This window comes from Helianthus annuus, chromosome 1 (genome assembly GCF_002127325.2).
Source record: "Helianthus annuus cultivar XRQ/B chromosome 1, HanXRQr2.0-SUNRISE, whole genome shotgun sequence".
Taxonomy (NCBI): Eukaryota; Viridiplantae; Streptophyta; class Magnoliopsida; order Asterales; family Asteraceae; genus Helianthus; species Helianthus annuus.
Window position 1 is genome coordinate 138,207,076 of NC_035433.2, and position 72,089 is coordinate 138,279,164.

Genomic DNA, 72,089 nt, shown 5'->3' on the forward strand with positions numbered 1-72,089 from the left:
GGGTAGGGGAGTTCAAGAGTAGAAATTTGGTGGATAAAAGAAGATAAGAGAGGTCCTTCAACTTCCTTCCGAACACACCGAGCTTAGTTGTATGCACTCTATCACCTTTGGATCACTAGAGATTGCATGAAATGAAACTTGAAGATGATGATGATGGTGGTGGTGCTCTCGGCCGAGCAAGAGGGAGAGAGAGAGAGGGAGTTTTGAAGTGTTGGTGATGTGTTTGTGAAATGGTGAGTCTTGATCTTGTGGTTACATATATAATCCTCCATCATCTAATATCCATTAGACTAAATGTCCCCTAAAGTACATGGCATATCACTTAAAATAATCAAGAAAATCATGGGGTGTGAGACCCCATGTAACCGTCCCAAGGGGGGGGTGCTTGGTTGAGTTTCAACTAAGTTAGTTAGTTTAGGATGGTAAAGTAAGTGATTTAGTTAAGTATTTAGATGCTATGCCATAATATAGTGTGTTAGGGTGTTCGGGTACCATAACTAGCTTAGAAAAATAAAAACAATGTGTTTGACAATATTTTTGTGTTCCGGGTAATGTCCGGTTGTTCGATTGGGTGTCGTTCCGTTAAAGTGCTTAATTAATCCGTAAGGTGTCTTTTATAACACTTTTAGTGACACTTTTAATTCCCAACACTTTGGAAAGTATATGGGACCATTTTGTCAAGTTTTTGCACATTACTAGCATAATTAAATGCTGAATTTTGTTTAAAAGTGCAGAATTTTGCAGTCAAAGTGTGTTTTAGGCACTTCTCGGCACTATAACTATCACCTAGTGACGCAGTTTTATGGTCCTCACTTCCCTACACTCCCTACTAGTGTAGTACCCTGTCTCTTGGCTCATACTAGCCTTAAAAACATTGTCTGTCTAGGTGTTGGCATTGTCAGCATGTTTTCTGGGTTATCCGCTCACTGTGCTAACTGTGTTTTGTGCATCAAGTTTGTCACTAATGTTTGTATATAATAAATGGAGTGATAGTATGAATGTGATGCATGTGTATGTATGATACATAAATCATAAAGCAGTTTAAATTGTCAGTTGAAATCAAGCACCGTTATTAAGCACAAATTAACTATTAATTAATTGTACGGATACCTGTAATTGTGAGGGTTGTCACATCAACATTATTACTTATAAAAAATGCCAGCTTTCAAATCATCAGCTTTCAATTTTATAAAAAATGACAGCTTTCAATTCGTCAGTGTAGTATCAAAATTTATTGAAACATAACTTTCAGTGTAGTATAAAAAATGGCAGCTTTCAATTCGTCACTGTTCTTGTATTAGGAGCCGGTATCGGTCGTTTTACCGGTGAACTAGTGAAAACCGCAGGCAAAGTCATAGCCCTTGATTTCATTGAAAGTGTGGTTAAAAAGGTATGTATATTGATTTCATTGGAAACGAAGTTATATTTACTATGGTTTATTTTTCGACGTTTTTAACTATTTTTTAACAGACTGAGAGCATCAATGGGCACCATAAGAATGTCGAATTTATGTGTGCTGATGTCACCTCAGCAGCAGCGCCACATGCAGCAGCGGCGACTGCACCACACGCACGCCTCAGCAGCAGCACCACACTGCATGCCCGCAGTAGCGGCTGCGCGGCTACACTACACGCACGCCTCAGAAGCAACGTCGCACTGCGTGGTAAACTAGCCTATTTTAGTTTAGAAACTAGCCTATTACGTATATGTTGGTTGCTTTACTTGGTAGTTTAATAAATTTGGTACATATATTGCTGTAGGCACTATTCCAGAGTTGGTTCCAAGATGAACTTCAAAACTTTTTGAGTTCGAGTTACCCGACTAAGTTTGGAAGTGAAGATGTTGATGGTGAAGAAGCGGACGAGGACAACGACGATGACACATATATGATTTAAAATTATGACATTTTAGATGTTAAGTAGTTTTATGACGTATTAGTGACTTAAAACGATTTCGAATTGTGACGTTTATGCAGTTTACGCTTATGTAGATTATGCTTATTTAAGTTTATGTTTGGTTAGTTTTTGTGGCTCGTGAACCAGAAATGGACAGGTTTTGACATGAAAAAATTGGAAAAAACGAAAAAACCAGAAAAATCCAATTAAAATTGGTTTAGTGGCGACCCTTATCGTCGTCTATTGATTAACAGGCTTTAGCAACGAAATCAGCAATAGCGGAGACATGCTTTAGCGACGAAATCAGCAAATGTTTATAAGACGGTGTTAAAAAATATTTGTTTTAATTAATATTTGAAATGTTTTTATATTAAAAGACGGTGTTCATCAAGTTTAAGCCGGTGTTAAAATTGAACACCGTCTAATAAGACTTGATTTTAAACCGTTGTACATTAAGACGGTGTTGAAAACACCGTCTTAAAACCCATATCACCCCGTCTAAAGATCTGTTTTGTAGTAGTTTATCAGGTTTGAGGTTTGCTGAAGCGTGTGTCCGAACCAATCTAAACCCTAATTTAGATTTCACACGAGGATTGAGATGCAAAATTAGATAGAACAAAATCAATGATAGGGTGTTTAACGAAAACATACCTTTCCGAAGAAACAAGACTAACCAGATTGAAGCACCTTGGTTCAACGAACTAGTTGTGAGATCCAAGACACGAACACCCAAATCGAAACTTTCAATTATTCCACAAATCACCCATAATATGAACACCTTCGAGTTTTCCTCGCTAATGGAACCAACACGCAAAAACGAGCGAGTGGAGATGCGTTGCGATTTACTACTCATATGCGACAAAGCTCTATCATTAATATTTAAATCATATTCAAGTATCAAATAAATATTATTATTACTTATTGCTTCGGAAATGTGTCGCAACTTGCTACATGTCACACCCTGCTAAAGAGGAAACATGACGCGTTACAATATATAAATGGTTGTGAACACATTGTTTACATGAGAAACTAAGGATTTCATCGCACTACGACTTACAAAGTACCACATGCTTTGAGTTTACAATATTAATACATGTCGATCGTCTTAAACAAACTAGTACTAGACAAAAGCAGTGAACATATAGTCTCCACAAGCATGTATACGTGAAAGGCCTCAAGTTACATTTCTTGACAAACATGCTTAAAACAGTCAACTATATATAAAGATAGTTGGCGAGTTCTCAGGCATGAAATGAAACAAAATTATAAACTTATGACAGTTGTTTCCATTCATGCATAATAAATTGAGTATACCTCAAAACCTAATATTTAGATTCTTTGAAAATCTTTTCTCTATTTCCTAATTCTGATAAAAAAAAAAGGTAAAACATCTATATTCTATATTAAACCTTTCAAGTTCCAGTAATAGCTTGATTTGTTCAAATTCACTTAGATTTTCATGGAACTTATAATCAAAGAATGCATGTGGGTCTAACTACAATTTGACAACCATTTCCTATAAACAAAGCTTAATAAAACGTTTTCTGTTAATATATATAGCCATAATCAATCATTTGCTTAACTAGATCTATCAATGTTCTACACTTCTACGGTTATATCTTTCCATGCATGACTTTAAAACTCTTGGATCTGTTAACCCTAGTCATCTGAGCTTTCAGATCATTCCCGGATCTCTTATAAACCCTTCGGTTCAACCTTGTATTAGGTAGCTATTCTTAACCATCTTCGGTTTGTTTAATTTGTTGAGACTTGAGAGTTCATAAAAGTTTAATTCGTATTTATAAACCAACTAGGTTATCACCCGCGAATACTCGCGGATCGGAAAATTTAATTTGCATTAATCGAATTGTCATTAAATAAAATAAAAAACACATGCTTTCAAAGGTTTTTGATAAACACGTTTGAGAGAGAGATAGAGTATGAACGAATTCGTGAGTTCTTGATATTATTGTAATTGTGTGATCTTTATCTCTCTAGCTATCTCTCCTTATATACATCCAAATGGAAACCCTTGATTAGATAATAAGGGTAATTACGTCCATCAAAGAATTACTAACTAATCTAATAAGGAATAAATATATTTTGATCAAGTGTACAATAAAAAAAATACAAAAATTCTAAAAACAATAAAAAAATTCTAAAGATCTAAAAAATCTAAAAGAAATCTAAAAAATTAAAAAAAAAAATCTAAAACAATTCTAAAGAATTCTAAAAAAATTCTTAACCATCTTCGGTTTGTTTAATTTGTTGAGACTTGAGAGTTTATAAAAGTTTAATTCGTATTTATAAACCAATGCAGTAATTAAATAAAAACATAATATTTAAATGACAAAACTCTAGTACTAATTTGCATTAACTGTGAAGATCAACAACATTAATGTCAATTATGAAGATCAACAACTTACAACATTAACATCCATTGATTTGTTTTTGTTACAATTATGTTTGAGATTCTTCTTGCAGTTACCATGACAACTTCCTATCCTCATTCCCTCAATACTTCCCTTACCTTTGGTATATATGAAATGAAACAAAATTATAAACTTATGACAGTTGACCATCAAAAGTCAACCAATCTTCATCCTCCTCAAAGACAAGTATGCCAAAAGACGGTAACCGAAAACCATAATCCCAAGTGCAGTAGCTTCCTTCAAACCACTGTCTAGTTTTATTCCATCAATTACAGGACTAATGGTTTCATACTGCACTTTCAAAAGTAATCTGTATGTGTGATAATTAAACGACAAGTAACGTAACCACGCTATGAATATTGGAACATCCTGCAAAAATAACATAACCTTAGTCCATTAATTTTTTATTTTCTAATTATTTTTATTTTTTTATATATATGTACATACCTTAACAAAGTATCCACCAGCCAACATGAAAGCCATTACAGTTACAGAAGCCAAAGTTGTTGCTCTCTTCAAGTCAGTCAATGTAGCACCAATAGCCAACCCAAGTCCCTGTCATTATTCTTGTCCTTTTTAAATAATTCAATTTTTTTTAATCATGAGAACCCGTTACCGGGATACTCACGGGACCCCACCAGTATCCTGTTAACCAATGGAATCAGGTGAAATGCAGGCTGCGCTTAGGGGTGTAAACGAGCCCGACTAGGCTCGAGCTTGGCTCGCGAGTAAAACCCAAAGCTCGAGCTATATTAAGTACAACCTCAAACGAGCTAAAAGCTTGGCTCGAGCTCGCTTCAATATCGCTTAAACGGCAAAGCTCGGCTCGAGCTTGTTTTATGGGCTTAAGTTGAAAGTTGAAACCCACTTGGGCTTTTTAGAAATGGGTTTAAATGGGTTATAAATAATCATCATTATCATTATACTATATATAATAAAAAACTAAAATATTGTTTGGGCTCGTGAGCCTAAACAAGCTTTGTATTTCAGGCTCGAGCTCAAGCTGGCTCGGCTCTTTCGAGCTTTTAACCGAGCTGATCACGAGCAACTTGCGCTTGATAGGTGGCCTTCAAGGGGTTTAAAGGCAGAAGCTGGATTCGAACCAGACACCTCTTTTAGAGTGACTCAAGCGGTTACCACTATGCCGCCCCCTTAAAGGTCAAGTAATTAGTTTTTGGGGTAATGGTAACCATGGTTAAGAAAAATGGCATACCTGAGCTGCAACAATGCATAGGAAGACAATAACCATGGTCAGGAAAAACGACTCAGCGGTTAGTCTCAACCCCGCCATGAAATAAACAACAAGGAGAAAAAGCATTGGGAGAAACAAATCAAGTGGAAGATCACTTGTTGTTCTCGCCATAAAATATGCACTTAATCGGTACATATCCGCTGCTCTTTCCTTGTTTAGCATCGCTCGTTCTTGTGGGAATGTGAAAATCGCTGTAAAAACAGGAAAAAACGCCCAAAATACCGCAATGAAGAACAACAATCCTGCCTGCAAGATACAAATACAAATTAAATACAAAGACACTTTGATCATGTTTATATATATTTTTAGAGTAAAATGCCATTTTCGTACCTGAGGTTTGTTTTTCCACATCTGGGTCCTCGTGGTTTCAAAATCTTGTCATTTTTGTCCCCGAGAGCCAAATCTCAAGAGATGAAAGTCGCTATAGATTGCCAAACCTTAGGGACGGAAATGGCAAGATTTTGAAACCACAACCCAGATGCGGAAAAACAAACCTTTGGATGAAAGTCGCAAAAACGGCCAAACGTCAAAAACGAAAATAACAATTTACTCTTTTTTTTTAAACTGGAATATGTTTCTTACTTGATTATCGAGTTCTTTGGGGCTATGAACTTGGGATTGCCACCATAAAAGTCCCAAAATAACTGCAGTCACGAGAACTTGTGTAATTCTCAACCAACTAAAATAATCATGTTGTCTTTCTTTGAGTCCTCTTCGAAACAATATCGAATATTGCTCTCTCCAGTTAGCTCCCCATTCTCGTTTCATCGACTGAACATTTGACTTTATATCATCATCCAGTGGTACAGGAATCATAAGCTCTTTCTTTGTTTCTTCAGCCACTCGTGTCTCGTAGGCCTCCACTAAATACTGTAATTAACAACCCAAAACTTTAGACATGTAGCACGCTGCAAACGATCTGAACGTTCAGCGAACCGTTCGGCGGGAAGTTTTTTGTGTTCGTTTGTTTAATACATGAACGAACATGAACAAGAAATTTTGTTCGTTTAGTTACACGAACGAACACAGACAGAGGCCGCATTTGTTCATTTATGTCGATCCGTGAATGTTCGGTAATGGGTCCTTTTTTATTTGTTTGTGTTCGATAGTTCATTAGTGTGTTTAGTTTTTATATTTTATTTGAATACTTCAAAATTCCGACAAATAAAAAATTTAATAAATATCAGTGTATTATATATTCTGTTCATGGACGGTTGTTTATGTTCGTTTGTTTCCATTCGTGTTCATGAACATTAGTTTGTTTTCATTTGTGTTCATGAATGTTTGTTTCCTAAAACTAACAAACGAACACAAACAAACGAACACGTTCATTTCCTTAACGAACGAACACGAACATTAGGGGTGTTCAAAACCGGATATCCGAAATTTTCGGATACCAGATTTCACTATCCGAATCCGTATCCGAAAGTTCGGATATCCGAAAATCCAACTTTTTATTTAATTTTTATTTTTTGTTATTTTTTTCATATTCGGAAACGGATATTTTGGATATCCGAATATAAGTTTTCGGATATTTTTCGGATATTTCGGATATTTTCAGATACTTCGGATATTTTCGGATATTCGGATATCTAAAAAAAATGAAAATTAAATTTTTGGATATTTCGGATATCCGAAATATCCGAAAATTTTGAAAATCACTATCCGAATCCGAATCCGAAAAATTCGGATATCCGAATTTCGGATATCCGAAATTTCGGATATCCGAAATTTCGGATATCCGGTTTTCCGGATATTTCGGATTCGGATATCGGATATTTCGGATCGGATTTTCGGATACGGATAGTTTTGAACACCCCTAACGAACATAAAATCTCGGCCAGTAAGCGTTCATAAACAGTTTGTGAACACATATATTTCCTTAACAAATGAACACGAAAAGGTCTTATTCGTGTTCTTTCGGTTCGTTTGTAGCGTAAGCATGCTGCATTGTAGCATGATGATATGTAACTTACATCATGAACAACTGCTGGTGTTGGTTTCCCGCTTTTTGCGTCTCTTTGTGAATCTCCTACCATGTCCTCTAACTCTGGAGGAACAGAAACTTCATTCATGTTTCCGTTTGCGAGATCTAGCAAAAACTCGGCTGGATTCATGGCGATTAATGGAGAACATCCTATTGATGAAAAGTATACCATAGCTTCTGATGCTTTCCCGAAATACAGCAAATTCCCTTTTCCGAGAAGGATTAGTTTGTCGAATTTGTGGAAGAGTCGACTCGATGGCTGATGAATTGTTGTAATCACTGTCTTCTCTGTCTGTTATTAGTAGAATTCGAGTTATCGACCCATTTAGTTGTGAATTGTGTTTCATCTCAAACGAGTCAAATAAAATAAACAATTAAATTTTAGGTTGTCATGCCTGACTAAACACGTCGTGTCGAGGTTAACCTAGTTAAATTGTTTAATTAAGAGTGAATTTCAAAGATTGTCCTTTATCTTTATACTCATTTTCAGGCGTTGTCCTTTATGTTCAAAATTGACGCGTTTTGTCCTTTATGTTTTCATATCATACACGTTTTGTCCTTTAGGCCTAACCCAGTTAGTTTTTTCAGTTAAATTTGGTCATATGTTTTGCACATGAGGGCATTTTTGACAATTCAAAGGTAAGTTCAACCGCAGATTTACAGCTCAAAGCTTCTGCAACCTTTGAATTGACAAAAATGCCCTCATGTGCAAAGCACATGACCAAATTTAACTGAAAAAAACTAACTGGGTTAGACCTAAAGGACAAAACGTGTATGATATGAAAACATAAAGGACAAAACTCGTCAATTTTGAATACAAAGGACAACGCCTGAAAATGGGTATAAAGATAAAGGACAATCCTTGAAATTCACTCTTTAATTAAATAGGTCCACCTGTCAAACATAATAGACACGCGTAGTTGGAAGTGACAACCTCCTAATTCTAGAATTTAGATTCATAATTAACAACATAGTTGTTTATTTTTATATTTTGTAAACATAGGTTAAAAAGTCTATGTTTGTGGTCAACACAACCCGATCCGACTCATTTTGACCCGCACAAGCATACCTCAGCTATGTCTTGTAACAAATCAATGATCCTCAAAGCAGTTGTTGAGTCTAAGCCAGATGTAGGTTCATCAAGGAACAAGAGAGAAGGATTGATTATTATTTCGAGTCCGATACAAACACGTTTTCTTTCTCCACCCGAAACTCCCCGAACAAACGAACCACCTATCATTGTATCTTGACATCTGTTTATAAAAAAATATAAAGTTATATCAATATACTACACTCATAGTTTATAATTGTATATCTAGTTAGTTATAGTTGTTTAGAGAAACCTATAACATTTAGAAAAGTTTACCTTTCTAATCCAAGTTCACGAATCACATCCGACGCTCGTTTTTCTTTTTCTTGTTTGGTTAATGTCTTTGGTAGTCGTAGTAGAGCCGCGTATGTTAATGTTTCCTTCACCGTTAGATGAGGAAATAGGATATCGTCTTGAGTTACAAACCCGATCCTGCTTAGACATTTTAATAAGTTAATGTAAGTGTATGTCCATAAATTATTTTGAAGGAGGTTTTTTTTTTTTTTTATTTTGTTATTTGTGTTTTGAAACTGATTCTCTGATTATAGTTAGGCCTCAAGTACTTGATTTTTTAGAATCATTTATCTAAGAGTAACATAAATATAACATAAATACTTATTTGCCCTTTTAACATAATGTTAAATTTTAATTAACAGTCACTACTTTATTCATAAATGGTCCTCAATTTTTTTGAACAAAAAAAAACATAAGTGTTAAAACACTCAAAACATCTTTGATTATTACAACTTCAAACAAAATGTAATTACATGGAAAAATGAACACAAACAAACATGGAAAACGAAACACAAACCTGCTCTTTAAGAGCTTTGAATACGGCTGGTCATTGTAAGTGATTGAACCCCCAGGGTCAGGCTCGGTTAGCCTGCCTCCAAGTAAGCTTAAAAGTGTCGTTTTTCCGCTTCCCGAGGGCCCCATTAACGCCAAAACTTCCCCGGGATTCACTGCACCACTTATTCCATTCAATATATCCTTCTCTACTGTTGATGTCAAACCTTTTATCACTATCTTGTATGACACTTCCTTAAACTACATATCATAAAAAAAATATATATAGAGAATTAAACGACTTATCGATAATTAAGACCCGCGACTGGGCGTTGCAAGTTTTGATGGTTGATGCTAGACCATTTTTTTTTGTTTTATCTAATGTTTATGATATAAGTTTTTATATTGGTTTAAGCTAGTCTTGTACACAAATGTCATGAAATATGAGACTATGTACAAGACTAAAACCTGTCTAATAAAAGGGTCGCGTGGATCTCATAGATAAACCGCCATCCTTCCCTGTCCAAATGAGAAATTAATCTGTTTTTAAACACGGGTTGACAGCGGTTACAAGGTTTTGTAAAGATGTGAGCTTTCTAAAACTTGGTACCTTTAGAAATATTGGCAAGGTAGGTTCGGTCTGAAACTTCCTACGCGAGCCAGCTTCGATGTCTTCGGCTGTTAGAAGCATATTAATGTCAAATATGTGTTCCCAATTCATGTTCTAAAATGCTAAATCCTATCATGATTTTGTTATTAACTGTCAAATCTATGTCTATTATGGTGTTTATATGCTTTAAACCTTGTTTGACACTTGATTTTGCAAGTGAGTAACTAAGCCTAGCAAAACGGGCCGGATGGGCAAGTTGAAATGGGGTCGGGTTAGGTTTGGGTCAAAGCGGGTTGGAGTGACCTAGGATAAGAAATGAAAACCCATATAAATATAGATGATTATTCCATTTATGTAATGCAAGATGGCTATAAAAATCTAACATTATAGAATAATGATAACTCGGTAAGCTATTACCCATAAACTATTTATGGGTGTATAACAAAAATAATATTAAATAATACCTAGTCATAGCAAAACTGACATTGAGCGGAAGCAAAAATAATAAACATAGTCTAAAAAAATTGATAAGAAACTAAATGCCTAATACAATACATATGGTGCCACTTTATAGGGAATTCTTAAATATGTCAAACTTGTTAAGTTTTCGAAATTCCAAATTGACTCATAATAATTGAAGTTAAGGCCTTTGGTTATACTTTAACCTATCTTAACTCCACTTAAGTGACACATCAACTTTTTTTCCCCATTTCACTTTGTCTCACTCCAAGGAAATGGTTTAATTCCATTAACTTCATCTAACCATATCTTTTAGTGATTTTTGGTCTAAAAAATAAAATAATAATTAATTCAATGTCTTAAAATTGGGTTAACATGTTAACACAAAACCCATTTAATGCCCTTTAACACAAGGAGAGAGTGGTTTGTAATGTTAGTTAACATGTCATGTCATTTTTAACACTCTAGATGTTAGAGTACACCCTATGACCGAAGAGTAGCTAACTAGTGATTTACGCGTTGAGGTTAAATAAGGAAAGGATTGAAGATTGCCAAATTTATGGAACACTCTTGGTTCACTAAACTAAAACCCTAATCGTTAGAATTTGGGTATGATACTTGGGCCAAATCGCTTACGGGCACCGTAACTCTTCTCCTAACCCCAGTTATGCCCCGTTAAAGTTTGGGCTCTTTCTACCATGTTTCCCCTTGTCCAAATAGTCCAAATAAGAGTATCAACTCTTAAATCATCTCCTCATCAATAACTCATAGCTATTGTAATAATCTACTTATATATTAAAGGATAAGTAATGCTGATGTAACTTTGCTTACTTGTCAATCATACAGGCATGCCACATAGGATCTGATGATGTCATAAATACCAATTAAAATCTTAATATAGATTGGGGGAAATTTGAATTGCATGGGAATTAGATATTTGCATTAATTGATTCTGAAAACCATCATTACACTTTCTCTCTCAAATGTCATATACCTCACTTCACCCTAAGTCTCTCACACATACCACATCCGGATCAAATCCATCTTCTTTACTCTCTTCTTTTTTCTCAACATATCTTCATCATCAATCTCAACAGATCTTCATCATCAATCTTCATCTTCCAATAATAACTCATCGTAAACATTGAATCTATGTGTAAGTTCTCATTTTCTCACAGATTTACGTCAACATTTCAATTCAATCGTTTGTTAAACTCATTTCAAATGTGAATCAAGCTCGTGATCTGATCCAATACTTGATTCCTACACTTAATTTAAGTTAAGATCTATACTAATTTTGTAGTTTTATCCGTGAAGAACTAGGGTTTTTAACGTAACAATAATGGCACGCAAGAAGATCAGAGAGTATGATTCAAAGAGGCTGGTGAAGGAGCATTTCAAACGGATTTCTGGTTCTGATTTGGCTATTAAATCAGCACAGGTACACGATTCGGTTTTGTATTGGATTGGATTTTTAGGGTTTGTTTCGTGTGCTAATTGTTTGTAGGGCAAGATGTAATTGTAACTGTATTGTATTAGCTGGATCTCGAACTTAAATGGTGACTGATTAGTATTGGATCATGTGTACTGATTCTGGAAGTGTTTGTTTGATCTGATCTGTAGTTTTAGGGGGTGTTTGGATGTCGTTTAAGATTGATGTAGAGTTGGAGTTTAGATATTAATATTGATTGGTGATTATCTTATTCTGATAATGATTTTTTTCAAGTGACATAATGTTGGAATCAGTTTTTAACACAAATCTAAACCTCTCTTACTCTAAATTTACCTGACATGTGTAGCATTTAGGGGGTGAATAGGTGTGTGCGTAAACTCGTAAAGTGATAAAAAAGTGTTTGGCATACAATATTATGATTCTGATACGCTGATTGTTTAGTCTGTTACCTTTAATCGGTTAACTGATTATGGATTTTCAAATCACCATAAACAATTTGAAAAGGCACATTAGAAAGCCTTGATGTAGTTAGAGCACTTTTTATTTTTTTTGTGAATAGGCTAAATAACACCATGATTTCTTGATGGCAGTAGTTTTGGCCAACTATTGTTTAGACTTTAGATATAGTTTTTGTAAATCTAAGAAGTAAAACTGAATGGAGGATCCGTTTTGTTCCATATGTTCTTGGAAAGACGCTAATATATCAATGGTTATAACTTTATATTTACTGGCAAGAAGAAGAAAAAAGGTTATAAAGTCCTCAAATTGATTGTTTGCTCATAGGTAAGATGGTATTACTTTTTTATGAGCAAGCACAGATTCTTGTAGCAATAATGTTTGTAGTATCTTAGTTTCGAACTCTTGATGATTTATGTTTGTAGCATGCTCAAACATTGTTTCGAGATAAGATTATTGATTAACACATCTCTTTTTGTTACGTTAGATTACTGAAAATACAGACTTGAATGAGCAGGATAAACGGTTGAATCATACACAAAATCTACAGACTCGATTAGGTTTAGTTTCAAGAAAATTGTCTTTAGATTGATTCTGTTTGTGTATGAATAATGTTACAGTGGACTGTTTTTTATGCGAAATGTAAAATTTGAAGTTTTATTCAGTGATTAGTTGCAATAGAATCGTCAATATCTCTTGAAGATATTTGACATGATAATTGCAGTTTTAGGTTAAGCTTTTATTGAGAACAGTAGGTATTGTTATAAATTTGTGTTTGCTTGGTTATTTGGTCTGCAGTAAATATTATTACAAATTTGGTTTGCAAAACTTTATGTGTTATGGGTTTTATGTTAAAAATGGAAATCTTTAATGTGTTAGTCAATTAATCGGGTGATGGTGAATCTGGATTTGTATATGGTCAAGTGTTATTACACAATTTGGTTTGCAAAAATTGATGTGTTTTTGTTTTTATGTAAAAAGTGGTAAGCTTTAATGTTTATAGTCAATTAATCGTGTCAATAATTAGAGATGTACAAAAAAAAACCGGTTTTACTACCGAAACCGTTTTTTAACAGGTTTTTAACCAGTTTTTTAAAACCGGTTTTAGAATCGAACTGAACCATTTTTATGAGCTATTTTTTTTGTCTCTTATGTTATGTATCTTTGCGTTGTTGGCTCCGTAATGTTCTGCGTATGCTTGGCTGAGAGGTTCTTCAAACTATCAAAGAAAATGTTGATCGGTGAATCCATGCTCACTTGAGTCGTCAGCTGCATCAAAGGTTGGACTTATGAGGTCCCTAGAAGCTCAGATGTTGCTGGCAATGATGATATAAGGAGTTTGTTATATCTTTATTTACTACCTTGCTACTTTTAAGTTTTAACTAACTTGAGGTGTGCCAATTTTGTGTAGTAATCAATAATACTTTATTAAGGAGACGATTGAAGCTTAAGCGACTTCAATGTTACAGGTTTGGATGTTTGGTAATTTGTTATGCATTCTTCAGTTTTGTTTTTTGAAGAATTACAGGTTTTGGGGTTCGTGACTTAGTGAGCATAGTTTTGAAGAATTCGACGATGTGTTTCATCCAGTCCTGTTGCGTGAGATCCGTTTGAGTATTCGTCCTGATGCTTTTAAATTTGAGGTTAAAAAGGCGTTTAGGCAGTTATCGTTGAAGTTTTTATTTTTAGAAGAATTTGTAAATAGTTTCTCTTTATTTAGTTTGATTTGTTCGGTTATTAACAGTTTTTGTTTCCGATTGGATTTCAGTATCATCCGGATGTGTGTAGAGGAAGGAATTGTGGAGGTCAGTTTCATCAAATGAATGAAGCTTATGATGTATGCTATCTCTTACTCTCACTCTTTTTGTTGAGTTTTGATGTTTTAATTCCGATTTGATGAAGAATATGTTAGATATTTAGATTTGCACTATAGATCAGATCTGTTTACGAACAATATACTTATGAATTCAAATTTAATCTGAAAATTGAAAAAATAGCGATTGATAAAAGAAACTGAACAATTTTTTTCTAAAGGTAGAATGGGAAAACTAATAACTATGACTATTGTTCTTAATTGTGGACCATAAACAATTGTTTTGGGATGAATAAGCTGAAGTTAACTTTATGGTTTTACTTTACACTTATAGGATCGACCAATTTTTTGTTACATCCAGTGGTCTTATTTGTTATTGTTTTTTTTTTCTTTCTTTTAGTCTATTTAGATTGGTTGACATAAGTGCTTAAAAGGTTTTGTATATTAGAAAGATCAACTAAATCTTTTTAGTTATCTCAGCTACTACATTAATATTAATATTTATGATATTTTTTGTGGTATAGTGATGACGAGGATGATGAAGAAGCACTTATGGCAGAGCTTGAATTACTAAGAAAGGAAAGGGTCGATTAGAGATCCTGAAGATGAGGTTTACGAATCTTCACTCACATAAGCGTTATCTCAGCGAGGTATTTTTTTTTTTTGTTATTTCTAGAATTTTTAATTTACGATTATGATGATAATTAGGCTTTTAGTTATCTCACTACGTCATGGTGTATGTTGTTTATTTTAGCTGAAGAGAAATTGATCATGAGGTACTGGATAATATCGAAGTTTATGGTGTTACTTGTATGTTGTTTCTTTTATTGATTGTTAATGTGATTCAGTAAGCATCAATTGTATATTCTAATTTGGCATCTGCTATAGGCATTTGGTATGATCGTCAATGTAAAATGTAAGATCTCAGTGTTGATTATGTAGTTGTAAGTGTTTGATTAGGTTTGAAAATATTTGATTTAAGGTTTTTAATCCTTGATCAACTTTGGAATTGTTTGTTACAGAAACTTGGAGTGTGGTGTAAGGCGCGAAATGATCGGTGGGAGTTAGGCTATAGGGTGTGGTCATGACCCTCATGACCACCATGGTCCTCCACATAGGCACCATGTCATCCATTTTTAATTCACCATTTAAAACCTTTAAAACCACTACCCTAAGGGTGTGGTCATGACCCAAACCACTATCCTATTTATTTTTTTAATTTATTTTTGTCTTAAGATTTTCAAATGAGAGGGTCGTGGCAATCGTGGTTTAATCCATGGGAACCACCATCAATCAAGGAAGGGGATGGTATACCATTTAATTAATGGTCCTATGTGGAAATAATGTTCCAATCCATGACCCCCACGAGGATTGAATGAGTGGTTGGTTAACAAGTGACTGTTAGGCTTTTGAATGGGAATGTGAGTTTGGTGAAGAAGTGATTGTTAGCAGGTTATTTATGTTTTATCTGTATTGTTTAATAATAAAACATACCACTAGCGAGTTTGTTATCCTGTATGTTTATTTTTTTTCCTTTTTATTTTAGCACGTTGACTTACTGTATGAAACAACCAAAGCTACAACAAATCATCTAAGCAAAAGGGATTGGTTAGTTGATCACTTTATAGTTTTTTTTAAACATTTGATGGTCGACTCTATAACGAGTCGCGAATGCATAATATATATATATATATATATATATATATATATATATTCAATTTACAATTGAGGCTCCAGTTCATGTTGAGTTAGTTTTTTTTAAATAGTTGGTCTTATATGTAGATAATGAAAAGGAGAACGGTTCGGTGTCACAGGCAAGAACAAGATCTGGCTACAGTAAGTTTTGACTTTTAAAATCAACCAACTTTTTTCTTAATTTTTGTTGGTCAAAGTCATAGTTACGAGCGCTATAACGAAGCGCTCATAGCGAGCGCTGAAACACCATGCCTAACTCCCATTTTGGTCAAAATCATAGTTGTTAATAGCGTTCATATTTATCTATTTAATAGTTGGTTTCTTTGATATATGATCTTTTGATACAATCTATTGATTTTGTGTTTAAGCTATTCAGATGTTATATTTTCCGATGGATGCTGTTGTTGCCATTGCCTCTGCTGCCGCTGCTACTAAATGATATATTAGATAATCTATATTGGTTTATAATTGCAACAGTGTTGGTTTAAAATATATTGGGTTGGAACTAAATGATGTATTAGATAATATATTTTTAATTACTGTGTTTTCTATGTTAGTGAAATTAAATCATTTAGTGAAATTTAACATGTTTTGTGGGTTCGTTATGCTTCTCTTGTGTCTAAACTTAATTAGTCGACGAGTTTAATGTATTCTTAAGTATAATGCGAATGTGAATTCATTAAATAATTTCGCATCATATTTTACATATAAACGTAGACAAAAACTTTTATCATTATCTTATAATCGCCTTTTTAGTATTTGATTGCGATCGTTATTAAAACTACCCGTGTGTTTCGAATGTAAATTCACTCCATTTTGTCAAGAAAGGGCTTAATTCGTGTCGTGATCTACATGAAGACCGCGACAAAAGTCTACTTTAACACCTATATTTTACAATATGAATATAGACAAAAACTATTATCATTATAGTCATAACACTTAAAAAACATTACAACTAGTAATAATCATAATAAGTTTTATCTAAATAAAAAGTTATAACTAGTATGTTGTATATAAGGTGTAACCACCCCTCAAATTTTTGCAACTTGGCATGTGTTTTGACACGCTAATCGTTACTTTTAGCATGCTAACGATATGTTTCACACCCTCAACCTCACAATTGACATATTTGTTTTTTTTTTTCGGTTTTGTTACGATAAATAGACGTGGGACCCACAAAATGGAATCGAAAGAGAACAAATGATCAAACATTTGATCCCAACATCTATAAAAGGTGAGTGTGTGTTTTTTCTTACAGATTGATGCATGTTGGGGACCAGGAGAAAGAAGCTAGGAAGAAAAGATAAAGACACTCATTCGGCCATTAGTTAAATAGGATTAAGAAGATTGACAACGAGTCCATAAGGCCCACTTTCTAGGTAATATGGGCCCATTTCTGTGAAAGTACTATTTGGGCCTTTTCTAGTACAGTACTAGTACTGCAAGAAGCTAGCTGGTTACAATTGCGACAATTATTGCACTTTGAAAAAAAAAAAAAAAAAACCCCAGTTTATAGGATTAATTTCTCAACTCTCATGAGTAATGACAAATAATTTCAAATGGGCCATAAACTTACATTTTCCTGAGTTTTATTGGTATTTTAAATTAAATTAATTAGTTAAGTATATCACTAGTCGCTAGTCGGCCTCCTACTGAGTAATTTTTCACTAATCAGTCAAAAAATCGCTAGTCGGTCAAAGCCGGTCCAAGCCGCCCTAGTCGCCCCTAGTCGGCCCAAGTCGCCCTAGTCGGCCCATTTAAAATCCTTACAAAACAGGCCCAAGATTACAACTTTAGCCCATTTTTCTTATCCCTTACCCTAATATGACGAAGAATTTGAGTCGGAGAAAGAGGATAAAGTAGACGAGGAGATTGAATACGAGTCGGATGGTGTCGAAATCATTGAACACTATGAGGATCATGATTACATTTGAGCTATTTATTAATGTTTGAATTTTAAGTACTGAGACTTGTTATGTTATGACTTATATGTAAGTTTAGTTTGTATTTTGAACTACTTTTACCTTTTTAAGTATTATATTGATATGGATGTGTGAGTATATATATACATATTTATAAAAATAATAAAATTTACATATAAAGTTCCGATCCGATTAATCCCGAGTAATCCTGAGTAATCCCGAGTAGTCGCTAGTCCCCACCTCACACGACCGACTAGCGACTAGCGAGTCTCCAACCTTGCTAAAAACCAAACGAAAGAAAACACATTTGAAAAATCCGGAAAACAATAATATAAATTTTCAACTACTTTTAAGGTGTTTTTGACTATAGGAGCATGTGAGTTGGATAATTGCAAAGTTATCTTCATTTTCTTCCTATAACCCACAACACAATGTTTTAAAAACCAGACCGACAAAACTAGTTAAACGTCTCATCAGTTCAAAAGTCAAACGGTTTGTCTAGTCATAAAAACTAGTTCAGTCGACAAAGGGAGGAGCCAGGTGTAACGTTTTTCATCAGTTTTGTCTGATTCACTTAAAATCGTCCTTTTCATTTGTGCCCGTCAATTAGACCGCAGTTTTTCATAACACGTGAGCATGTTATCATTATGGCATTGCTTTATTTAATTGTATCTTAAAGTTGGTTGGTATTTTGAATTTTCCAACTTTATGGCAAGGACAAGTGGCTAAGTGTAATACCACATTATTATTATTACTTTCACTTTCTACTCATGTCATGCATGTTTTTTCCATATGAAAAGTAGGATTAATCAAAAACTTAGAAAAAAAAAACACTTACGTATATCATCACCACTAAAAGTTCTTGAATCTGCAATATCATCAGGAGGCATAGTAAATCCGGTGAACGAGAACGAAAACCCTAAGCTTGCACTCGAAGCTCGACTTAAGGCGGCCCCACTACCCACATCATCAAGTTCTACTTTCATTTGAGCACTTCTTGTCTTTCTAATGTGTGTACTGCCACCACCACCACTTCGTCCGGGCGATGCAAGCACCAATTGTTTGCTAGGCTTTCTTGAATGCGTCGCGCCGCTAGCAGCGTCACCACTTTCTCCACCGCCGATGGTTTCACTTAACATTTGTGCAAGTTGATCGGATTGTGTTCTCCATAAACCTAAACTAGAATTCAGTTTCTCCATATTTTCCCTATTTTGGTGATCATTAAAAATATGTTAATGGCATAGAAACACAATAACATGTCACATGACCAAAAAGAAAATTAACTTTAAACAAAAACTACTTGCACTTGTAGGAAGTGTTTGTATATCTTCTTAGTTGTTTATTTGTATGAAAGGTTGAACATGGACGGAACTAGAGGAGCACGTTGATCCTTAAAATTTTGAAAATAAAATAGTCGAAACGAATGTAAAAAAGTTATTATGTCAATGTTACCTAAGGCATGGTGTAATATGAATATCATAAAACTCTTTTACTTACCAAGAGAAGGAATGACGACTTCTTGGATCAAAATAAGAAAGAAGGAGAGAAAGAGGAGTCCAAAGTGAAGTTGGATTCACTTTGTTATGTAGTTACAACTTACAACTCTTCCCTTTTATATAAGAAAGACCAATTATACAATCTATTTGTGAAATTACAAAAATGCCCCTACACTTTGACAAATTTTTATAACAAGAAATAAAAATATATTATACTATCTATGATTAGGAAAGTCATCAAACACGATGTACATGCATAGATGTCTATAGTGAAACATTTATTGTAATGTCGTCTTACGTCAAACTTAGCTGTATTCTTCACATTTTGATCACAATTGCCTGTACACGTGTTTAGGAACAAAATAATTGTTCGATTTTGTTTTATGTTTGCTTCGGTTTGACGTATTAGTTTTGTTTTTCTTGATTAGTTTTTGATATATAAGTATATTTTTCCAACTTTTAGCAATAAATTTGGTAGGGTTGGATGTGCAGCTTATTATTTTGCATGCCCTCTATATCTTGAGGCCTTAATTCATTCTGAAGTTACCCTTTTCTTAGGGTACCAAACATCTTTTGGGATTTTCCTTAAAATCATTACACATACATTCATACATCGTCATAATTGATCTACAATCATCTTTATTTATTTTTGTTTACATTATATATATCAGTCGGATTTTATATATTACTCCTAGCTTTTTTAATACAAAATGGCTTTCTTTAATTTGTGTGAGTGGTTTTCAATATGAACTTTATTTTTTGAAACAAAAGGTGAATTTTGATTTCTATAAAGTGACATATACAATCTTTTAGGAAATGACACGTGAATTGCTAGAAATTTCAACTTTTTTTGACCTACCATTTCTAGAAAAGAAAGAAAAAGGTAAATATCTTTTTCCTCTAATAATAATTTCAACTTTTTGGTATATTATGGGTGATCACATAGAGATAATAGATTACAAGTTTGGAATAGATTTTGGTATGCTTCATTCCCCTTGCCTAGTGTAACACCATATACTAACTCGGTTTCATCTTTATCGTGTTAAGATATAACCCCGTTAGGCATTAGAACACTTAGGGGCTGTTTGTTTACCTCTTAATGAGGCTCTTAATGATTCAAACCTCTTACTGGTTCAGTACTTAATGGTTCAGACTGTTTGTTTCACGAGTATATGCTGAGTGGTTCAGACATTTGCCTCTGAATGGTTAAGATTTATACAGAGTCTGAATGCTTAAGACCTCTAATATGAATTGGTCAGACGTTTGCCTCTGAACGGTTAAGCATTATACAGACTCTTAATGGTTCAGACCTTTTACCGGTTCAGCACTTAATGATTCAGACCTCTTACTGGTTTAGCACTTAACCATTCAGATGTTGCCAAACAGCCCCTTAAACTAATTGCATACATAGTCTCGTACCAAAAATATTGTATAGTTCCTCACTCAAATGCGTCGGTTTTTGGTTTCCCTTCATGTTCGTGTATTTCTAGCATTGTTGATCCATCTTCCTTGGTCTAATATCAACCACAAATCTATGGAATTCGTTAAACATACCCTATACAACTATGCTAATTTGATAAATAAGAATATCTAAAGTAGTAAAGGATTTAATTTTAAGTCTTTAACCACCAGTTGTTTCTTGTTTTATTCCAGGGACCGAGAAGTGATAACAAGTGGGTTACTAATGGCTTTTGGATGGTAGTGCCAGCCCAAGAATTTAAAGAATGCCGCTCTTTTAATTATTTTAAGCTAGTGTCGAGATTAGTGGCGGACTCAAGAATTTTTTTCATAAGGTGCGGAATATTTTTAAAGATTTTAGACCCCTAGGTATATAAAAGAAATTCGGTTCATATCGGGTCGTATCGGTTCGAGTCGGGTCATGTAAAACAAAAGAATATCAAGCTAAAATTTATATAATTATCAAAAACATGTCAAACGTCTTTACAAACATATTTAAAATGTCGTTTTACGGGTTTTCATTTTTTGAAATCTACCCAAAACATCTAGATCTACTTTTCTAAGGGGTTGTTTGTTTTTTCAGAGAATAGCTTCCTGGCCTCATATGTCTTCGTCGCGCAGACGTTTGGGTCTGAAGACTGTTTATTTTTTCGAAGACATTTCATTTAAAAACCTCTACGCAGCCTCTTTTTGGTGTAGATGTGGGCAAGGCTCTTCTTACCTCTTCTCCTTTTCCCCCCTTTCCTTTTATCACAGAACACAAAAAAACCCTAGGACACCACTTCTCCTCCACCACTCTCCTCCATCCCTCCACCCTAGCTGCCGCCGTCAACCTCCCTTCTCCACCACAGTCGTCCCCCCCCCCCCCCCCCAAGAGGCAACTTCTACCTCACTTGATTGAGAACTTCAAAATGGAGCGAAGAACCTCCAATCGATTACTGTCGGTTTTCTTCACAGCAATCGTCTTCTTCATCTCATCTTCAGAATCATTCTATCTTCCCGGTGTTGCTCCTCGTGATTTTCAACGAGTATGTACTCCTCAACTCATCATTATCATTCAGAATCATTCTAATCGTCCTTCTGATTATTACGAATATCGTAATCGTTCTCTTACTGGTCCACCTCACAGAGATTACAATTGATGTGTTGCTAGCCCTAATTTTCCTCCGTGTCTGAAGGGGTATGGCCCCAAAAAAGCCGCGCAAGCCTTCATCAAGGCTGCGCGCAGGGCCATACTCCTTATTCAACAACTCTCTTAGTAGCAACCTCGCGCAATCTACAACGCATTTCACTAACAAGGCGCGAGGTCCAGCCAGAAGAGAACTACAATTTCGACACTTAGCAATCTGATAAGAATCTTCACTACCAGTAAAGCCGCGCAACCTGGTTTCATGCCCAGCAAGAATCACATGAAGGTTGCAGCGCAAAACCAGAGTAGGAAGGTACAAAAGGTACAAGTGGCAGGAAAAAGGAGCCAATGGACATCCTGCAGGCTCTGTTCAATCGTGCGCCACGATCGTCTGACGTGCAGAAGACGAGAAGTACATAAGGACGCCTACGTGGCACCAATCAGAGGACAGAGACATCTGTCCCACGATCTCCACTCGTCTGCCGATGGCAGAAAGACAACAAGGCCGACAACGGCGACACGTGGCTCCAATCAGGGCGCGCCAGCGCCGGAGAACTTCTAGAAGCCACTAACGGTCGACACCAGTGAGATAAGGAGCATATCCGCTATGTTGTCGCTTTCCGGCCCAAGGCCCATCAGCCCACATCCTCTTACACCACTCCGACTATAAATAGAGACCTCATTTCACAGGTTAAACATTCCGTTCCCTCTACTCTCACTCTTAATACTTAATTATCCTCCCCAAAGCAGTCGCTTATTCTCACGCCGGAGCCCGGTTAAGAGGGAAACCCCCATATTCCCCTCTTAACGAGTAACGGTGTTCTGTTTTGCAGGATTAGGCACTCAAGACGAAGCTCAGATAAAACATTAGAAGATTAACCATCATGATAGAAACATAAACCCAACTGATTAGCCTCATAATTAGTTCCGTGTTTCTTCATTGGCGCCCACCGATTTTCTACAATCACTTTCATCTTCTTTTTCTGAGTTTTTCGTCGTTTTTGTTTCTTCGATGATGGCTGGTCAAGGAATCGTTCACGAGTTTGGCTTCGGAGAAAACTCTAACACAGTGTTGGGCGAGGGTAATCAAAATATCCAACCCCAGCACATCGAAGAAATTGGGGAAATCGAAGTAACAAACACTAGGGGACCGCGCGGGAGCATCACCCGCATTACTCAGACGGTCACCCCAGGAAACAATGGCGAGGGACCTTCAAACCCGGCCCAACTCAGAACGTTTCGGCGCTACTAGGGCTACCAGAGGGCGAAACTCCAGCCTTATGGTACGCCAAGAATATTGCAACCATTAACGCAGCGTATCAATCTCTGATCGCACAGCAAGCAGTCTTAACGGTAGAACCGTCCTTGGTCACTCCTCAAGCACAGAGTCAGGGGGCACGCCAGATACCCCCACAGCCAAGTCTCCAAGGAAGAATCAATAGGCCTCCTCCCACCAGGCGACTAAGCGTGCATGATACGCGCGATACAAGGGGAGAAACGGAAAGTTACTACGACTATCCGTCATACCTTCAAAGAGGTCCTGTTCATAGCCGGCTCACGCCACGCAACATGAACAATGAATGGGAGGAGACTGACCCCGACGATCCAACTTGGGAAGATGACGAGGGTTCGTCAGTCTTCAATTGCTTGCAGAAAAATCATGAATACTACAAACCAAGACAACACATCGGGTACACTGAAGAAGCGGAAAAAGACTTCCGCCTCGCTTATCGGCCAGCTGAAGCTGCGGAACATTCAAAGTTCATCCCAAAAATTGCGCTTGCGCCACTTTCAAGAGAGAAGTTACCTCCGACGGTTGGAAAGTTTAACGGATTGACTGATCCTGATGATCACGTCAGAACTTTCACAAGCGTAGGTTGCATGGGAGGATGGAACATGCCTATGTGGTGCCATCTGTTTATTCAAACTCTTACCGGGGCTGCTCGCGCCTGGTTCGACAGCCTTCCTCCGGGAAAGATTAAGTCATGGGTAGATTTCAAGATGCAGTTCTTGAGTTACTTCAGCCAGCAACGACGCTACCAGCGTGACACAACTGAGGTAGAAGACATATGGCGAAGAGATGGTGAGCGTTTGGAGGATTTCATCACTCGCTTTAACAAGGAGTGTCTGGAAATCGGTGGCGTAAGTGAGCAACTCATGCGCTGCCATTTCAAGAAAGCCATTCACTGTGATAGTCTCATCAGAACTATCACTGGCAAAGACGTTATGCCCAAAGAATGGGATAAACTCATGGAAGCCGCAAAAATAGTCGCGGAAACTAAAGAATCACTCGCTGGAAACAACAATTATTATTCTGAAGACCGATTTTCCAAAGGGAATTCGCGCGATCACAACAAGCGCAACAAGTACAAAGGTAACGATTAGAAATTTGGAAGATCAAGGGGCCATGACGAAAGGCCGCGCTATAGAGAAGATGCGCGCAACACAATTGATAGAATCGGTTACCGAAAAGCGGTCAAGGATGATAACAGAGAGAAGCACTGGACTCCGCTCATAAAAACACCAAAAGAGGTGTTGATGACGGAGAATCTTGATTTCAAGGCTCCAAGGCCTATGACAAACAAGAAGGGGCAAGACCCCAACCTGTACTGTGACTTCCATAAAGATACAGGGCACCTGACAGATGACTGCTATAGTCTACGTCAAGAAATTGAGAAAGCGCTAAAAAGCGGGAAGCTAAGTCACCTGGTGAAAAACGTGCGAAAAGAAACTCGACAGCTTCAACGCCATGATGAGGGAAGTCACAAGAAAGTCCGGCACCTTGAAACTCATATGGTCAACGGACCAAGATACAGTGCAAAAGAGAAAGGCAAGCGCCCTTACGAACCTTCATGGCAAGAGCAACAGGTCATTTTCCCGGTAGTGCGCGGCGGTCCTCGCGCCACTCAACCCGTCGTCATTACCGGTATTATCGGCCATTATGAAACGGAATATGTCTTCATTGACCCAGGAAGCACAACTGATATCATCTACGAGCAGTGTTTTAACCAGTTTGATGAAGATGACAAAGCAAGACTCGAGCCAGTTGATTATCCGTTGTCTGGATTTTTCAACGAAATGGTTTTCCCACTGGGCCAAATCAGCTTTCCCGTCACACTCTCTGACGGAAGGCATTCAAGAACAACAAATGTGAACTTCATGGTGATGCCTGTCAAATCGAGGCACGACGTGTTGATTGGGAGAGAAACCCAGGGCGAGCTAAACATGGGAACTTCCACCCCCCACTTAGCGATAGGGTTTCCAACCAAGACGGGGGTGGCGATCATCTATGCCAAAAAAGAAGTAATGTCAACAGAAGAGTTGTGCCCAACAAAAGCGGCGAAGGTTTCGACAACTGAGCCAGAGAAGTAGGTATTAAACCGTAAGTACCCAGAGCAAACGGTAACAATAGGCCACGCCATTTCGTCAGATATCAGAACGCATCTGAAGCAACTACTGTTCAGGAATATGGATATTTTCGCCTGGACCCCGACAGACATGACCGGTGTCCCGCGCGACACACGAGCATTGCTTGAACACCTACCCCTCTGTTGAGCCGAAGGTCCAAAGAAGGCGCAGCTTAGGGGCTGACAAAACGAAAGCAATGAATGAGCAAGTATGTGAACTTCTCAAAGCTGGAATCTTGCGAGAAGTACGTTATCAAAGTTGGGTCGCGAACCCGGTAATGGTGGAAAAGTCGAGCGGAGGATGGCGAATGTGCGTCGATTATACTGATCTCAACAAGGCATGCCCTAAAGATTGCTACTCTTTGCCTGAGATCGATAAAAAAATAGACTCCCTCGCGCCATACAGATGGAAGTGCTTCTTGGATTGTTACAAGGGATACCATCAGGTTCAAATGAAGCTTGAAGACGAAGACAAGACAGCTTTCAGAACCGATCTCGGAATCTTCTGTTATACAAAAATGCCATTCGGTCTAAAAAACGCTGGCGCCACGTACCAGCGCCTGATGGACAAGACCTTCGCTGGGGATATTGGGAAGCACATTGAGGTTTACATCGATGACCTGGTAGTGAAAAGTCCTGAAGAGGACCAAATGTTGAAAGACATCGAGAAAACTTTCAACTCACTGAGAAGCGTGAACATGAAATTGAATCCAGCCAAATGTTCCTTTGGTATGGAGGAAGGGAAATTCTTGGGCTTCATAGTCACCAATGGTGGATTTAAGGTGAATCCAGAGAAGGTCCAAGCAATTGAGCGTATGCCTTCACCCAAAACAATCAAGGAGATGCAAAGGTTAGCCGGCCGCCTAGCTGCGCTTAACCGCTTTCTGTCAAATCACGCCGCAAAGTCGTACCCTTTCATAAGTACCTTGCGCAACTGTGTAAAGAAGCAAGAATTCAGATGGACGCCTGAAGCAGAAAGCGCTTTTCAGCAAATGAAGGAGTGTTTGATCGAACTCCCAACGTTGACCGCACCGTTCGAAAAGGAGCCGCTCATCTTGTACTTGTCATCATCAGACAAGGCAGTGGGTTCGGTACTGCTTGTAGAAAGAAACGGGGTTCAGACTCCGATCTACTATGTCAGTAGAATGCTCACAGATCCAGAAACAAGATATTCAACGATGGAGAAATTGGTACTAGCGCTGCTACATGCCTCTAGAAGGCTGAGCCGATACTTCACAGGCCATGTCATCACCGTATTGACCAATTTCCACATTGGGACGATATTACAAAAACCGGAGACATCCGGGCGATTAGCGAAGTGGGCGATCGAGCTGGGGGGCCACAACATTTTGTATAGGCCGCGCCCAGCCATCAAGGGTCAAGTCCTTGCAGACTTTATCACAGAGTCCCAGCGGAAAAGGTCAAAGATTGTGAAATCGTCGAAGCTCCCACAAAAGATACATCAGATGGGCTATGGTTCCTATACACAGATGGTGCCTTAAACGAGGACGGCTCAGGAGCCGGATTGCGCCTAGTGAGCCCTGAAAAGCATGAATTTACATACGCTATCAGGTTGGATTTTAAAAATACCAACAATGAAGTAGAGTACGAGGCATTTTTGGCAGGCTTGCGCCTCGCCACTAAAATGGGAGCTAAAAATCTACAAGCGCACGTTGATTCACTTTTGATCTCCAGCCAAGTAAACGGATTCTATGATGCAAAAGGCGACGTTATGGCCTTATATCTGGATCAAGCAAAAGAGCTGTTGCAGAAGTTCACGACATACAGGGTCGTACACATCAATCGCTCTGAGAACAAACAGGCAGACGCCTTAAGCAAGCTCGCGTCAACTTCCTTTCAGCACCTTGTAAAGGAGGTAAGGATTGAAGTGTTCAAAAAGCCATCAGTCCTGCTGCGCCAGGTGAACGTGATCGAAATAGGGTAGCCATCCTGGATGACCCCTATAATCCACTATCTACAGGAAGGGATACTCCCAGAGAACAAGGCAGAGGCAAGGAAAATCCAGCACAAAGCCCTGCATTATGAAATGAATGATGGTATTCTGTATCGGAGGTCCTTCTTGGGTCCCTTATTGCGTTGCGTAGACCCCCAAGACGCGAATTACTTAATCAGAGAAATCCATGAGGGGATCTGTGGTATCCATGCGGGACCACGCATGGTTGTGGCGAAGATCATGAACGCCGGATATTATTGGCCAGGGATGCATGTCGACGCCCTGAAGGAGCTGCGCAAATGCGACTCTTGTCAACGACATTCTCCAAAGACCCTACGCCCCAAGAATGATCTCATCCCAGTGTCCACTGCTTGGCCTTTCCAACAGTGGGGGATTGATATGGTGGGACCCTTCCCAGATGCCCCTGGAGCCGTAAAGTTTATAATCGTGGCTGTCGATTATTTCACCAAATGGGTGGAAGACAAAGCCCTCGCATCAACCACTACCATGATGGTGCGCAACTTTATCTGGGAGCACATCATTTGCAGATTTGGTCTTCCACTCAAAATCATCACAGACAACGGTACCAATTTTGCCTCGGAGGATCTTCAAAAGTGGATGAAGGAAATGAAGATAGAACATACCTTCTCATCCGTTGCGCATCCTTAGGGCAACGGTCAAGTGGAAAGCGTAAACAAAAGCATCGTGGAGGGGATAAAAGCCCGACTAGAAGAGGCTGGGTAGATGAGCTCCCAAGCATCCTATGGGCTCATCGAACCATGCCGAAGACAAGCACCGGCGAAACTCATTTCAGCCTAGTATACGGCTCGGAAGTAGTTATCCCGGTAGAAGTTGGTCTCCCCTCACCGCGATTGACAGCAGTCAACACGGTTGATAATGAAGCAGAACGCTGTCTCAATCTGGATCTCTTAGAAGAAAGACGCGAGATCGCGTGTATTAAAGAGGCGAGATACAAGACACAACTGGAAAGGTACTACAATGCGAGAGTCCGCATTTGTACCTTCACTCCAGGAGAATACGTTTTCCGCGACAACGAAGCTTCGAACGCCGAACGCCCTGGGAAGCTAGCACCCAAATGGGAAGGCCCATACTTGGTCCATGAAGTGCTAGGAAAAGGGGCATACAAATTGCGAACGTTGGATGGACATATCATCCCGCGCACATGGAACGCGCAACAACTGCGCAAATGTTATATGTAACTACCCCAAGGCCATGTGCCATTTCTCTCATAGTGGCCACGCGCCTACTTAATCTCTATGTTGGCTAAACGCCTTTTATGTTATTTATCAGCAATGTACGATTGGCCTAAGTGCCTGTTTTTCCAATTTAATGAAAGCATACGATATGTTTCCTTACTACCATATTACTTCATGAGTTACAAATGCATGTTAAACTTTTGATAGCACGAAAACACTTCAGTGAATCATCAACTCCTGAGCTACACTTACATTTATTCGCGCTAACTTAACCAAAGTTTCAAACAACAGTGCAATAATTGTAACGAGTCAGAATAAATGCAGACATAAACATAATATTCAAACAAGCGCAACGCGCAATGGTTACATAAACACTAACATCCATTAGATCTAGGTGAAGCGCGACCGCGCAACACTGTACATTCAAAAAACTAAACAAAACAAGGCACAAAGCCTCCAATTCCTATTCAGGTTGATCACCATCTCCGCCGTCATCATCGCCTTCATCATTGCCTGCCAACTCCTCCTCATCAGATACTTCAACCATCTGTGGCGGATCAAGGATGGTCTTTAACCAAGTCCATCACCGGTAGAGACAAGTTATCATAACCATGTTCAGCGCGAGTCAACTCGGCCTCAGCTTGATCAGTCACCGAGCAGTGACTAGTGTCAAATTCTTGACCAAACATCTCTGAAGCATGTTGCGCATACTCCAAGTAACCACCTCGATGACCAACTGCGCGCGAAGCATCTATCAAAGTAGCAACAGCTTTATCTAGCTCCCCAGCATTCAAGACGGCGTTGGCCATCTACAACAAACGCAACATATAAGACAACAAGTTTTAATAAATTGAACCAAAGTCAGAAGAAGTCATACCAGAGCTATTCCTCGGGCGCGCAGCCACTCAGCTTCAGCGACCAAAGTATCCACGATGCCTTGGGCCTCAGAATAATTATTCTGCGCCACATTGAGAGCAGTGGTACTAATGGCGCGCGCCTCCTCAGCTTTTTGCTTGGCTTCCTCGGCAGTGGCAGCTTTTGACTTCTCGGCTTCCAGATCAATCTCCAAGGACTCGCTCCTCTCGATCTGCTCGTGCAGACGACGCTTCAATTCAGCGATTTCAACGTCCTTGGCAGATAGATCTCTATCCTTTCCAGAAATTTGCGCCTTAAGCTCAGCCTACAGAAAGCAAGACTTAGAGAATTTTTTACAAACTAAAACATAAGCAAGAAAGGACAGTTAACATACCTCAGCCTGTTCCTTCACGGCTTGCGCATTCTCCACCTTTTTCTTCAGATCCACAACTTGACCTTCAAGTTCAGTGATCTTGGAGCGAGCCGCGTACATGCGCTCGTTATCCTTTGCGCAAATAGCCTTCCAATCGGCACGTTCCTTTGAGAGGAGTTCTTCAGCGGCACGGAGTTTGCCTTTAAGGCCTTCACGACCCCACTCCTCAGCTTTCTTATCCGTTTCAAATTTTGCTCGCTCCTCGTCAAAGGCGGCCTTCGACCTCTCAAAAGTTTTCACCTGCTTCAGCAACCGCTCGCGGTACTTCTCCCACTCTGCCCTTTCCTTAACCATATTCCTCCACTCGCGGACAATTTGATGGTTAGCAGCGCGAGTGTTGGCTTCACCAACCACATAAGCATGATAGTACGCGCTGTGGGTTCGCTCCCTTTGACGGCTCACCTCACCAGGAGGAATGGAGTTAAGAAGCCAATCACGGCAGGGAGCGAACTCCAAGAAAGTATCCTTCTGTTTCAGGCCCCATGGCGGTTGATGCAGCGCTTCCCCTCGACTTTCCTCAGTATAGGACTTGTAGTAAACGTCTCCTAAAGTGTCCATAGGACCTATAGGAAAGTGAGACTTCGCACCAGACCTCCCCACGCCAGGTTGGCCAGCAGCAAAAGCAGTAGCAGCAGCAGTCTGCTCCTTAGCCGCTGGACCAGTTTCACCAGCAGACGTTACCTGCGCAGTTTGCACAGGGGCATCGGTGGGCGAGGGCTCAACAGGTCTTTCCACTTCCACGCCTTTTCCCTTCTCAACGGTGCGCTGGTCAAGCCCAGTGATCGGAGTTGGCCCCGAGCCTTGCGCCGTCTCAGTGGGAATCGGGGCGGTAATCTCGGGCTCCTTAGGCCCAGTAGGAGGCTTGTCAGCAGCTTTCTCACTCTCAACCTCTTTTTCCTGCACAGGTTTCTCAAGACCTTTCTGTTTCTCCTTCTCAGCAGATTGGGGAACAGTGAACGGCTTGATTGTAACTAACCTTGGGCCTTTTCAGCGTCGGCTCCAAGGGCTCTGTGATTGTGACGCCCTTCTCAGGTTTCTTCTTTCCAGCCTCTGTAAAGAGAATATTAGAAAGGAGAATATAACAAGTACAAGAAACAAAATACTAACCACGAGAGAATTTGTAAAGTGAGCGCAAGTTACTTTTCTTTCCAACTAAAGGAACACCACCCTGTTTCGACATGCGGTGGCTCCAAGCGCAGCCTCCCGGCTCCTTTTCCTTATCAGCTTCACTGCAGGCTCTTCCTGCACTTCTTCTTCATCACCCACTTCCTGCGCAGCAGAGGACGGGGTGGTACCAGCATCCGGGTTACGAGAGCCGCGCTCCCTGAGCTCTTGGAGCCTCCTGCTCCAATTTTCTTCTCGCCTATACGTGATAAACCTTCAAATGAATCACTGATAATAACGTAATCTTCCAGGTTACTTTGACGAAGGCGGAGAGTACCTTTGTCGGCAGCAACAGCGGTTGCGCGACTACCACCGGCTCCCTTGCTGGTCACCTCTGGATCCAAGGTGATAACCTTCTTCTTTTTCGTAGGCTTTTTCTTCTTGTCTTCAGGGTCTATCCCCAAGTCGCGCAACATAGCTGCAAAGATTTGAGACCACGGGCTTAGCTCTCCATTCGACGATCCCACAGACTCCTCGCTGGAAAGATAGACAATCTCTTTCCCAGCAGAAGTCACGGAGCGCAAGGGTTGAGGGTTAGGTATATGCGCACCTTCAGTTGCAGTAGGCGGTTCGGCGAATGCATCATCAGCTGGGTACATGAAATTGCCCTTTATTTGCTCATACTAGTGCTCTTCCCCATCCTGGAGCGTGCGCACGCCCATAGACCCACTAAAGGTAGAGAAAGCGGTTTGATACAAGTGCGCCTCTACACGTCAAATCGTATAAATAAACAAAGTTATGAAGCAAGAAATCAAAGAAATCAAGGAAATTACTAACCTCGATCGTCAATCATCAAGATGGGAACCTCCTCGCTGTCGGGCAACCATCGGTCACTCATGCGCGCAGCAACGAGGACATTCTCTCTAAATACTCGGTTAGGGGTTGGAGTAAGTTGTTGATACCACCTTTCATGCTTGGGAATGGGAAGATCTTCCTTCAGTATTGGTTCAGACCCGTCCCGGAAGGGCATAGCGATCGGAAGCACCTCCTCGCGAATGAAGAAGAATTTAGGTTTCCAGTCATGGAAACTTTTAGGAGGATTAAGCAATATCTTCCTCGCAGCCCCACGACTAGCAAAAGAGAAGAAGCCCATATTCCTGATGAGCTGATAAAATGCACGAAACTTCTCCACGGTAGGTTCAATACCATGGGCTCGACACAGGAACTCGAAGTGTCGAACCCTAACCATCCCAGGAGGGCTCATCTGAGAAATGTGAAACCCGTAAAAATGGAGAATTTGAGCCATAAAGTGTGTCGCCGGCAGCCGGAAGTTCCCCTGGAGGAAGAAATCTTCAAATAAAGTAATATAGCCCGGCGGCGCATCGGCGGCCGTTTGATTCTGCCCAGGGTATCTAGCATCCCATTCCGGTGGAAACCGGAAGCTCCGTACGATTTGCTCGAATAACCCTAAATCCCACCGGAGAACCGGGACAGGCCCCTCCTCTCCGGGATTTTCTTTAGTATGTTCTTCAGTCATCGGTTTTCTTGGATAAACTTTGAATATTTAAGAACAAACAGGAAGATATGAAGGAGAACTTGAAGAACTGCTATGAAAGTTTGAAGATTTGAAGACTCAGACGAAGAGGATTAGAGAGAAAAGGGTAGAAAAGAGTATGAGACGAGTACGTCCTCCTTACCTCGTCGAATATATATACCCATCGCATTTAATGCGATGGGTAAACGTGCCGCACTCGCCGTTCACCTGACCAACGAAAGGATGCCACGTAATGCGTAAAACAAGGGGTGACGGTTACCACGCGCACGTGGGCCTCACTCTCCTGACGGAAAGTGGAACCGTCAGAGCTAGCATGATGACATCCGTGCCAGGAGTCAACTCAAACGTCACAATCAGAGACAATCTCACCAAACCGTCATAATTCAAATTTCGAGGAATTTCCCGCCCAAATTTCCTAAAACTTCACAAAGAAGTTACCAAGGGGCGCGCAATATACCCGGCACCCAAGGTATTCGCGCACTAACAGCTCAACAAGGCAAAAACGCGCGCTCCTAGATATCAGAAATCGAGCGATCTATGCAACTTTCTTTTTCTAAGTCCAGAGCTCCAATCACTCGCATTGCGCATGGTGCAGCACTGGACTGGGGGGACTTGAAGGGGTATGGCCCCAAAAAAGCCGCGCAAGCCTTCATCAAGGCTGCGCGCAGGGCCATACTCCTTATTCAACAACTCTCTTAGTAGCAACCTCGCGCGATCTACAACGCATTTCACTAACAAGGCGCGAGGTCCAGCCAGAAGAGAACTACAATTTCGACACTTAGCAATCTGATAAGAATCTTCACTACCAGTAAAGCCGCGCAACCTGGTTTCATGCCCAGCAAGAATCACATGAAGGTTGCAGCGCAAGACCAGAGTAGGAAGGTACAAAAGGTACAAGTGGCAGGAAAAAGGAGCCAATGGACATCCTGCAGGCTCTGTTCAATCGTGCGCCACGATCGTCTGACGTGCAGAAGACGAGAAGTACATAAGGACGCCTACGTGGCACCAATCAGAGGACAGAGACTTCTGTCCCACGATCTCCACTCGTCTGCCGATGGCAGAAAGACAACAAGGCCGACAACGGCGACACGTGGCTCCAATCAGGGCGCGCCAGCGCCGGAGAACTTCTAGAAGCCACTAACGGTCGACACCAGTGAGACAAGGAGCATATCCGCTATGTTGTCGCTTTCCGGCCCAAGACCCATCAGCCCACATCCTCTTACACCACTCCAGCTATAAATAGAGACCTCATTTCACAGGTTAAACATTCCATTACCTCTACTCTCACTCTTAATACTTAATTATCCTCCCCAAAGCAGTCGCTTATTCTCACGCCGGAGCCCGGTTAAGAGGGAAACCCCCATATTCCCCTCTTAACGAGTAACGGTGTTCTGTTTTGCAGGATTAGGCACTCAAGACGAAGCTCAGATAAAACATTAGAAGATTAACCATCATGGTAGAAACATTAGTTCCGTGTTTCTTCTGTATCTTTTTTTTACACATTGTTTATTATTTGAGGATGATAAAATTGTTGTGCCTCAAATTTGAGATAGTAATCAAATCTTGAATGATAAAGATGTGAATTTTTGGTGTTGTTGTTTATAGGATTTTTTGGTGTTTTTTTTTTTTTTTTTTTTTTGCTGCTTTTAGACCATTCTTTGGTTGAAGAAGTTTAAAAACAAACAGTCTTTTTCTTGCAGACTGCAGAGGTTTAGTCCACCTCTTCTGCTACGAATGTCTGCAGAGGTGGTCCGCAGACTGCATACGTTTTACCTCTGAAAAAACAAACAGCACCTAAGCAAGTTTTTTCTATATAACAATATACAACTAATTTTTAACACTAAACACTTAAACAATTATCACCAAACTTCATATTTTTCAACTTTAAAATCAAGCCCTAGTTTTAATTGTTGATTCCTTCTAACTAACCATTTAAACACAAATGTATGTATGGATAGATGCATGCATGCATGATGTATGTGTATGTACATGGGTATGTCAAGCTGTATATGTGTGCAGGGGCGGAACCAGCATGTTAGGAGCCGTAGCACGGGCTACGGCTCAACCCGTATTCGTAGTGTATGTTTCTATTTATTTTTTTCGGTGAAAATGAGATTCGACGGAAATGGAAATTTCCGGTGGTTGAAACCTGCAACTTGTAGTTGAAAAATGAGAAGATGATGTTATGTATTATATTAAATGTAAAAGCATTGGAAACTAAAGGGAACATAGTCTGAAAAAAAGTAAAAAGCAAACATTTGTCAGAGTTTATTTAATATTTAATCTTTCATTATTTCATCTATTGTACACTAATAAGTATTCATTGGTTTTTTCTTTTACTTTGTTTTTTAAGCATTTTTCATTGTTTTTTTTTTTTTGACGTTGTTTATTTATATTTTATCAAGCATTAAATGTACTTTATATTATTAACAAGTTTTTAATCTTTTTTGTTAAAATTTTTTTATGATAACAGCACAGGCCGACAGGCCGGTTGAAAGTACAAGTAAAACAAATTGGAATACCGCTGAAATTCTCTTCTAGATCCGCCACTGTATGTGTGTACATATGTAAATGTGTATGGATGAATACATGCATGCATGGATGAATGCATGCATGTGTACGCACATATGAATAAAAACAGTGGTTAACTAACCATGATGAAATCGATTTTTAAGATGGTTAATATGTGATCATTGAGATTACTTTCTCATTTCTCAACAAATCTTGTTGTTTTATACCTATTTTTACCATTAATACATCTTATCCAACTAATCACCTTCGAGCTTGACAAATATAAATGATTTAAAACCATAAATGATACAACTAACCTTGAACTTATAACGATGGTTTATCGTCCATTATTTTGATTCTATCTTAAGGCCATGAGGTATGGGGCTTGGGTTGGGACATGAGTTGGGGAAAAACACCCAAGGCACCACCCCGGGTGGGCTTGGGTTGGGGCGTGGCCCTTAGGGCTTGGGTTTCAAGCCGGGCGTGGGGCGGGGGAAGCGAGCTGACATGGCAGGCTGTGTATGGCCAAAAGAAAAGAGCCGTTGGGCTAGCCGTTGGCCAACGACTATATTAAAAAAAATAAAAAAATAATTTTTTCTTCCATTTTTTCACTATAAAACTCACATTTTTCTTCCATTTTTTTTACCACATTCAACCACATCTTCTATACATCTTCAATTCTTCTTCTACAAAACGAAAAAATGCATCCTTATAACCGTGCTTATGACCCAACCAACCCATATGCACTCCAAAAAATGCATCCTAATAACCGTGCTTACGGAGGAGCAAAGAAGCTAGAGATGCCGCTAGAGATGCCCAGAAACAAAAACGGGATGATTTGAAATTTATATCACAGCCCATTGATCACCTACAGGGTGACGAGTTACAACTAGTCTTGGCGTTGAGAGAAGAGATAAAAAACAAATATAAAAGTTAGGATTTTTTTGTAATTTTCTTTATTTAAAAATATTAAAAAAAATAAATTTGTTGTTTTAAATAATATTCAAATAGCCAGCGGGTCAGCCCAGCGAAGCCACAAACGCACGCCCCAAACCCCCGCCCCACCATACCGTGTTGAATGTGGGCTTAGCCTATGTCTGCCACCCAAGCCACGTGTCAACCCAAGCCCAACCCAAACCCAACCCCCGGCTCACCATACCCCACAGTCTAACGTATAGAGAAACAATGTTCCTATGCTTAGATATGTCACAATATTCTACTTTAATTGGTGTAAAAGATCCTCTCAACATTGGTATACTTTTAGCAAATAAGAAAATATAAGTTGAACTTAATCAAGACCGGAAGATAAGAGAAGTTTGAAACTATTTTGAACACTTGCTTAATTTCAAAGACTAAATAGCAAACATTTTAAATAGATTTAATTCTAAGTAAAACATACACTTAATCGTTTATTCTTCATATGGTCTTGTGTGTACTTTTAATTTTAACTTGATGAGCTACTAACAGGGACCAACACGCACTTTATTTAAAATAAATACACAATATTTAAAGAGAAAATCAGTTTACAAATAAGCGATGAGTTGTCACAAATAGAGAGGTTCATGCTAAAATGAAAGGGATGTGTCCCAAGTGAAGAGTCCCAAGTGAAGAGTGGAGACAAAGTCGCCGAGCATTCACATCCAAAGAACTAAATTGTGAGTGTGGGGTTTTTAAAATATAAAGAGTATAAAAAATAGTTGTGAGTGCAGAAGAGAGAAAATGTTACTGTTTATCTGTATATTTGGGTAGACACTGTTCACCCACTATAATTTTTTAATATATATTGAAAGTGGTTGTGAGTGAAGAAGAGAGAAAAATGTAATGATAAATGTATAAAAATATTATTTAATTGAAAAGGAGAGAGAAAAAGTATTTGTTTTTAGTGGAAATATATTGATACAGGAGTTGTTTTTTTTTAGTGGAATGTATGTATAATTTTAGAGGGTTGGATGTGAATGCTCTAAGACTGGGGGTGTGGGGGGTTTGGATTTAGGGGCTTTGCTCGACACTATTGGTGGTAAAATAGATGGGATGAGCAGGTTTGGCTCATGAGTTAGGATGGGTATGGTTAGAATGGGTTTGAGTTAGGATTAGTTTATTTAGAAATGGGTTAGGATGGGTTAGGTCAAGATAGGTTTTTGTCAAAATAGATTTGGGCATGAAATGCTAAAAGTATAAATAAATAAAAAAGTAAAAAAAATTAAAAAAAGTTAGAAAATCAAAATATATATATATATATATACATATATAATTTCTAAAAAATAAAAAAAATCCTAAAAAATAAAACAAATCAAAAAAATTCTAAAAAAAATCTTAAAAATTCAAAAAAATTCTAAAAAATATAAAAATTCAAAAAAAATCCTAAAAAAACAAATCAACAAAATTGTAAAAAATTCAAAAAAATCTAAAGAGTAAATTGCCATTTTGGTCCCTGAGGTTTGGTCACTTTTGCCACTTTAGTCCAAAACTCAAACCTTTTAAATCTGGGTCCATGTGGTTTCACTTTTATTGCCATTTTGGTCCAAAAATGAAATCAGCTAATATTTGGCTAATAAAATCATGTTATTTTATTCTTTTCCCTAGGGGTAAAATGGCCAAATATCAGCTGATTTCATTAATTTAATTAATAATGTGTTAAAATAAAATTATATTGACCATTTTGCCCTAAGGAAAAGGACAAAATAACAGGATTTTATTAGCCAAATATTAGCTGATTTCTTTTTTGGACCAAAATGGCAATAAAAGTGAATCCACAGGGACCCAGATTTAAAAGGTTTGAGTTTTGGACTAAAGTGGTAAAAGTGACCAAACCTTAGGGACCAAAATGGCAGTTTACTCAAATCTAAAAAATCTAAAAAGTCAAAAAATCGAAAAAGTAAAAAAAAAAGAGTTAATTACATAGTTAGTCCATGTGGTTTGCACAAAATAACATACTTAGTTACTAATAGTTTAAAATCACCTTTTAGAGTATTAACTTTTCATTTTGTAACGTTTGGAGGTATTAAGTTCTTGGATATTAACATAGTCAGTCCCTATGGTTTGCACAAAGTAACATATTTAGGTACTAATAGAATGTGATTTTAATCATACATATAAAGTTAATACCTTCAAACGTTACAAAATGAAAAGTTAATACCCTAGAATGTGATTTTAAACTATTAAAACCTAAAAATGTTACTTTGTGCAAACCATAAGAACTAACTATGTAATTAACTCTAAAAAAATTCTAAAAAATCAAATAAAAAATCTAAAAAATAAAAAAAATCATAATTATTCTAAAAAACCCAAAAAAACTCTAAAAGCCCAAAAAAGTTAAAAAAATAAAAAAAATAAAAAATATTCTAAAAAATAAAAAAAAATCATGAAAATTCTAAAAAAAATCAGAAAGAAACTCTAAAAAATAAAAAAAAAATCTAAAAATCTGTAAAAAATATTTAAGATTTTTTTGGATATTTTTATTATTTATGTCAATTTTTTGGATTTTTTAGGATTTTTATGATTTTTTAGAATTTTTTTGGTTTTTTAGAATTTTTTTTATTTTTTAGAGGTTTTTTTTGACTTTTTAGAGTTTTTTTGATTTTTTTTAGAATTTTTTGGATTTTTAAGTTTTTATGAATTTTTTAATTTTTTAATATTTCCAATTTCTGAGGATGTTTTTTATTTTTATTAGTTTTTTTATATTTATAATTTTTTTAACTTTTTAGAAATTTTTGGATTTTTTGTTATTTTTTGGTTTTTTAGACTTTTTTATATTTTTTTAATTTTTAGAGTTTTTTGGAATTTTTAGAATTTTTGGGGTTTTTTTTATTTTTTTTTATTTTTTTTTATTTTTTAGATTTTCTTTGATTTTTTAGAATTTTTTGGATTTTTTATTATTTCTTTGCTTTTTTATTATTTTTTTATTTTTTTAGAATTTTTATGATTTTTCTTTTTAAAGTTACCTATTTACCGAACGTAATAAATATTCTGACCCACGAATTATTTTAAACAGATATCATAAACCCATCCTGACCCATCTTCAATTATTTCTTAACCCATCCACACTTTTAAAATGACCCAAAGTAACCCAAAAAACCCAAATGGGTTTTTATTGCCCGGCCTGCTCGACATGTGGCGATTGTGTGCTCCATCAGATCACCCCAAAAAAAGTGGGGTGTGGAATCGGCGTGGGTTAGCGGCGTTGGGTGGCCATGTTCGCTGACTTTATTTTTTTATATACTTGAGATTTATAATATAAAATACAAACTTATATTATTTTAAAAAAAAATACATAACATCCTAAAAATAAAAAAAAAACTACTTATTAAATACTAAAAAATAAAAAAATAGTTAATAATTCCTAAAAAAATTACAAAGTTCTATAAATATTATAGTGGGGAGCCCACTTAAATTCTGGCTTCCCGTCGTGCATCCACTTAATCTACGTGATCTCCATTCGATCGTCGTGGCTTAGGTCCCCCGCAGGGACACGATCGAAACAAACCTTAAACCGATCCAGCTTTGGTTTTAGTTCACGCCACATGTGTTGGCAAGCGTTTAGATTGTGGCGATTGTTACCAACGTGTTGTTGGTATTGTTGGAACGCTTGTCCCGAGTACGCGGTTTGACCGCGTTGTAACGTACGCTGTGCGTAGACGATCGAAGTGACAAGCGCGATCTGCTCCTCCTCCGTTCAGTGAACCATTTTCGGTTTTGTTGTTCGGTTGAAAAAAATTAAAAGTTTGGTGTGAGATTGGTTGAAGAATTTTTTAAAAATTTGAAGGTGTGGGGGTATTTATAGGTAAAAATTTGTAAGTTTTTTTGAAAAAATTGATTTTTACCATTAAACCGCCATACCAAATGGCCATGACTAACGGTCAAAAATGAACATCAAATCCTTGCTAGCCAGCTCACCCTGTCCCTCGCCCCACGCTAGACTTTAAAACGACGCTGGCTAGGCAACGCTAAACCCAACGCTGGCACAGGTTGTGATGGTAACAATAATTGTTTAACAAGTAAACTTTCAAAATAGATTGTATGTGAACGCCTCCAAAACAATCCTAGTTATCATTTCCAATTCTTGAGTAGCAATAATTTTGATTTAATTAAGCATCAGTTCAAGTCTTACTAATCACTTTAATAAAAATTTGAAAACATAATTAACTATCATTATGTATCCATAATTCTAGTCCGGGGGAAGGAAAATGAAGAAGATTATTCATGGATTAATCATTATTTCTTGCTGGTGTATATAGAAAGGAAGGAACGAGTTGGTTTTTAAGCAGATCAGTAGAAGTTCGCAAGAAATCATGATAGAGATTTGGTGTATATGGAAAGGAAGGAACGAGTTGGTTTTTAAGCAGTTCAGTAGAAGTTCGCAAGAAATCATGATAGAGATTAAATCGAAGGGTTTCGGGTGGGTTAAAAGTAGATCGTCATGTAAATATATTAGTTGGAAGGAGTGATGTAAATTCCCTATGTATATGTTGTAATTTTGCCGTTTGCCCGTTTGGGTCGGAGGTTTTGTGTTGTATTGGCCTTTTGCCCATTTAGATCAGAGGCGCGTTCTTAATGAAGTTTAATTTAAAAAAAAAAGTTATTATATTTTAATAATCCTAAGTTTCATCTGTTGGCCGATAATAATCTCAACTTTAAAAATTTCCTCCAATAATCCCAACTTGTAAAAGTTTTGCCGCCATTGATCGTTTTCTAACATAGATGCACTTAAATCAATTAAGGAGTCTTATGTGTAATTGAATCTATTGAGGAGACCAAATTAGCGGCCAAACTTTTACAAGTTGGAATTATTGGAATGAATTTTTAAAGTTGAGATTATTATCGGCCAACTGTTGAAACTTAGAATTATTAAAATACAATAACAAAAAAACTATCATTAAATATAATTAACCAAATAATAAAATATTAATACATTCGTGTAAGTGTGCAACACATATTGGCTAGCTACAACTCTACAAGTACAAAGTGATCTAAGGGTGAACGGGGCGTAAGAGTGGAGTGAAATCGGTGACCCCATTCACCTAAGGGGAACACCGCCGCCATCCCTTAGGTGAATGGGTGAGGGGAGTGAAATGGGTGTAAGTTTACCGAAGAGAGGAGAGGAGAGAGGGAGAAGGAAGGTGGGGCCAGCCAAATTCCATCCAATCAAAGCTTTTCTTGTTTTTTTTTTTTTTTTTTTTTTGAATAAAAAAATAAGGGGAGTTAAGAGGGGAGTGGCGCCATCAAATGTGGGTGTTAGAGGAGTTTAAGAGGGGAGTTGACGTGGCACACGGGGATTGGTTTGGCGTAAGAGAGTGCACTCACCTATTAGGTGTGCACCCCCTTCACCCTAAAGGAGAGGGCGGTGCCGGCCTGTTGAAGGTAAGTCGCACGTGACAAAGACACTAACTACTGGGTATACTGTCACCCTCTGTTCTCTCGACACGTGTACGGTCTATGGTGGGTCGTGCTTGAACCACCACTGTCCCCACGCAATATTGACTATTTAAACTTTTAAACACATTAGACCATTGGGTATGGGAAAGGATAGTCTCCAAAGGACTATCCTCCACATAAGTGTCACATAGGCAAAAGAGAAGGACCCTCCCCTTAGGGTGTACGGTGTGGGACTCGGCAACATGCGGCAAACCAGTTTGCCGATCGGCAAACACCGGCGCCGATCTTTTGGCGACGCGGCAAAGCAATGGAATCGGGGACAGGTTACCGAGTCGGGAAAGAAGAGAGAGAGTGAGGGAGCAGGAGAGAGAGAGTGAGTGTATGAGAGAGAGGGTTTTGTGGGGTGGGGTCCATGCCATCTCTTAACCAATCACATCTTTTTCCTTTTTTTAAAAAAAAAAATTTACCACTTCACCAAGTGTTTAAACCATTACCAACACTTTTCACCAAAGTTTGAACATTTTTCACTGATTGACGTGACACACTCTCATTGGTTGATTTTTTAGTTTGCTACTCCAAAGTGTTTAACCACTCCTTACACCCTTAGAGACTATCCAAAGGTGTGGGATGCTCCTCCTCCATTTTTTTATTATTATTTATTTGATTTAAATAATTTAAATAAAACCTAAAAAAACAACCTAAAGTTACATTTAAATAAAAAAAAACACACCTAAAAAAAACCTAGAGTTACATTTAAATTTTAAAAAAAACACACAAAAAAAAACCTAAAGTTACGTTTAAAAAAAAACTACACTCCCCCACTCTATTTTTTCCTAATTTTGTCCTTCATCATTTGCAAAACCGTTGTCCATTACGGGTGTGTAGCCGGATAACGAAAACGGGTGTGAACTTGAGTTGGGATTACTTGGGTTGTAGGGATCCATAATTTTTTTAAGGTTGGGAAAGGTTTTTTTTTTTTTATAAAAATAGGAGAAAAGTGGGAGTAGTTTGGTAAAAAAAAAGTGGGGTGAAAAGGGGATTAATTTATAGTGGTAATTTTTTTTTTTTTTATAATCGCTGCATGTTACCTCTAGGGGGGCCCACCCCATTCAATTTTCTGGCCCGTCTCCAGCGTCCAAATTGTGACGGATTTGCCAAGACGCCCCATAGGGGGGTGGTGTAGAACGACCCAAATGTGGGGGGGGGGGGGTGGGGGGAACGGCCCTCTAACGAGGCCCATACCCAAAGGTCTTATTTAGGGTGTCTAATAACCCTCAAGGTTGTGTGGGTCATGGTTGTAACATGATCGGTACGTAGAAATATGAATTGAAGGCTACGTTATGTTTCTGATTCATGGAGGCTGGTGCGGATTGAACCATGATTACCACGGGCCATTTTCCTAAATTTTGACACTTTAAAAAATAAATTAAAATTATAAAGAGGATTGTGGCTTGGGTCGTGACCACACCCTTAGGATAGTGATTTTATATGATGAATTAGAGGTGAGTGACATGACGCTCATATAGAGGATCATAGTGATCATGAGGGTCATTGATCACACCCTTTATCCTAATATGATAATTAACTACCAGGGGTCGAGTATGCTTGAAATGTTTTGGGTATGACACAAGTAAAATAATCGGTCCTTTGTAAGGGTTTAAGTTTAATTTTTAACAAGTTTACTTAGTTGAGTAGTTTGGCTTATTTTTATTTGGGTTTAATTGTTTAAACTAGTATTAGGTGTTTTAATATAATATTTGGGTTTAATTATAGTAAATTATATATATATTAAAAACAGAAGCTTATGAATAGTAACCTACAACACTTCCAATACTGTGTATATATATCATTTATGTTGGCTTAATGAAATATATTTGTCATTAGTAAACTGGTTAGTTATCTCTCTCTGTATCCTGATGAACTTGGGTTCGACTCTAACCATCCCTCTTTTAACAATTTTTTTTTTGCCATTTAGGTCTACCAGAGGAGAGAGGTAAAACGTTACAGCCTGTCTCTCTCCTTCAAAACCCTCTCTCAAGACACACACAGCAGGCCTTCGAACACCACAAACATTGTCGCTTTTCCGATCAAAACCTTGGTGGCATTCATCACGGGAAAGACAAAGTACATGAGCGGGAGATGATGATTTGTGGTGGTGAGCAACCAGAGCGACGATATGGGTATAAGAAGAAAGCCCGAGCATAAGAAAGGGTTTTGGACAAAGAGAGGTGCTGGCTCTAGGGTTCCGGCTGTTGGTCCTGGCAACGACCATAACCGACGGTCCCGCGAGCCCAGTGGTGGTAGCGATTTGGGTTGATGTAAAACGGTGGAAGTGTTCAGGTTTTGACAGAGGAGTGACGACTGCCGTTTGAAGGCTTGGTATTCCGGCGAGGTGTTTTCCGGTCTAGATCCAGACAATATTCCGGTAAGCCTCGATTCGATCGCATGTCTCATAATTACTTAAATCGATCTCTATTCTAATGGTGCAAGTTGTTTAGGGTTATTCTAGACCTCCGACCAAAATCCGGTGAACGACGGTGGTTGTAACGGTGAGTGGCGAAGATGACACAAATATAATGCGACGAGTATCATTGACGAGGTAAACTTTTAAAATCCTTACTTTCCGTAAGCGTAGATGTTAATGTTTGTGCCGGAATCGGTAAACGGCAATGACTGTTACCAGTGGTATTTTGAGATGTTTAGAGAGGGCACTGTGGTGTTAGGCCAAATATACTTTTTATGCATTTCTATGAAACTGAAGTTTTCAAATATTTTTGTTGTAGATTTTATGTATTATTCCTAATGCTTTAGTTTTAAATTTGATGCATTTTTGTGTTAATCTGAATTAATTTTATTAGTCGTGTCGCATCTTCATCCGCAGCTGGCTCAAGACAAGATCTGGCTTATAAATTTTATTAGTGTATCCCTTTCAAATTTTGAATTTGAAATTCTGGATGGTAGTTAATCTTTTCATTTGATTTTAACTCAAATTTGTTTAATAACTGCTTGATTTGTGCTCACTTTGTTCAAAATTTTCTAACATTATACCCCCAATTGAAGTTTGAAATTGTGTTAATTTTATATGTTTCATATGTTAGCACATTCAAGCATAGATGATTCTTTGGCATGTTGGTTCAGTTTAAATCAATTGATATATCGATGGGCTTTGGATGATTACTATGGAAAGGGGACCGTGGTTAGGTACTGTGGTTCATCTTTTACTTTTTATTAGTTAGACTCATTTAGTTTGGAAACTGATAGAAAGTGGTAATATTGGTCTAACCCGGGCTTCAAATACCAATGCTTGCCTAATGTTAACAATCAACTTGAACTTGAGGTGCTGTTTATAATCAACGGTCGTCCAGATCCGTTGCCGCCTCCATTTGGTGTCATCTTGTTTGCCTTACCGTTTTGCTCATCGAACCCTTTAGGGTTCCAAGACGACAGTTGTCAGTGGCGATGGTGGCAGGCTATGGATGGTGACGACGGAGTGTTTGTGGTCGTGGGCTTTTTTGATATAGAATACTGTATCATTTATCTTTAACTTAATGAATTTTAAAGTCTATATTTATTTTTAAGAAGTCAATCTCAAATAAATTGTATTAGTATTAGCTCATACCTGACCTTTTATCACCTTTATTCGATAGTCTAGATGCAGCATAATGGTTAAGATGTAGTTATCAATTTTCCTTTGTATTATTTATTCATAATAGAAAAAGAGGATTATTAATGATCTATATTTAGCTGATGTGAGATCAACTGGATCTTCATGACCTTATGCTTAGCCGTTATCATCAGATTTAGAGATACCAAACACATGGGTAATGCTTCAGGTATGGTGTTTTAAGAAAAAAATTAAACAGTTTGTTAAATGCCTAATATACCTTTAATTGATTTCACTATATCGTGATCAGGTTTGACGGGTATAACGATCATGTTGGTTACTACTTGCTTGATGTCTCTTATTTTCGTCTTACACTGGCACCAAAATGTTATTCTTGCAATCGCTTTTGTGGTGTTTTTTAGGATGATTGAAGCACTGTACTTTTCGGCTTTTCTTCTCAAGTTTCTAGAAGGGGCATGGGTCCTCATAGCACTCTCGCTCATTTTCATGCTTGTGATGTACACGTGGCACTATGATACACTTAAAAACTATGAATTTAATATCCAAAACAAAGTATCATACACTTAAAAAATATGAATTTGATATCCATAACAAAGTATCAGTTGATTTGGCTACTGAGCATGTGCCCGACACTTGGTTGGACCTTGCTAGCTAGAAAGCATGCCGAGTTCCAAGACTCGGAACGAAAAAAAAAAGTTAAAGAGTGTTGTATTGTTTTTTCACAGTGAAATACTTCAAAGAGTACAAATACTACAAGTTGGATGGATTGGCTAAAGTCCCAAATGTCAACACAAGTTCAGGTAAAAATTATGTATATCTTTGGATGGGTCAGATTGGGTTTACATGATTCACAATTTGAGTGTGTGTGTTTTTAATTTGACTCTAAATTTTTGAAATCGTTTTAGTTAAAGGCTTCAAGTTATTATATTAATTAAATTATTTTTTTGGTTATTTTTATTTAACTTTTGAGGTTTTATCCTTAATGTTCTGCATTCATCCAGTAAATTGATTTGATTCTAAAGGCAGTGGTACACATTCAGATTTATATAATTGATTTGATTCTAAAGGCAGTGGTTTTCATTAGGATTTATATGTTGTATGTCGTTGGATTGCTAATTGTTTTTTTCAATGTATCAAAATTAAAGCAGTTTGTAGAATCTTTATATCTATCTACAGATGGTTTTTCTGATGGTTTTTCTTATGATGTGTCATAGCACCAAGCCAAACACCCACGTGGCAGGTTCCGTCGATACATCCGATCTCCCCAGCTACAGTGTTCGGGTTGAATCCTCCTATTGTTTGCAGTAATTCAATTTAAGTAGCCGCAACGCGGCGACACGAAAAAAAACCTAGTGTGTTTAAATTTACAAAATCTATATATCCGGGCCTTTGGGAAGACCTGGCCTTGGTCATTGCTTACCCTACCTTTCCTAGTAAGGTTGTTCATGAGCTGAGCCTGGGCAAGCTCGGACTCGACTCGATTATCAACCGAGCTGGCTCGGCTCGACACGGATTTGAAACCGAGTTGAAAATCTAAGTTCATGCTTAACTTGGTTTTAAACCGAGTTGGCTCGGTTTGACTTGATTTGAAAAAGAAAAATAATATATAACTCTCAAAATTTAGTAGCCCAAAATATTATTCAATAATTCAAAAGAACATATTCAAAATAAGTTTAACCAAATACGTTATAAGCCAAATCAAGTTCAACAACGTGAAGTATGTTTTAAATTTCAACAAATACAATAGTAGTTCATTAGCATAGTAATCAACCTTCAAATATGTAATAGATATTAAATTACAAGCCTAACTATATGTAAATAATAATAAGTTTTTTTTGTAAAATATTATAATATAAGTAAAAATGGTCTGAGCTCAGCGGAGCCGAGCTACCAAACGAGCCAAATCAAGCTAATCCAGCTTGTTACGAGCCGAGCTAGGCTCACAAGCCGAGCAATTTCAAATCTTGGGATTTAAAAATAGTTAAATCAGTTTTGAAACTTTAACGTAACTTACAAATTAATAATTTCTTAAATCAGTTTTAAAACTTTAACGTAACTTACAAATTAATAATTTCTTCAAATTCAAATAATAATACATCTTTTTTCCGTAACTAACATATTTTATTTCTAATTGATGAAACAATGGTTAACCAAGGGAGGTTAATTCACTGGTCTCGTCAAGTAAGGTTAATCCCTTCTTTCCGAGGATTGGTGGCCGGATCGCCCGTTGATCTGTTTCTTACACAAGGGAAATACACCGTGACTCGTAACAAGGAGGAGGGGGTGGGTGGTGCTCCTTGTTACCACTCTCCGGCGTGAGAATCAGTAATTTGCTTGGGAGCAAAGTGTGTGATAGTAGTAAGAGTGAGAGAGTTTGATAAACGATACCTCAAACCTGGTCCGGGATGGGTATTTATAGCCGAGGAGTGAAAGAGGGTAATTGAGTCGCTAGACTGACAATGCGCAGCCCCTTGCAGGTGTGTCAGGCTTGTCGGTCACGGAGGTGATGCCACGCCCCACTGTGGTTGTGAGTCTGTGTGCCAGTGTTGTTTACGTATGGGCTGGCAAATGACTGTTATCAGTGCCACTTGCTGTTTTGGCTACCCGAGTCAAGGTGTCAGTCCCACTTGCGTCGTCAATAGGATGCGGCACTAGGCCGCATCGCTATCTACAGTGAGCGTGGTTGTTTCCGCGTCCCTTGGTTAGACGAAGATGTTTATGGGATGTGGTGCGGAGCCGCATCGCCATATGCGGTAACTGTTGTTACCTTACCCCTTGTCGTGACGAAAATGTTCATAGAATGCGGTGCTAAGCCGCATCGCTATGTGCAACATCCATTTTCGTACACAAGGTAAGTCTTCTCGTTACTTGACCGATTGGATTCGGTATCTGTGTTCACGTGTGTACGCACGAACGTAGATAAGTTCTTGCTGGTAGGAGTATTTGATAAGGGTAATGGTCACTCGCGACTACTTCGGTGCGAGATTTGGGATCATACCCCTTCACTAATCCTATTTTGTTTATGCAAAAAAAAGGCATCACATAAATCTAATAAAAACTCTCGTGTTCTAGTTAAAGTGTAAAAATGTAATATAGTTTCAAGAGCTGATTATAAAAATCGTCACTTAACTTTTTAAAATTACACCATTATTTAACTTTTTTGGAACACATTTGTTCTCTTCATTTCGTCTTTAAATATTTATATACTATCAATTTTTAACAAGTGCATCAGTTGTTGTATTGTTTGCTTTGAAAGTTATATAATGGTATTTAGCATAGTATGGAATAATATATATAATGGGTTCTTAGCCTTATGCTATTTGTATACTATTAATTTTTATACTATTTATATATTATTAATTTGAAACATTTGTGTGCATCTTTGGTTGTAAGTTGTGCTTAAATGGTTGTACCTTAATCAAATATAGGTTGTATGTTGTGCTTAAGTGGTTGTACCTTAATCAAATAATAATGGTTTCATTACCTTACCAAATCCAATTTGTTTTGTATGCATGTATGGTTGTAAATTGTGCTTAAGTGGTTGTACCCTAATCAAATAATGGTTTCATTATTTTACTATATTCAATCGTTTTGATTCATTCAAAGTTGTGTTGTTTTATTTGTAAATTATTATTATTTATAATAATCTAATTAATTTAGCCAAAATCTTGTATAAATATAATTTGCAACATATTGAGGCAATGGTTGTTGTAATGTATGCATTATGGTTTGTATAGTGGTAATGATATATATTATATATAGATATAGATTACGATGAACATGTCAAACGGGAAAAAAATAGACGCGGGTTCATCGTAACGCGCGAGTCCTAGATCAACTTAGTTATTTTATCCTATATTTTACGTTTCGGTTTAATTTCTTCGCATTAACACCGCAACTTCAGTGTCGATGGTCGCTGACAGTAATGTGGCATTAGTGCTCGCCCCCACCGCAACGCGGGGTACTTAATACTATTGTTATTAAACAGTACATATATGACTTCCACATCAAGTTGTTTTGTCATGTTATCTTCTTTCGTTTTCAACCTTCTCTACATTTGTATTTGTTCTTAAATGATAATGTTTTCTATACCTAATTTGAAAAATCAAAACCTACATTTGATTAAACATTATTGCATTGTTTTTATATGATTTACTTTGTTTATTATATCATTATTAGTTTACTAAGGCTATAGGATGTAGTCATCACCCTCATGATCACCATGACCCTCCATATAGACGTCATGTCATCCATCTTTAGTCCACCATTTAAAACCACTACCCTAAAGGTGTGGTCATGACCCAACCCATTACCCCCTTTATTTTTTTAATTTATTTTTGTTTTAAAATTATCAAATGGGAGGGTCGTGGTAATCGTGGTTTAATCCATGGAAACCACCATCAATCAAGGAGAGGGAGTGGTGTACCATTTAATTAATGATCCTATGTGGAAATAATGCTCTAATCCATGGCCCCAACACCCCATAGGCTAAGGGGGTGTTTGTTTTTTCTTCGAACATCTTCAAGGGGGCTGATGTCTGCAGGCGTGCAGACGTTACCCTTGAAGACTGTTTGTTTTTTTTAACAGATCTGAACTCAGCTTTTCTCATCTTAAAAAATAAGCTATGGACCCCCTTCTTAAAACATCTTCACACCTCCCTCAAACATCAGCCCCTCCCACCGCCGCTCCTCCTCCTTCTCTGACCTCCCCCTTCTCCTCCGGTGACCTACCTCCTCCTCCGGCGACCTACCTCTTCTCCGACCTCTCTTCTCCGGCAACCTACCTCCTTCTCCGGCGACCTCCCTCCTCCTCCGGTGACCAGCTCCTTCTCCGACCTCCCTATTCTCCTCCGCTGGATCGAAGCGGAATGTGAATGTTTCGTCATTGTTTGATGCGCTTCAGACCGGTATAAACTTATAAAAACAAACAGTCTTATATTTTCAGCTTTCAGATCTTCAGACCACATCTTCAGTTGCTGACATAAAAACAGATGAAATCAGCTTGTAGACAATTTATGTCTGCAAAAACAAACAATTTATGTCTGCAAAAACAAACAACACCTAAGAGTATATAATAATTTTGAGATAACTAGGTCACGTGTATATCTTGTAATATATAAAACTATATATATAGATATATGTGTATATAAAACGGAATTATAAAAAATTAAAAAAAAGTTAAAGACTATTTTTGTTTTTGTAATAAATTAAAGTATATATTTATAGTTCTTTAAAAGTTATGAACGTTTAACATTATATATATACACATGTGTGTATAAGGAAAAAAATTCAAAAATACGAACCAAATTTATGATAAAAAAAAAAAAAGTGAGAACAATGTTGAACTTCCAAGCAGTAGTTATAAAGTATAAAAGTACATTTATTATATTTAACAAACAGAAAAACAAAGTTAAACACTTCTATGTTTTTGTTATACTTTTCATGAAAACTTAAGGTCTGTTTGGTTTGTGAATGGAATTTATAGACAGACAAGTAGAAGTGGGTTTTTAGGAGTGTATATTTATCCTAACTATTTTTAAACATAGGAAAATCAAAACTAAAAACTGGTCCCCAAATGGTTAAAAGCAAAGCGGACAACTCAATCATAGAAAACACTTGGTAAGAAATATATGAAGATAAGACAACAAATGACTTATTTTTAATGAAAAGGGTGATTTTGTTAAGGACAATTATAAGTGGATTTTAATGTTAGGTAGGGTGTCATGTGTACTAGCCATTAGCTATACCCTTTGATTCATATGCTAGATCAACACCAAGTCAACTTATTATATATTATCTTTTTTTTTTTAATTTTTTTTCAACAACCTCTTTCATAATCCTTTTATTTTTACATAATCCTTTTATTTTTACAATAATTCATACGACAAGAAGTTTTATATTTTTTAAAGCTTTTTTAATTGATATTTATGTTTAAGTAATTTAGAAGGAATTATAATTTTCTGTTAGTTTCTAATATGATTTCAAATGTTAAATTTCGTGTCTTAAATGCTTGTTAATAAAATAATAATTTAATTGACAATAAAATTTAGAAGATGAGATTGGGGACGATGCAATAAAAGTTTAATTATTGTTTAGTTGATATTTGATAGATAGTAAGGATACATTATGTTACGAAACTAGTTTTTCATTACAGGTATAGTAAAATTACAATTTTTCGTGTATGTGGTTTAAAGAATTGAACATTTTAATCCAAAATTTTAAAGATTTTAAACTTTTGTGAACACAACAAAAAATACCTAAAAAATCTAAAAAACACACATTTTTTTAATATTTAAAAAATCATTATATTTCGTCCCTAAAAAAATTTCGATTAACAATTATCGATGCACATGTGCATATGTATCATTTCTTTGACAAATTCTGTAATACTTTATCATCGTGAAAGTGGTTTTGTCGATCTAGGTGATTAATTGTTTTAATGTTTGCACGTTTAGTTTTTTATTAGAAACTCGTTATTTATTTATTTAGGGTAAATTACACTTTTCGTTCTTTATGTTGATAGTGGGTTGCAATGGATAACCTTTAACTTCAATAATTACAGTCATAGTTCTTTATTTGGAAAATTCATTACATTCTACGTTCTTTTGCCCTAACCAGGTTATAATTTTCAGTTAAATATGGCATGTGCATTGCACATAAGGGTACTTTAGTCATTTTAGAAGTATCTTTAATAATAAAATAATATATATATATATATATATATATATATATATATATATATATAACCTAAACCCTAGCTTATCTCTCTCTACAGCCATCCTTCACTGCCGTTGTGACACTCTAGGTTTTCCCAAGTAACCTTCTTCTTGTGTTAGCGTTATGTGTGCGTATATTATTAAATGAGAATTTGTTATTTACTTTTGTGCATTATGTGATCCTTTTTGTGAAATTTTGTGTATTAATGTGCAATGCGTATATATATAGCATGTACGCGTACATTGGTGAACCAAGGGTGCAAGGTCTCGATTCGAGACTACTCGGTCTCGAGTGACCCGAACCAGTTGGGCCGCACTCTCCTTTTTGAGCCTACTTGAAACCCATTAGGGTGCATCACGGTATGGGTATAAAACCCCCATGAGGCCAGTCGACTTTCCCCTTTTGTGAAATAGCAATCATCATCCCAAATCCCCAAACATTCCCTCACACTCACTCCCTCACTCTCCTACTTTCTCTCACTAAAGCCCTAGCAACACCATCCCCTCCTCTTCTCTCGGATTCAACCAAAGCAGCTCAAGCTCTCATCTTAGCTTGCATTCTTCGCTATGAGGTTCCTTTCGGCTGAATTCCACACCACTCTCACACCCGAGCACCATCCGGTTAGTGTTTCACAACTACTAGATGACAATGCACAATAGTGATGCTTGGTTGATGAATGATATACATGCTTAGTTTAAATGCCTCTTTATATGATTTGTTTGATTTAGTGGGTTAAAAATGGTTAAATGATATAGATGATTGTTTTGAACCAAGGATTGTATGTTGAATGATGGGCACAAATCTGTTTAGGTAAATGATAGTCATTGGTGTTAGATACGTGTAGGATATACGTGACTTATTTGTACCCAAGTCTGACCCATACTGGTAACCATATTAGGCCGTGGTTGACCAGCACACTTGACCAAGTAACCCATCTGCCGAGCAACCCAAGGTGAGTTCACAACCTTTCTAAAAGCATGTGTTCCCTGTTGGTGCACTATGTCTATCGATTTCGTCTTGTATCGAGTCTTGTACTAGATTGTTAGATCAAGGCACGTTGTACGAGAAAAATAGGGTTTAGAAGTGTTTGAAGCTGATTTCGCTTGAAAGGGGCTGATTCCGCTTGAAATGACAAGTGTCTGTTTCAAGCGAAATCACATTAGTTAATTCCGCTTGAAATGTAACCTGTCACGTTCAAGCGGAATCCCATGCCTATATATATCTCTTCAAGCGAAATCATTTGTAAGGTTGTATAATTCAGGTACCGAAGTGCCGTCTGATTGTAATCAGTTTCTAATTAATATACAAGGCAAATTAAAGTGAATTAAGCTGTTTTCCACATCTGTTTCTTTGTTTCCGCCTCTGAAACAGATTAAAACTCCTCTGAACGACTCGTTTGGGTCACGAACCGATCCTACAAGTGGTATCAGAGCTCAGGAGGAGGAGTTCTTACCGATTCAACTTAAAATTTCTGTCTTCTACGCCTTCTTTTCAAAATTAACAACTTTTCACAGTTAAAATCGGCTAATTTTCTCACATATCGTGTAAAACTGTGTTTTAACAAACCCTTGAGAGTTTCAGAACATAATTCGGATTAAAAATGACTAAAATGGACCAAAGTTCTGATTCTGCTTGAACGAACATCTGTGATTCCGCTTGAGTTTGTTATTTCGCTTGGCTTATTCCGCTTGAAATAGCCTGATTCCATTTCAAAGTTGTTATTCTGCTTGAAAGTTCAAGCGAAATCAGTGATTCCGTTCCAAATTGTATTGATTCCACTTCAGTTGGGTTATTTCGCTTGAGTGATTCCGCTTGAATCATTAATTCTGCTTCAAGATCTTTATTCCGCTTGAAAGAGGTGTGTGTGTTCAAGCGAAATCAGTAATCTCGCTTGAACTTGGTGATTTCGCTTCAGAGTTAATCTCGCTTGATCAGTGATTTCGTTTGAAGTTTGTTATTTCGCTTGAACTGACTGTTTAAGAATTTCTTGAAAACCGAAACATGGACGAGGAATTCTACAACGCATTGGCCACATCCCCGAGTACTCCGGCTGTTATTGCCCAAAACATGAATGCAGAAAACGAAACCGGAACTTTGCAAAAACCCCCGAAACTTATGGGAATTGAAGAGTACCATGGCTGGAAAAATCGTTTTGAGAAGTGGCTTCAGGCAAACCATCTAAGAGCTTGGAAAAGTATTGAAACCAAGTATGTTAGACCACAGTCTGCGTTGAATGTTGACAAAATCATCTCAGAATTTTCAGACAAAGAGAGAGATAGCTATAAAGGAGAGAAAATGATGATAAGTCTTTTACAACAAGCAGTTAAAGAGGATATATTTGTTTTGCTTCAATATTAATGGGAGTGCGTTTTTGATATGGGAAGCACTTAAGAAAAAGTTTGAAGGAAGCACAGAAATGCTCAAAAGTAAAGCATCTTTGCTGAAAAAGGAGTTTGAATTGTTTACCAGTATGCCAGGGGAGACTACAAAGACTCTCATTAAGAGATATTGTCATCTGGTGCGTACCATGTCCCAGTTGAAAATTACTAAAACTCCAGCAGAATGGGTCGAGAAGTTAGCTGACGCATTACCACAGAAAGAATGGGGTACTTATCTTATGATCTTGAAGAATTCTAGAGAGTTTAGCAGATTGTCAATTGGACAGTTTATTGAAAAGCTTGAGGCACAGGATCTTAAACAACAAAAGATTGCCAGAATGAACAGCTAAAGTCATCAACAAGATATCAAACTGTACTACAAAGGAAATGTTCAAACTGTTGAAGCTAGTCCAAAGATCCAAACCGCTTTTAGTGCACGAAATTCATCTGGATCAGTCAGTCAAAGTTCAATCAACACAAGTGTTCAAAGTGAAAATGTTGGTAATGGACATATGATTCAGTGTAATGTGGCATTGCATCTTCAAAATGGACAAAATTTTTCAGAAGAAGTTGTGAAAAGTCATATGGCATTGCTGGTTATTGCGTTGGAATCTTACGAAGGATTGATTGCTGGAAGAATTGGCAATCCGATGCTAACAAAGGAAGATTACGACCAGATTGATGCAGAGGAATTGGAGCTTATGGATATAAAATGGGCTTTAGCAAGTGTTCTGAGAAGAGCTGAAAAGTTCAAAATGATTACAGGAAGAAATGATTTTTTGGATGCTCATCTTTCAGCTTTAGGTTTTGATAAATCTAAAGTTAGTTGTTTTAAATGCAGGGAGAAAGGTCATTTCAAAAGAGAGTGCAAAAATCAGGAGACTAGTGGAGCAAAGAATCCTTTTGGAAAAGATGATTACTATAGAAAGGCTATATATCAACAAATCACTAATCAACTGCATCAACAAAAGGATTCACAAACTGCACATGGAAAAATGATCGAAGATGCAAATAAGAAAGCTTATTATGGCATTATTGATCAAGATAATGAGAAAGTGGCTGAAGGTTTTAGCTGGGACAAGTACATTCCAGCTGATACCAATCTTAAAGCTTTTATTGCTCAAATTTTTCAAAAACCAGATTTGATGAAAGAATGGATAGCAGTGTTATCTGGTGAAGAGAAAAGAGAAGATGAAGAATCTGTGTCTTCAGAAAACAGTTCAACAGAAAGCAGTGATGATGATGAAGAAATTAAACAGATAAATGTTGGAAAAACTCATTTATCTTCTGACAGTTTTGAATTTTATTTTGCAGATAAACTGAAGAAACTCAAAGAGAGAAAAGTTGCAAAAGAAATGAAAGAAATCAAGATTGTTGAGAAGATAGTTGAAGTTGAGAAGATTGTGGAGATTGAAAAGATTGTTGAAGTTACTAAACCTTGTCTTACTTGTTTGGAATCTTGCAAACAATGTGAAGATAAAGATGAAAGGTTTATTGAGCTTGAAAAGTTGAAAGAAAAGTTGTTGTTTGATGTCAAGAATTTGAAAGAGTCATACGATGTATTGAACAGAACTGTGAATAGTTTGCAGAAGACAAACTCTGAGAGAGAAGATGCTTTGAAAATGATGAATGCAACAATGATGTCGAAGCAGAAAGAGATAAATTTTTACATTGAAGAATGTGCAAAATGGAAGCAAGATTTGGAAACTGAAAAAGCTGAAAATGAAAGAATCAGACGGTTACTAAGAAGTTATTCTAGTTCTGATTATTTGATTGACCGAATCTATCCGACTGTTGCAGGTTTTGAAGCGTTTAAAGATGATCAAAAGAAGCCAAAGGAGAAGAAGGATGCTGGTAAGAAACAGAGTATTAATTATAACAAGTGTCCGCCTCCGATTTAGGAAGGGTATTCGCCTAGAAAGCCAAATGAGGAACAAGTAAAAAAGGCAGTCAATATAAAGTTAGAGTCCGAGATAACTGATGAATTACTAGACAATATTGACATCACGTTCACAGCATCCGACACAGATCATGAGTCCAAATTAATAAAAAGGGTGGTCGATCACGTGTTGGATAAGGATGAGGAGTCAGAGTCAAAGTCTGAGTCCGAAAGTTTGTGTTTGTCAGTCGGGAGTTCAAGTTCGTCTGAAAAGAGTTCAAAATCATCGGGAAAACGGGTTTATAGTAAAGAATTTTTGTTGTCAAAATCCAATTTGAATGACGAAACAATTGAAGTTGCATGTACTTTGAATGATTCTGACAATTTATATTTTGATAAAGAGTTTCCAGTAAGAGGTGTTAAAACCAAAATGATAAAAAAGGTTTTCAAACTAACAGAAATTAATATTTCTGAAATAAAAGATGAAATTCTTTCTGCAAAACCTAAATCTTACACCTCAAGAGTTCAACAAAGGATAAACAAGAAAACGGGTTACAATTATGGTTTAGATTTTCGAAAGAAACCTAACCATAATGGTAATTTCAAAAAGAAAGGATTGAGTTTTATTCCTCCAGAAAACTATAAAAATGAGAAAATTTCTAAAAATACAAAATTTGTTTCAGGACCATCTGCTGAGGAAGAAAAGAAGAGCTCATTTTGGAGACAGTCAAATCAAGAATTTCTTGCTGAAAAGAAGAAAAATGAAGTTCATCAGAGAAAAGAGACAAGAACTTGTTTTAGATGCAATGAAATTGGTCACATTGCATGGAATTGTCCGTTGGCAACAAAGACAAAACAGAGAGTCTCAGAAAAACTGAAAGATATTGTTGTTGATAACACCGAACCACCAACTGAAAGGTTTAAAGTGTTTAAAAACTCAACATATGAAGTTGGTGAGTGTTCGAAAAGGTTTTACAGGAGAAGTGTGAAGCTTGACAACCAAAAGTGGGTTGTTAAGAAATCTGAGGCAAAATCTGGCAATGAATCTGATTCCACAAAATCAGAGGAGCCACATGTTGTTAAAAAGAGTGAAAACTCAGTTCCTCCAATGGATGATGAGAACTTTCCACCATTGAGGACTGAGAATTTTAAACAAAAGATTGGGAAAGTTGATATCTCGAATCAATTTTATTCTGAAAAGAATGAATTTGATGTTGAGAAAACTTTTAATGGAAATGTGAAGAAAATTTTTGGAAAGATGATCGATGGGAGGGTTAAAGGGGTAAAAGACTTTTATGCTACAAAGAAAGCAACCTACACCCCAACTAAAGAGGAGTTGGTATCACCCAAGGCTGGTCAGGCTTGGGTGGACATTTTCTTTCATTGAAAAACCTGACTTGCCGGAGTTCCCAAGTTGGTAATCGTGGAGCATGAATCGGCATCTTTATTGAAATGTTTATAAAATAGTTAAGTGTGACTTGCCGGAGCTTCCAGGTTGGTAAGAGTGGAGCAGGAATCGGCATCTTTCTTTGTATCAGGTTTTGATTATGCATACATACAAGTGGTAAAGAGGTTTGTTCTTACAAAGTGATTAATCAAGGTCATTAATTTGAACTTGATGTAATCTCATTATTAGTGGATGAAAAACAAAATGATGAACCCCGAACCTACAAATGGTTTTAACAAAACTAATTTTCCGGAAAAACCATTTTGATTAAAACAAACTTAAGTGTTTTGAAATCTTAATGGGAAAATAGTTTGTTGTAAGGGGGAGTTCTGATTGTTTATGCCAAGTGGATGGCGAATTGAAGTGATTCACACAGTTGTCATTTTACTTGTACAGTTTGTTTTCAAATTTTCGTTAAATGTGTTTGCATTTTAGGGAGAGTAAAATTTCAGAAAATCCAAAAACATTAAAAAATTTGAAAAAACCAAAAACATGATAAAATGAAAAATGAGTTTTTGTTGTGAACAAGAGGAAATGATAGTATATCAGTGGACTGTCACAGCATGCCAAAGAAATGGAAAGTAAAAGATGTGACAAGCAATCTCACTGCGGATGTGCCAGTAGGTTTTTGCACATTTAGTAGATTGTGACGAGATATAAATCTAAATTTCAAACTTGCTTATCTCGTGGGTAACATTTCTTGGATATATGGGTAACCCCCGAAATCTTGTTTGAAAGGTCCCTCTTTCTGAGATACTAGGTCTTTATACTCAGTGATATTTGGGGTATTATCCCGGGACTTCTGATTTTGCGGAAGCAATGGCCTAGTCCCCGTATAATACTTTCTGCAAATGCTTGAAATATAGCACCGCCCTCAGCATAAAAAATGATGAAACATTGAAAAATGCTAATCATGTGCTATTGAAGAAAAGATCCTCTAAAGGGGACACACCTTAAGTCGAACCGTCATCTCTCTGCTGAACGGAAGTTCTGACCTGAGCTCTCACGGTTTTGCATTTAACCCTTTTACAGATATCATCTAGGTATACTCACCTGTAAGACTGAATATTGGGATCTGGATACGGGAGTATGTTCAAGTAGTGGGACACGCCGATAAGTTTAAGTCATTAAGACATTAATCTCGTATCTCGAAACAGTTAAACTTTGTGTGAAAATTTAAGTGGACCAGAAAACTGACAATCTAAGTGAATTGTTTAGAACTTAAAATGTTTAAAGCTTAACGGTGTTAGTGATTTGTCTCATTATTGATATGATCCTCTTACACAAAACTCACAAAAATATTGTTTGTAAATTTTTGTTTACTGCATTTCGTTTTATTCAAAAACTCCAAAAAGATTTTGAGTGTGTTTTAGCATAAATTTTGGAAAATTCAAAAAGATTTTCGACAACTGGTATTGAAGAGTTGATTTTCAAAATTCCGAGTGCTAAACATGATGATCACATTGTGAGAAGGAGTTGGTTTATTATGAGTAAAAGTTTTTGAAGGATTGTATTCAACTGGTTCATCAGATTCTTTAATATCTTTCTGATTGATTTTGAAGGAGAGTCTTGGTAGATAAAAATTGCTAAATTTGTGAAAATTATTGTGTGGTAGAGGATGTGCAGAATAGTCTGCTTTCTGAAGCTGAGCATTAGAGAGCCAGGTTCCAATACCTGAGGACTCTAAATCTGAGAATAGAGCCAGAGCATGATCCTGATTCTGTGAAAGCCAGGCTACGATCCCAGTTCATCGAAAGGGGGAGTCTGAAGACATTCAAGTAGAAGTTTTGTTCAAAGGGAGTGTGTTGATGCTGATAAAAGAATAGAGGATTTGAAATAAGCACAAAGACTGATAAAGTCTGAAGATTGTGAAGACTCGACACCGAAGACTTCGTCAATATCCGAGGGGGAGTTTGTTGGTGCACTACGTCTATCGATTTCGTCTTGTATCGAGTCTTGTACTAGATTGTTAGATCAGGGCACGTTGTACGAGAAAATAGAGTTTAGAAGTGTTTGAAGCTGATTTCGCTTGAAAGGGGCTGATTCCGCTTGAAATGACAAGTGTCTGTTTCAAGCGAAATCACATTAGTTAATTCCGCTTGAAATGTAACCTGTCACGTTCAAGCGGAATCCCATGCCTATATATATCTCTTCAAGCGAAATCATTATTAAGGTTGTATAATTCCGGTACCGAAGTGCTGCCGAAGTGCCGTCTGATTGTAATCAGTTTCTAATCAATATAAAAGGCAAATTAAAGTGAATTAAGCTGTTTTCCACATCTATTTCTTTGTTTCCGCCTCTGAAACAGATTAAAACTCCTCTGAACGACTCGTTTAGGTCACGAACCGATCCTACATTCCCGGTGGTTGGGAAACGGACAAACAACGCTACCTCCTTGAGTGGGGTACAAACCTACTTTTCTCCCCTTATGTAGGACGCTTAGTTAATTATTGTTTATATTAGATGCAACAAGCATACTAAACGACTATCTATCACAAGTCCCTACTTTACTATACCGATTAGTTGTCAGGGCCAGGCGAACGGGATATTAGTTAAATAGCGCTATTAAATAATTTAGAAACTCGAACTTTTGTTTGAACCATTCTACTATGCTTCTGCTACCTACTTAAACTGTTATTCGAATTTAAAAGCTTTTGGATTTTTAATTATGGTTTCCACTAACCTTTATGGTTGGTGAGCGCTACTATTATTACTGTTCAGTATGATTGATGGCTGGATCCTGGTCAGTTACACGCCTCGCGATAGTACTCCGCATGTGGATTTTTGAGGGTGTGACAGCCGCAACCACCCACTCCCTTCTTCCTTCAACCTGCAAGAACATATATGAACCCCCTTGCCAATGAACACCCCCCCCCCACCTGAATGACAGATCTGAACGCCCCCAATTGTTCGAGTTGAATGAAACTGAAACAAAGGATTGCCCAATCTTAATTCATCATAAAGGACGAAAAGTGTAATTTATTCTTTATTTATGATGTACTTTTTCGCCGGAGCCGCCATTTAATTTCGCCAGAGCCGCCATTTGATTTCACCGGAGCCGCCATTTGATTGCCAACATCTGATACTTACTATCTATCAATCTGGCAAGCTCTGTTGGAGATAATGGATGACAGTTTTTAGGAAAGTCTGTTGGAAAGCAACAGAGGTTTTTAACAGTTAATAGACAACAGTGGTTTGGTTATCAACATAATGGAATTCCTGTTGAATAAACCTATTGACTATTAGTTTATATCAATTTTGTAAGTCTGCACTAATTATTTTTTTACTCTATATCAATATGTGTTATGCATGGTTTTCTAAGAAACCACCCGTGTTTGCACACGGGTCTTACCGCTAGTACTAATAATAGTATAACAAAATATAAAAAAGTAGCAAAAGTATTATAAAATAAAATAACATAAAGAGTTAATTACTGTTTTCGTCCCTGAGGTTTGTCAAAATTAACGGTTTCAGTCCATTAGTTTAAAAATTGCGATTTCAGTCCATTAGTTTCATTTTCGTAACCATTTAAGTCCACTTTTCAAACGGCGTTTGTTTTATGCAGTTAATGGAAGCACGTGCTTGTCACGTGATGGGCAATTTGGTCATTTCCATTCCAATTCTCACAAACCCAGTTGTATTAAACACCACCTACCCCTTATTCATCCAAACCCTGACCCCCAATTCATCTCTTGACAAGAAATTCGAATCTATAATTCACCGATTGAGCATGCCAAAAATCCAATCAGTAATCTGTCCATGTGGGGCTAGCACTGAGATTTGCACATCATGGACAGATTCAAACCCAGGCAGGCGATTTCAACGTTGTACAAGAATTGTAAGTGTTTGCTAGTACCCAATTGTGGTTTTGTATAAGATTGAACTTTTTAACTCCCATTTTGAAGTCAAAACTTCTTGTTGCAGGTAGGCAATTGTGGTTTTGTTTGCTGGGTTGATCCCCCAATGTGTGACAGATCCAGATCGATCATTCCAGGGCTGCTGAGATCGATTAACAACCATGAAGTTGTGGCAAGAAGAAATGCAATAAAAATTCGAAGGCTGAAAGTTATAATTTTTGCTAGTTGGTTTTTCTTTGTCTTTTATTTTGTAGCTAAATGAAGAAACCCTAGTTTCATTAGTTGACTCTTGTAATGCTGATAACTTTATTGCAATGAATCAAAGTGTTAACTGTTGTAATGAATGCACTAATATTGGTGAAGAAACCCTAGTTTCATTAGTTGACTCTTGTAATGCTGAAGAAACCCTAGTTTCATTAGTTGGTTTTTCTTTGTCTTTTATTTTGTAGCTAAATGAAGAAACCGTAGTTTCATTTCGACCAAATGCAAGACGACCAAACGATATTTTACAGTTCGGCCAAATGCAAGATGACCAAACGATATTACACTTCGACCAAATGCAAGACGACCATACGATATTTAGTTTTGAAGTGTACAATGACCGAGTGTAAGGAGACCAAACGATAGTTTACATTTCGATCAAATGCAAGACGACCAAACAATAGTTTACATTTCGATCAAATGCAAGACGACCAAACGATATTTTACATTTCGAACGAATGCAAGACGACCAAACAAACAAACAAACAGTAACAGTTTTATCAATTTGCTGCTGCAGAAACTGTATACACAAACAAACTGTATACACAAACAAACAGTAATAGTTTGACCAATTTAACCACAAACAATAGCATAACAGTAACATTTCATAAACAAGTACTCTTTCATAAACTAAACAACCAAAAGAAACTTCAAGCATCCAGTGTTCAAAGACACATCAAAAGACATATAAAGTAGTTCATATTACAATTCCAAAATACTTAATAAGTTCAAAAGACAAGATCAACAGCAAATCAAAGCTGTGGTTGTGGCACCACCTCCTTGCAGGACCTTCGGTTGTGACCCTTGGCATTGCACTTGTTACAGGTGACAGTGTTTCCCCTCTGGCTCATCTTACCATGTTTCACTGGCACAATCTCCTCATTAGCACTTTTCTTTCTCTTTTTGGAAGGCCTTCCAATCTGTGAGTGATGCTTAGGAGGTATCATAGTTGTTGGAACTTGTGATGGTGTCCAAAGATTTACCCCATTGATTGGGTTGATTGTATTCTTATAAACCTTCTTCCAAGTGTCCATCCAGTATACCTCTGAAACCCAAGTCTCTGGAGGGCCTGGATTCATGCCATATTGAGCCATTGTCCAGTTAACTACCACAGCATGCTTACATGGCATGCCTATCAATTCCCACCTCCTGCAAGAACAAACCCTAGCATCTACATCAACTACACACTGGTCTTGACCACCTCTCTCTCTGACTCGGTATTTGCTGGTCCCATTCCACATAACTGAGTAATTTGAAGCTTCACTTTTGATCTGTTCAAAGATGATGCTAGCTTTGGGGGTCAAGTGACCTTCTGCCTTTGCAATCTGCTTGAGCACCACTACAATTCTCTTCATACAATACTCCATAATGTACTCCAGACAGGTTATAATTGGCTTGTACCTTCCACCAATTAGCTGTCTATTGAACACCTCACATAGGTTGTTCAATAGCACATCACTTGTTGCTAATCCTACACAATGTATCTGTTAGAATGTTGAAATATAAACAAAAATAATTGAAGGATTAATACAATCATACCACTGAAGAATGCTCTAGACCAATGTTTTGGGTTGATTTCTTTCAACCAATCATGTAAAGCAGGATTTGTGATCCTAACCATTTTCATGTTACCCTCAAACTCTGGAATTGTTGTTGAGGACGCACATTCCCATAGCAGATTCTTGTACAAGTCTCCCTTCCACTTAGCCTTCATATTTTCATGGATGTGTCTTACGCAGAATCTGTGTTCAGCCATAGGGTATACTTTCTTTAATGCAGGTATAATCCCCTAGACATATCACATAAAAGTGCCTTATAATAAGTAACATAAGTAGTAAAATAATGCAATATGATAAGTAAAATGAGAAGTAGCACCTTCTGCCTATCACTTATAAAAGTGAAGTTTGAGTTGACTTCCAGATCTAAGTCTTCACCAAGGCACTTCAAGAACCAGGTCCATGAGGATGTGTTCTCAGACTCAACCAATGCATATGCCAAAGGATAAATGCCATTATTTGAATCAATACCAACTGAAGTCAGAATCTGTCCTGGATACGGGCCCTTCATGAAGCATCCATCCAACCCCAAGATCCTCCTGCCACATGCTTTAAAACCCTCTTTCAATGGCCCTAAACTGATGTAGATCCTTTTAAACTATCTGGTGGAACTGTTATGGTTGGGCTCTCTTTCAACTTCAATCTTCACAGATGTTCCAGGATTAGCTCTTACCAACTCACCACAGTAGTCCCTAAGCAATGCATATTGAGCTTTGTAGTCTCCTTCAATCCTTCTTGTTGCCATCTTCTTAGCCCTAAACACCTTCATCCGAGACACACTCACCTGATACTTGTGTTGGACCTGTTCTTGCAGTGCATTTAATGGAATGGTTGGATTTAGAGAGACTCCATCTTCAATTTCTTTGGATATATAAGATACCGTGCACAATTTAACTTCCCTAGTTTGAAGGCAGTTGTGAACATTATTAAATGTTTTCACCACCCAACAACATTGTTTACTGTGGTTGGAAACATGCAGAATAAAAGGACAAGTGGGGGTAGGTTTCTTTTTCCTGGGAATCTTTTTCTTAGGACCACCAGCCTTTGAACTACTACCCTTTGAACCACCAGCCTTTGAGCTACTACCCTTTGAACCACCTGCATTTGAACTACTACCCTTTGAACCACCTGCATTTGACCTACTACCCTTTGAACCACCAGCCGTTGAACTATTTCCCATTGAACCACCAGCATTTGAGCTACTACCCATTGAACCACCAGCCTTTGAACCACTTCCCATTGACCCACCAGCCTTTGAACTACTTCCTATCAATCCACCAGCATTTGATTCTCCTATATTGCTAGGATTTATACCACGACAAAGTACACGAAACCTGACTTTATCGTTCCTAACAATTTCAAGCTGCCTTTTACTATCAACTGCAAGCTTCTTCACAAGTTTCTTAATGTCATCTCTACATGAAAACTGTTGTCCAACATAAAATGGTTCCACAACAGGATCTTTGGCTAGCCTCTTCTTCTTCCTTAACTTTTTTAAAGCCCTTTTTATAGGTGGGTCGTTCTCCTCATCACTTAGGCTATCGAAGTCATCAAGTTCAAATGGACTCTCATCTTCACTAAGGTTTTCAATTGGTTCCTCCACCACATCAGTGTCTACTGCAGCTCTGAAGTCATCCATGTCAACTTCATCTTCATCTATGATATTTTTTAAGTCTACAATGAAATCAGAGTCTTCTGAGTCAGAATCTTCAGTATGTTGCTCCTCATCTTCTAAAGTATTTTGCTGTTGAACAGGATGATTATTAGCAGCATGATCATCTTCAGGTCTTCTAGCTGTAACCTCTTCCATGTCTACTTATGGGTCTTCAAAGATATTATCCTTGTCTGTAAATTCAGAAGAGTCTGAATCACTATGATCGGCACATGTTTCGTTAACAACAGTTGTGTCTTCACCAGTTTCATTGTTTGCACCAGTTTCATTGTTTGCACCAGTTTCATTACTCGGGTGATCAGCTGCATTGTTTGCACCGGTTTCAATACCCTGAGTAGCCTGGCTTAGCTGAGTAACCTGACTAACCTGAGAAAGCTGACTTTCATGTCCCCTCTTACCAGGAGACCAAACAGCATATAAAATATCTTCGAAGCTCCTTAGAATACCACTATCTACTGCTTCATTTTCATTGTTTTCCTCGTTCAAAACATCACCATTGTCTACTGTCTTTTGACCATGTTCTACATATATTTCCATCACCTTATGGTCCTCAACATATTTAAGCATACCCTCTGTATCAGCATCATTTCTTAAAGCAACTAAACCATTATCAAGATCCTTATCAGGTATCTTATAATACAGAAACAGTACATCATCATCATCATAACCTAGGGTTCCTAACATGGCATTCACCTGATTGTACCCAAACTCAAACGAATCCACCATGTCAATGTAGCTCACCTGACCCTTGATATAGCTTCTTCCAGGTGGTTTCGTAAAAACTCCCTTATGATTGAACATCATGCTGAACACTCCTGGATAACCCCCTATTTAATAGTCAATAAAACACAAAATTGGGTGATTTTCTTTTCTTTAACAACAATGCAGACAATAATCACACACAATACTCACTAAAAGATGCATTGAAAAACTAGCTAAGTTAGTAACTTACTGTATGCTGAATCTGGGTCAAAATCGTCTCCTGCCAAGCGTTCATTCCAAAGTTGAAATGCCCAATCCATTGTGAAAACGACCAACTCTTGTTACGAACCTCTTGTGGTTGATGATCTTGAATCGTCGATTATTGGATTGGGAAAAAAGGGGTGAAAAGGTTTTGAATTGGGGGTCAGGGTTTGGATGAATAAGGGGTAGGTGGTGTTTAATACAACTAGGTCTGTGAGAATTGGAATGGAAATGACCAAATTGCCCATCACGTGACAAGCACGTGCTTCCATTAACTGCATAAAACAAACGCCGTTTGAAAAGTGGACTTAAATGGTTACGAAAATGAAACTAATGGACTGAAATCGCAATTTTTAAACTAATGGACTGAAACCGTTATTTTTTGACAAACCCCAGGGACGAAAACAGTAATTAACTCTGACATAAAAAAAACATAATTATTACTTTTGACTTTTATAATAAAATAATGTAATAAAGTAAATAACATAAAAAACATAATTATTACTTTTGACTTTTATAATAAAATAATGTAATAAAGTACTTAATCATTACCAAGTTTAACTAATTGAGGGTGAAGGGGGTGCTCACCTAATAGGTGAGTCCCCTCTCTTACGCCAAACCAATCCCCGTGTGCCACGTCAACTCCCCTCTTAAACTCCCCTAACACCCCAATTTGATGGCGCCACTCCCCTCTTAGGTGAATTAGTTTTTTTTTTTTTAAAAAAAAAAAAAAAAAAGGTGTGATTGGACCGCTGCCTTCTCTCTCCTCCCTCTCTCTCGGTGAGCCGCCACCGGTCCCCCTCCATCTCTCCTCCCCGATTTCCTCTCCCGCATCATCGGCGGTGCTTTGCCGATCGGTGTTTCATGTCACCGAAGGGGTCCCCGAAGGGTGCCCCGTACGCCCTGATATATCAATCCATATCTTGGGTGTATTTATCACACTCCTATTAAGAAACAAAACAGTAATAATTTTTAAGGTGACCTACCGATTTAAAGGTTAGGTTTTAATCTTAACAAGCTAGTATTTTTTTATAAGTTAAACATAACTAGCAAAGTAAGTTATGTAAAATAAACATATACAAAATGCTTCATATGAAATGGACAAAAATGTTCGAACAAAAATATATTATTTGCTACTAGGAAGAAGTTAAACATCTAAAAACACATTTTAATCATCAAATTTACAGGGTCGGTCCAACCATTTTGTAAGCCCAAAAAAGAACTAAAAACTTGGGGCTCTTTCCAAAAAAATTTATTCATATGTTCAGTTTGTATTTTACATAATGGACCTCATATAACACCTGATCAATCTATAAACGAGTGGTTTTCTCTAGCCAAAGCCAAAGAAATGTGCTTAATTTTTTTTTTGAAAGGTGTAGATCGATTGGAAACCCACTAACGACTGCGCTTCAACCTTTTTTATCGGAAGCACAGCCACCCGGGTTCAAATGAGAGGGAGTGCAGTGCAGAGCCCTTCCTCGCACCTTGTGGAAACTTTATCCCAACTGACAGGCTCGAACCCGTGACCCCGGTCAGGAACCCCACCAAGGTGGGTAAACCTTACCACCTCACTTGCAGTGAATGAGGATCGAACCCGAACCTCATTTGAGAACTCAAGTACTTGCCACCACTGGACCACAAGGTCATTGGCTAAATAAATGTGGTTATTATACCCTTATACAATTAGCAACTTAGGTTATGTCCTATTTATTTAAAAGTCACACCCTTTTGTTCATTTTACTCATACCTTTTCATTTTATTCATGTTACCTACAAAAATTTTATTCATTATATTACTATTATATTATATATATAAGTTGCGTTTCATAAGCCATCGCATCATTTCATTTGAACACACCGTTTTATTACACCGTTTTATTCTCAAAGTTACTTTCGGTATAAACTTACTTCATACAAGAACCGTTGTATCAATTCACTTCATTAAAAAAGCAGCGTTTCAATTCAATGCATTGTGCCAAAAGTCAAACATTGCGCCCCTTCTTTTATAAGCAGAGTTTGATAAGATTGGAGTTTTTTTATTAATACTATTTAAATAATAACAAGTCATGACAAATTAAGCAATTTACGCTTTTTATTATTTGTGAATCAACGTAACTTTCATGCAACCTGATATTCACATCCAATTTAAATATTATAATTTCTCATACTTCATATTACATAACTATATCCTATTATATAATTCTAATCATCATCTATATGCATATATGCTAACCGCCTCAACCAAAGCCAAATCACCAAATCCTTTCATCCGTCAAATTCCGTTATCAAAAAATAAAAATTCAGTTCCGATATATATATACTTGAATTTCTTGACATTCTTTTTTTTAAGAAACTTTGCGTATTGATTCGTTTGTATACTTGATCGTATAGGCTTCACGCGAAACTGTGATTCTGGTTCTGAAATCCGATAGTATTTTTTCCTAAGAAACAGTAGCCTTTACGCGCATTATACCTTATGTTTAGGCATGCTGTTGCTATATAATAACTATACAACAAGAATAGTTGAATGGTTTAATATGTGCTTACGTTTAGACTATCACTTGACTAGGGGTGTTCAAAACCGGATATCCGAAAATTCGGATATCCGAATTTCGGATATCCGAAATTTTCGGATACCAGATTTCACTATCCGAATCCATATCCGAAATTTCGGATATCCGGAATTCGGATATCCGAAATTTCGGATACGGATTCGGATAGTGAATCGGATATCCGAAAATCCAACTTTTTATTTAATTTTTATTATTTTTTTCATATTCGGAAACGAATATTTTGGATAGTTTCGGATATCCGAATATAAGTTTTCGGATATTTTCGGATATTTCGGATATTTTCGGATACTTCGGATATTTTCGGATATTCGGATATCCGAAAAAAATAAAAAATAAATTTTCGGATATTTCGGATATCCGAAATATCCGAAAATTTTGAAAATCACTATTCGAATCCGAATCCGAAAAATTCGGATATCCGAATTTCGGATATCCGAAATTTCGGATATCCGATTTTTCGGATATTTCGGATTCGGATATCGGATATTTCGGATCGGATTTTCGGATACGGATAGTTTTGAACACCCCTACACTTGACTAGGTGTTCGTCATACCAAACCATTATATATTTATGTAAGCCATTGTTAAAAAAAAAGACATTTATGTAAAGAAATTTCAAGGAAAAATAACCAGTTAGGAAGGAAAAAATAATCAGTAAGGAACTGCATGGAGCAATTTGTCTTATTTATGGCTTAAAACCAGTTTGGATTGAAACCTGCCATTTTCAGCATGGATGAAAAGGGTCGAGCCAGAATGACTGCACACACATGTTGTCATTCTTTCTTTCTAAAAATTATAGATAATTGATGCTTTAATGTTGCCTTTCTTTCTTTTTAGACATTCATATGGGAATACGTTTTTACAAACAATCAGATCAAATGAGAAATATTTTAATGGTGTGAATGTATCGTTGTTGCATTTTGTTATGTACGTCTTGAGTTGATTTCCTTTTTGAAAAGATTGTTTTCATAATCAACATTCCGCCGCAACGCACGGGTTAACGTACAACTCGTTTAAAACAAAAATCACAGCAAAGTTAGTTAAGGAAGTTTAATCTATCATTCTATTGAGTCAAATAGCATCTTACATCAATAATATCGGTCTGGGTCTCCACCAAAAAATAACAATATTATAATTATACCTAATGTTGTAAAACAAGGTCTCGGAGGCCGAATACTCGACAAGTAATCCTTACAAAGTAGGTTGCCGAAGCGATTTTGTTCAACTACACCTAATTGGATATAGCAAGTCAAATCTGGCCGAGTTTGACTTAAAAAACAATAAAAGATAATTCTTATGTCTATCATGTTAAAGTATGAATATCTTTGTTTATCTATATTGATATTCACGTATTTTGTTATAAATATTTGACGTATATATAATTTTCCAAACATTAATTCCTTTATATTTTTACTTTTCGAGTACTCTCCGAGTACTCTCCGTCTAGGCTGATTATTCGCAACTTCCCAGTGCATCTACTAGGGGACGCCTAACAACTTATGCAACCATAATTAGCAACATAATGAAAAAGAAGTCGCCGCAGGAAAAATAATAACATAATAAAAAGGAGTTGTTGAAAAAAAAAACAACATAAAAAAAGCCTGTTGAAGCAAAAAAACGGCTCCTCAAAACAGAAACATAAGGATCATGAAAAAGTAAAAACGGTGGAGACTAGAGAGAACCAAACTTGGGCCTTGAGGGTCATCTCAAGGGAAATATTAAGCATCAATCACATTTTGTTGTTCTAAGATAGCTAAAAAAAACTTTATATCCACTTTAAATATAACTTTTTTCTTTAAAACGGAGGCCCTAAAATTTAGAGGCCCTAAGCGATTGTCTATCTTGTTACTAAGTTAGGGCCGGCTCTGCAAATTTATAAACAATATATAAATAATTTATAGTATTTATGAAATCTAATATTGTAATCAACACACTAAAAACCATAAGTTATAACTTTTACTAGGTTTTTTTCAGTCGCGCGTTGCGGCGAAACGGAGCAAACGATAAGGTAAAAGAAACGTTATTTGAAAATGTAGAACGTTGTTTAGAAAGCCAAACCGTTAGAATCGGTTCAGTTTATCATCGTATCATTTTACGAGCAAATAAATACTTTATTTTTTAATATAAATTCGTTTTTAATAAAACTTATATTAATCGAAGGTAAAAAGTAAGCTCAACTACGTACTTAAGTTTTTATAAAAAAATTAACGAACATAATTTATTAAAGAAATATCAAATTAGTTGATAAAGTAAAGGTAAATTTAAATAAAGAAGAAAATATTATGGAAAACAAAATAAATGATAAAGAAAATATGGTTTTAGAAAAGGAAAAATAAAAATACGTTAAAAACTAAAAGTAAATAGAAAAAAATTAAAATATATTAAAAGTTAAAAATAAATATTAAAAAATATATTAATACAATAAAATATTAAAAAGCTATATATTATTTTAAAATTGAAATTACTATTCATCATTCTTCGAAAACTATATATATATATATATATATATATATATATATATATATATATATATATATAATAGCACTTGTTTATATACTACATTTTCAATGGAAACTAACATATTTTTAAATCATTATATATATGTCTTTTTAACAACGACTGTATACTAACATAGTGGCCAACCAGAAACTGAAAGTGCAAAAGGTTCAAAACACAGCGAAACGACAATCATACAAAGATGTCAAATTCTAACCAATTTTTCCAGTCCAAAACACCCCCCGCGGCTCTACTTTTCACCCAAATAAACGTCTACTCCTTATTAAGCTCCAAGATCTTCTGCGCCGGTATCATGTTTCCATCGAATTCCTTTTCATTTCGGGCGACCAAAGTCTCCATAAGCATCCAAAATCACCATTTGAGCCAATTTTTTTCCATCTTTTTGAGCTAACCTGAGCATACACATGTTCCAGCAAGCTGTTAACTGAAGTGTCGTCATATGTTGTCGGGATTTTCAGCCACCTAAAAACATTCCACCAAACGCTTCTTGCCCAAAGGCAATTGACGAAAATGTGGTCAATTGATTCTTCGGCGACACCGCATCTACTGCATAGAGTATTCGAAATCGACATGCCCCTAGCAACTAGAGCCAACTTCAAAGAGACCTTCACTAAATCTGCTCTCACCCATTAGTTCACTTTTTTCGGCGCCCAGGAGTTCCAGCGAAACATGCCCCAATTTGAACCTTCCCCAAATCTGCTTTCCAAACCAAATACTTACGTATAACACATAACAACAATGTTCTCATTTCACGGAAAAGTTTTAACACATAACTAAGTGTTCTCATTTTGTTGGTGATAGACTCACGTCCTCAATAAAACCTTTGATATGTTATATATTGTATTTTTCTCTTTAAGTTAATTTGAGCATATAATCTAAATATTAATAAAAGACTACAAATAATGCCACATGGCATTCTCTCCTTCAACCACATAAATTTATATATATTTATTTAATTAAAATATTTCTTTTAATACTAATAACTAATTTATATATAAATATCACTTATCTTTATCTTTATCCTTATCTTTATTTTAATATTAATAAATCCAATTAATAATATTATAAATATCTAAATCTAATATCTAATAAATTATTAATATCCTTTGTTTTAGACCCTTTGTTTTTTACTTATTAAGAATATTACCCAAAACTTTTATACTTTTGCAATTTAGACCCTTTGTGTTTTTACTTATTAATCTAAAGTTTTTCATCTTTTCCAATTTAACCCCAACTCTTTTTAATTTTCAATTTTTTTCCACCATACTTTTCATCATTCCCAAGCTTTTCGTTTCGTTCTAAATT

At 37.1% G+C, this 72,089-nt stretch overlaps 2 protein-coding genes and 2 long non-coding RNA genes across 6 annotated transcripts; 2 read left to right on the forward strand and 2 right to left on the reverse strand.

Annotated features, from left to right (window-relative positions):
- Positions 1–4,275: 4,275 nt before the first annotated feature.
- Positions 4,276–19,573, reverse strand: LOC110880270 (ABC transporter G family member 22). Of its 2 annotated transcripts, XM_035975268.1 has the most exons (12): positions 19,348–19,433; positions 18,689–19,056; positions 10,053–10,120; positions 9,911–9,961; positions 9,468–9,703; positions 8,933–9,088; positions 8,636–8,819; positions 7,556–7,858; positions 6,162–6,449; positions 5,541–5,825; positions 4,775–4,882; positions 4,276–4,696 (listed from the first exon to the last, which is right to left on the reverse strand). In XM_035975268.1, the coding sequence occupies exons 5-12, from the start codon at positions 9,590–9,592 to the stop codon at positions 4,484–4,486; spliced, it is 1,662 nt and encodes a 553-aa protein (XP_035831161.1). In that variant the 5' UTR covers positions 9,593–9,703; positions 9,911–9,961; positions 10,053–10,120; positions 18,689–19,056; positions 19,348–19,433; the 3' UTR covers positions 4,276–4,483. The 2 variants fall into 2 exon arrangements, with proteins under 2 accessions (XP_035831161.1, XP_021984545.1); XM_022128853.2 differs by lacking the exon at positions 9,911–9,961 and having other exon boundaries at positions 19,348–19,573.
- On the forward strand, positions 11,695–16,515 carry LOC110880278. Its single transcript, XR_002559328.2, has 6 exons — positions 11,695–14,063; positions 14,189–14,257; positions 14,758–14,883; positions 14,988–15,841; positions 16,016–16,069; positions 16,297–16,515. It is a non-coding gene; the product is annotated as an uncharacterized LOC110880278 (long non-coding RNA).
- A 23,677-nt stretch (positions 19,574–43,250) lies between the features above and the next one.
- On the forward strand, positions 43,251–46,385 carry LOC110880292. Of its 2 annotated transcripts, XR_004862692.1 has the most exons (4): positions 43,251–43,766; positions 43,840–45,174; positions 45,256–45,766; positions 46,181–46,385. It is a non-coding gene; the product is annotated as an uncharacterized LOC110880292 (long non-coding RNA). The 2 variants fall into 2 exon arrangements; XR_004862691.1 differs by having other exon boundaries at positions 43,840–45,766.
- Positions 46,386–62,256: 15,871 nt separating this feature from the next.
- Positions 62,257–63,571, reverse strand: LOC110932556. The gene is made up of 3 exons (XM_022175884.1): positions 63,380–63,571; positions 63,044–63,293; positions 62,257–62,975 (listed from the first exon to the last, which is right to left on the reverse strand). Exons 1-3 carry the CDS (start codon positions 63,569–63,571, stop codon positions 62,257–62,259), a joined length of 1,161 nt encoding a protein of 386 aa, XP_022031576.1.
- Between the last annotated feature and the right edge of the window lie 8,518 nt (positions 63,572–72,089).

Coding starts and splice junctions, on each gene's coding strand:
- LOC110880270 (XM_022128853.2), bottom strand. CDS start 19,049: ATGGAGAAACTGAATTCTAGTTTAGGTTTATGGAGAACACAATCCGAT. Junction 8,820..8,932: donor CGTGAACTTGGATTAGAAAG/GTAAACTTTTCT, acceptor TTTTATAAACAG/ATGTCAAGATACAATGATAG. Junction 4,883..5,540: donor TATGCATTGTTGCAGCTCAG/GTATGCCATTTT, acceptor GAATAATGACAG/GGACTTGGGTTGGCTATTGG.
- LOC110932556 (XM_022175884.1), bottom strand. CDS start 63,571: ATGAAGGGCCCGTATCCAGGACAGATTCTGACTTCAGTTGGTATTGAT. Junction 63,294..63,379: donor TTATAAGTGATAGGCAGAAG/GTGCTACTTCTC, acceptor TGATATGTCTAG/GGGATTATACCTGCATTAAA. Junction 62,976..63,043: donor GTCTAGAGCATTCTTCAGTG/GTATGATTGTAT, acceptor TACATTGTGTAG/GATTAGCAACAAGTGATGTG.